At 35.0% G+C, this 72,089-nt stretch overlaps 3 protein-coding genes and 1 long non-coding RNA gene across 4 annotated transcripts in view; 1 reads left to right on the top strand and 3 right to left on the bottom strand.

Annotated features, from left to right (window-relative positions):
* Positions 1 to 3,796, bottom strand: part of LOC115980675 (ankyrin repeat-containing protein ITN1-like) — a 5,177-nt gene extending 1,381 nt beyond the window's left edge. Inside the window, exons 1-2 of the mRNA XM_031102904.1 lie at positions 3,514 to 3,796; positions 1,156 to 1,706 (exon numbers count right to left, since the gene is read on the bottom strand). Of these exons, the coding sequence (XP_030958764.1) occupies positions 1,156 to 1,706; positions 3,514 to 3,796 (834 nt within the window). The remainder of the gene's footprint in view (positions 1 to 1,155; positions 1,707 to 3,513) is intronic.
* A 32-nt stretch (positions 3,797 to 3,828) lies between these two features.
* LOC115979667 lies at positions 3,829 to 5,716 on the bottom strand. Its single transcript, XR_004089137.1, has 2 exons — positions 5,661 to 5,716; positions 3,829 to 4,114 (listed from the first exon to the last, which is right to left on the bottom strand). It is a non-coding gene; the product is annotated as an uncharacterized LOC115979667 (long non-coding RNA).
* Positions 5,717 to 60,835: 55,119 nt separating this feature from the next.
* On the top strand, positions 60,836 to 64,803 carry LOC115980674. Its single transcript, XM_031102903.1, has 4 exons — positions 60,836 to 60,896; positions 61,025 to 62,409; positions 62,940 to 63,333; positions 64,451 to 64,803. Exons 1-4 carry the CDS (start codon positions 60,836 to 60,838, stop codon positions 64,801 to 64,803), a joined length of 2,193 nt encoding a protein of 730 aa, XP_030958763.1.
* Positions 64,804 to 69,011: 4,208 nt separating this feature from the next.
* Positions 69,012 to 72,089, bottom strand: part of LOC115980673 (ankyrin repeat-containing protein At5g02620-like) — a 3,897-nt gene continuing 819 nt past the window's right edge. Inside the window, exon 2 of the mRNA XM_031102902.1 lies at positions 69,012 to 69,548. Coding sequence (XP_030958762.1) covers positions 69,012 to 69,548 — 537 coding nt within the window. The remainder of the gene's footprint in view (positions 69,549 to 72,089) is intronic.

Raw genomic sequence — 72,089 nt, 5'->3', positions numbered from 1 at the left:
GGCTGAAAAAAAATATATATATATATATATATATATTTATAAGAAGGTTTAGAGATTTAGGGTTTTTAGGATTTAGAGATCTAGGGTTTGTAAAGTTACAATTTCCAATTTTATCCCTTATAAGTTTTTGTAATTACTCACTTTTCTTTTTAAATTGAAAATATATGTTGGATATAAAAGGTATTTGACAAATCTAAAATAAAATAAATATTTATTTGTTATACAAATTAAATGGGTTGTGTTAAGTGGGTTGTTTTGGACTGACACAAATAAATTGGCGTATCAAACGTGTCTATTATGGGTTACGCGGGTTGACCCGTTTATAACATATTTATTATCCTGTCACTTTCAGGTTGATCCGTTTATAACTCAAACCCATTAAGGTCCAACCCTAACCCGAAAAAATCCATGTCGTGTTCGTGGGTTGAGTCGAGCATTAACAGTCCTACATGGTTGGGAGTGGGATCCCTCAAGCGGTCAACCCCGCCTTATTATTATTATCAGGTTCAGATGTTTTCTTGCACAAAAGAATATTAAAAGTCAAAAGATTTCGGTCCATATGGACAAGGTCATGCAGTTCAATGACAGGCTTGATTCTCTCCTTGAAGACAATATTGATTCCAATCAGACTCTACCAATTATTTGTAAGCAAAATAAATAAACAAAAAATATATATAATTCATAAATAAATATTTATATAAATTTCATTTACTAAGCCAAATGTTAATGTATATATTAGAATATATATTTTTGAAGTCTAGTGCTTTTATGCATTAGATTGGATCTATTTGGATGTTGACATGTGTCAAATATCTTTCATGTATTCACATCTCAACAAGCCCAGCATATTGGACTAAATCCTTATCTTATATATTTTACATTTTGTTTTATATGTTTATTTCGAATTAAAATCATTCTTTTATATAGCTCCATCACAAATTAATTCATAGGTTATCAAATTTACAAACTATAAAAAACAAAAAAACAAAAATCAAATTTAAAAACTAATACGTTATATATTACTTTTTTATTTAATGATAAAAGACTTTACTAAATAAACAAACTACGACTCATGCATTACATATTATTTTATCAAAAAATATATATACTTTTTAATCAATATATATTCACTATGCATAGTGTTAATAGACTGACCTTAAATTTCATAGAAAGCTTGTTGTTTGATTGAATAATGTCAGCTGCGGTCATCCCTTCCTCGTTCCTAGCCCATTTGTCAATTCTCCTGTCATGTGCAAGAATCTCTAATATTTTATAATACTCATCGAAGCCAGCTATATGCAAAGCAGCAAGATGCAAAGGCGTGTTTCCATCTTTATCTGGCTCATTTATGAGATCATGAAAAGCCAATGTCTCCATGAAAAGTTTCACCGCATTTATCCTTCCACTTTCCACGGCAAGATGAAGAACTGTCCTATGTTTGTTGTCCAACAATTCACAAGTATCTGGACATTTTTCAATGAGTGTTCTCATTAAGCCATCATGTCCTTCATTAACCGAAATGTGGAGAGCACACATCCCTTCATTGTCCTTTTTGTAAGCAATGGAATTATTTCTTTGCAAAAATAGTTGGACAACGTCTACATTGTCATTGCCAATATGTACAGCATAATGAAGAGGAATCCTGCCAGAGTCATCCGCTTCCAAACTTGCATCTGGAAATTTTTCCAACATCTTGCGCACAAAATCTATAAAGAGAGAGGGAAAATCATGTTGTTACGATTTAGTTAAAGGTAGCATGTGTTGATGAGGAATAGGTGAAAATATTTTTAGAATCTTTTCAATTCATCAAGACACCAGATTTCATAGGGCAAAACTTGTTTATATTTTACATTCCCTTTTTATAGATAGGATTAGGATACAACCTTGCTGTCAATTTCACTAGACAATATTAATTGCTTTTCGGTTGAATCCAGCTTATTTTTATACTACGAACACAAATTGATATGCAATTTCTGATCAAAATAATAATTCTGCACATGAAAATTGAAATTGTGCAAGGCAAAATATATTCGGATATAATTTTATAACGATTCAATAAATATAAGAATTTTTTTTAAAAAAAATTATAATTTGAAAGTGAGAATAATTTAATTAAATAAATATTTATATAACTTTCTTGAATATAATTTTTTATTCAAAAATTACATTCTTCTTACTTTTGAGATGCAAATTTACAAATTTGTTTTTGTATTTAGGTTTTCCTACCATCTCCTTTTCATTTGATAATATCACTAATCCACTTAAATTCTTGTGACACAATCAATCTTAATTATGATTTTTTTTTTCCATTTTTTTCTTTAAAAAGCATATATTAAAACAAATATAAGAAGTATTGTGAGTAAAGTTCAAAAAGCAATAAATGTATTTGAAAAAAAAAAAAAAAAGGTCTATGTTTTTTGTGTAATCAAGATTTGTTATATTACATGTTTCAAAAATTTTATAATTTCATTGTTATGAATTTATTATATTATCTCATTATCTTCAAACTCTTTTTGATGGATTTTTTTTTTTCATTTGTAATATTTTCAATTAAATTCTTTGTTATATATTTTATATTTCTAGTAAAAAATTAAGAAGAGGTTTTATTTTATCATATTCAGATTATTTTTCTATTCTTCTCTCTCTTTATTATATATATATATATATATATATATATTTAAAAGGAAAAATCCAAACCACATAATGGCATTTTAGTATATATTTAAAATTAAAAATAATTATAAATATTAAAAAAATTATCCACAATGAGTACTAGCAATATGAATTTGATCTTTGGTAGGTGCTTGTAGAGTTAGAAGGTTACAAAATCTCACATATCTTACAGGAGTAACTCTCAAGATTTGAAATTTGTGTATTGGGATTTTCCTTTTATACCTTACAGTGTTGGACTCAAATCCTAAACGTTTTGCTGGTTGTCGAGCTTGATTTAAAGATCTACATAATCGTAGTTCAATTGGTCAAAGCTCTCTTTTAATCAATCGAGCTCTTTAGTTTTTTAATTTTCTTTTCTGTAGCTTGTACGTTATTCAACCTTGCAGACTTATATCAGCTTGAACAATGTCTAAAACACTTCAAAGACCCGAAGATTTAATCCTAGACAAGTTTTTGTTCTTAGTTTGCCAACATACCCATATTTAGAACCTAAACATTTAAGACTAAATTATATTTAGAACCTAACATAAGCATACCAAATTGTAATCAATAGGACATACCGAAAGTGCTACACTTAAGAAAACCGGTTCTAGAATAATTTCCATTTCTATATTCAATAGAAGATTTCATGCTATGCAAAATTTGTATATCGAGTGGTTGGGAGTAATGTTAAACATAGAGTGGATTGCCGAGCACAGAAAATTCTGCTTGTATGTCATACATGTTGTATAAGATAATAAGTATAATCAGCCTAACCTTCTTTGGCAAAATTTAGTAGAACTTGTCTAAAAAACAAAAAAGGAATAGAAAACTTCAAAAGATATAGTTCAAGATAATTACCAGTTTTGGCGCGATTAATGACAGCTGCATGCAAGACATTCTTTCTTTTCCTTCCCTTATAGGAAGGGAGGTGATCCCCTGGCGTATCTATGATGTGAAGAGCAATTTTATAAAATCTTCGATCCACTGCTAGGAAGAGAGGGGATTCCCCAGCATTATTTGTAATCGAAGTCAACCTTGGGTCTTTCTGAATTAGTAACTCCACAATGTTGTAATGATCATATCTTATAGCCTCATGCAGTGCTGTATTCCGCTCCAGATTTTGCTTCCTTAGTAGCCCCATTTTTATTTCAACTTGGCCTTTTTCAAAAGTTATTAGCAGCTTTGTCGTGTCAGAATGCCCTAAGCTTGCTGTAATATGTAGTGCAGTGTTGCCTTTGAAATTTGTCATATACAGAAGTGGTGGATGCCAATCAAGGACCTTTTCCATGATATGCACATTTCCAGATTTTGCTGCCACGTGAAGAACAGAGTTCCCCCCGGCTGTCAACTGCTCGGGATTTGAAGCAAAGCTAATTTCATTCCCAGAAATTGTAGAATTGAAAAGTTCAGCGTCCATTGCTGCGAGCTGATTCTTGAATCTCAAGAGTGACCTCGTTTCCTAAAGATAACTTAAACATTAATAAATATATGGCAATCAGCTAATCAATAAATCTTATAATATCATATTATGGATTTATATCTTGGTCAGATTATTTAAATTCTATTAGGATTTGACTAAATAGTAAAATTTAAAAGGCCTTCACTTTCCTAGAAGTTAATTTTCTTATAAACTATATAGAAACCAGTATCTTTTTGCGATAAACAGCCTTTCTGTTAACCAACATGCATGCAAAGCCTCGATGAATTTGCGGATTGATTTGTCAATGACTAACATATAAAACTAGCATGCAAGGGGTTTTGTATTTAATTACTTTCTTTATGGTTCTCTTCAGACCTATATTGCTCGTGGCCCATATCTTATTGAGACTGCAAAAGCGTTCTGGCACTATTGAGGCCATGCCAGGACTTTACCATTGGACGCTGAATAGAAACTGTGATCATTAAGCGTTCAAATCAAATTCTCAAATTCCAATTAGATTAGTAATCACTAATCCCTGTATAACTTGAGAACTTACTTATGTTGCAGTTAGACAAATCTGAGCATAGAATTAATCATATATTTAACTTATTTATTACTTATAGGCAAAACTTAGGTAAAGTTTCTTCATCGCTATATGTTAGGTTTCCCAATTAAATTCTTTTTTAAAAAAAAGTTTCCCAATTAAATTCAAAAAACGTCATTATTGTCTTTTGTTGTGTTGATTAAACATATGTTTGCATTAACCAATAAAATACAACCAATATTATATTTTTCAAGGATAATTAAAATTAATACAACAATATATTTGAATTTAATTAAAAAACCTAATGTATTGGACCTAAAAGAATGCACACAACTTTGGCCATATGTTATTTTACTTTGATTTGATTTAATGGAAAAAAAAAATTCTTGTAGAACACTCTCCCCAATCCCCACCTTCTTCAACTAAAGATATAATAACACTTTTTCACTTACATAATTGGAATAAAAAATATTCATCCACTTCTAAATTGGGATCAAATTTGTATTACAACCAGTTTGGATATACAAAATATTCAACAATCACTTGACAGTCAATCTGACCCAAGAACCTGAATTTCCTTTTTCAATAAAATGTTATTTTTTAATTTTATTTTTTCATTTCCACAAAAGCTAAAATAATGCCAAAAATCTTATAGCTCAATCGATAGTTTTAATGGGGACACTTAGGTTCGAACAAGTACACTTGTTCTTCCAACAATCGAATTAAAAAGAAGAAAAATAACAACGATGATTGAGTATATATTAATTGTTTTTTTATGTGTCCATTAGCATATAGGCATTACAAACTAGTAGGCAATTAAAACGGGCATCCACTTGCGTAGTGGGCATCTTTGGTATCAAACATTTGATTGGGTTCGGAACAAACGACTCATGAAGAATTGCTAGGCTGACAACCAATTTTACTATTGAAAAAAATATATATAAAAAAAAATCTGACAGTATTTTGCAGTTTATCTCCAATTGAAAGCTCTATGCATGAAAAGAATAAAGATAAACAAAATAAAAGAACGAGAGCTCTTACCTGAATAAATCTGATTTTGTTCCGCTAGCGCAAGCTTGTTGGTATTCCAACCTTCCTTACCATCTGTACATTATCTAAGGACACGGTTCAAATTTATTGACAATAGTTTAGTAATAAAGAAGTACAAGCTAGAATCATGCTATATTAAGGCATCGAGAAAGGAAAAGAAAAATTCTTGTTAGTGTTATGATCAAGTAACTTATGCAAATAAAGTACAAGCAAGAAACTTATTATATTAAGAAATTCAAGTAAGGGGATATAATAAAGGAATTATGTACTAATAAAGAATATGTCAAGAGCTTTAAAGTTCAATTAGTATCTTCTGATATTTTAACATAGGCAAAACTTAGGTATAATATTTATGTGTTGTTTTTTAAGTTGCTCTCTTAAGATTCAATTATGTGGCTGTACTTCTAAAAATATACTTCCATCCCATGAGAAAAAAGCCATATGGCTAAATCTTAAGAGGGGAGCCTAAGGAACAGCATCTAAGTATTGTACCTAAGTTTTGTCCTTTTAATAGAGACATTTATGCTTCAAATCATTGAACTATTAACTATCGATTTCTTTATTAGAAATGACTTAAAATGGTAAGAAGGAAGTATAAGCTAGGAATATATTATATTAAAGAATTCAGGTAAGGAATATACTAAAGGAGCAATGTTTTTTTTTTTTTAATAGATATGATAGAATTCAAGTTATAGTGTCCCCTCTATGATTATTGTTCCTTATCATTAGGTCAAGACACCAATCAGTTTGTGGTATATGCGGAGTTTGAATACTAGATCTTTTATTTGATGACAAGAAATTTTACCGATTGAACTAATTAGAAGTCTAGAACCTACTAAGAACTATGTTCTAAACAATATAAAAATAAAAATAAAATTCTTATATCAAGGAATTCAAGTAAGAGATATAATAAAGGAACTATGTACTAAAGAATTTAAAAAAGGAAAAGAAAATTTTTTTATTAGTGATATTTTCAATAGAGTCATCTAGGGTTCAAAATTCAAATCCCCCACCACCAAATATCAATGTTGTGTGTGTGTGTGTGTGTTGTGTTCTAAACAATATAAATGAAAATAAAAAATCAAAATCAAAAGGTAAAAGTACCTTAAAATAGTAAGAATGAAGTACAAGCTAGGAACATATTATGTTAAGGAGTTCAAGTAAGTGATATGCTTTTTTATTTTCAAGTAAAGTAAGGGATATACTAAAAGCAACTATGTTCTAAAGAATTAAAAAAGAAAAAAAAAATCTTATATCAAGAAATTCAAGTAAGGGGATATAATAAAGGAACTATGTATACTAAAGAATTTAAATAAGGAAAAGAAAAATTATTATTAGTGATCTCTCCAATTAATGTATACATCTACGATACAAATCTGCCCACACCAACTATCAACATATTTAAAATATGTGTGTACAAAAGAATATAAAAACAAAAAATAAAAAGTTGAAGTGACTTAAAGTTAAAATAGTAAGAAGGAAGTACAAGAGTTAGGAACATATTGTGTTAAGCAATTCAAGTAAGAGATATATCACATTCTAAAGAAATTGAAGAAGGAAAAGAAAATTTCTAGATCAAGGAATTCAAGTAAGGGATATAATAAATGAATTATATGCTATATAATTTTAAAAAGGAAAAGATAACACTTATTAGTGTTCTATTGAAGTGACCTAAGAGGAGGAGGAGGAGGAGGAGGGGGGGGGAGGTGGTGGGGGTGGACTTCTTCATGCCATTAGGTTAACTCGTGAGGAGCTTTTGTCAAGCCTCTAACCTATTTATGTTAAAGATATCAAGGACATTAGTCATTAGAGGATATAGGCCTAGTCCCTAACCATTTAAACATGACCAACCCAACTGATCTGGTTCAACCCAAAGGGGGGCAAATAGTTTCAAATGATTGGGTCAATCGCTAGAGGGATTTATCTACTTTAAAAAGTAGGTTATAGGTATCGGCCTTTTAATAAATCCAGCGGAGTAACCCAATCTAATAAAGAAGGGTACCTTGATCCATAGACATTTGAGAAAAGAAAGAAACTACATCAGAGGATTGTTAGTAGGCTCGGCAATGGATTTATCCATGCTTAGTCTGGAAATGTAGTGCTTAGGCTCTATTTAATTTCTATATAGAAGGCCAAACAAAGGAACCAATTATGTTCAAATGTATTGAATCGGAGAGAATGGGACAAATTAGGCAAAACCAGGAAAATTTTATTGCAAATTTGGCGTTTGACTAAGTTTTATCTAGGTTTGACCAACTTAATGAGGAGAACTAACTATCCAGTCAAAGTAAATATTGGACCACAATTTAGATATTTCAATTCTCTTTAAAATGATTGCTCGATCCTGAGGGTTAGAATTGAATCAAACGAGATATCATGAAAGTATAATACTATTGTTTAGGGAAAAATATCATTTTCGTTCTTGTGGGAAGTTTGGTTTTCATCTCCCTAATATACCAAAAATTCTTTTTCCATCCTTCCAGTTTTTTAAAATGTTACTTTTATGTAATTTTGTGCACCCTCAATAACTTTCAATCTTATGCTTTTAATGAAATAATGCTTAAACAACATTATTTAATGATTATTTCATATTAGTTTTTTTTTTTTTTTTTTATGGGATATTTCACATATGTTATTCTAACATAAAGCACTAGATTTTTTTTTTTATATAAAAAGTTAGTTAACATGACGTGAACCATAACATTTAAATAAATAAAACAATAAAGCCAAGAAAAGTGATGATATCTGATTAGAGCTATTTCCCCTATCCACAAAGAGTTGCAAAAATGCCAGAGTTGAATGGAATCTCATGATACGGGTCATAGTAGACAAACGAAAAAAACTACTTCTGTGATAATTTAACAAGCAGCAATCATAATTTGTAAACTTGAATGGTGACCAAATGAACGCGCATACTAAATTGTTATCATCATGAATAAAATAAAAATTGTAATCTTATGAAAATACTCTCTCTCTTTTTCTTTTTTTCTTTTTTTCATTTTTTGATGGATTCTTTTATCTTGCATCTCTATTTTAGGTTGATTAAATTTTGTGTTCTTTAGAACTCTACTTTGAGTTGATGTGATTTAGTTTTGTGTTTTTTAAGTTGTTATCTTTTTTCTTTTATTTTATTTCATAGATGTTATCCTACTACATTATAAAGTTAGTGTATACAAATATAGTTGAAAGCTCAAAATTGTGTGAAAACACAATAACTTGTTTAGACCCTCAATTAAAAGTTACGGCTCGGTTATTTTTACTCTAACTTAAATTAAGTACGGAATAAGAGTAAAAACGAGCGGACAAACAATAAAACTACTCTAAGCCATATTCATCTATGAGAGACCGCGTCCCCGGCCCGTTTTTATAAGATGTTGGGCCAAACCCACGTGAATGGGTGAAGTCATGTTATTGCCTCTCAAAATAGAGATTTGACTAGTTATACTTTTCCCTTTAAGATTAAGGGTTTTACAATGGAGTCGTCACTTATTTAATTGTTAGAAAAATAAGAAAACCATAATTGAAAAATTCCTCATTTTATTAATTTGAAATTAAATTCACATTGATCATAGGAAAATTACATGGCTTTGGTCCTAGATGCAATCTAAGATAAAGTACATGACTATATTTCCTAGTTACAATATAGAAATCGAAAATTACATGGATAAGTATTTGATCTACTAACCCTTGATCTAAGCTCGGAGGCTATGTTACAAGATGGAAAGGTGTTAGGCACCCACCTTGCCCGGTGAAACCGGTCTTCTAGACTATGATGGCCAACATTCATATCATATCATCCAATATATCAATCAATTTGCATGTTGAATTTAATGTATGTGCATGTGATAAACCCTAATTCAATTTTTTAAGCATAGTATTTGGATTGAAAAATAAACTCTAGTGAATGTGTGTGGATGGTGATATCCTAGATTCAATGATTTGAAAGAATTATGAAACAAACATGTTTTTCATATTTTTGATGCGGATTTAAGATTAAAACTAGTGTTATGCATGAACATGTGATGGACGATCAAGAATATGTGAAGAACACATAAGAAAATTTAAGAACATTCAAACATATTCAAGGGAATTATCATTCTTTAATCTTAAATTATCATCATGGCAACATAAATAAATAATTAGGGAAGGAGATTATACCTTTATGCAAGATCCATATTATGGAGGGGGGGACTTTTGATGGAGGTTCTAAGAGTGGAGGAAAAGAAGAGCTAGGAGCGGGAGAGTGAGTCTCACTCAATACCTTGAGTCTCAGGAAGACCAAGATATGACAAGACTACTCAACTTCACTAGAACTCAAGAGAAGAGAAGAGAAGGGGGTTTTTTGTGTGCTTTGGAATGAAGGAGATGGGGGGTTTATATAGTAGTGGAGGAGGAAATATAAATGAAAGGCCATTTAATGAGGGTTGACAAAGAATCATGAACCTAGACCTCCTTTTAACATTGGGGGAAATCTGGTGCATTAAATGGAAAGATTGGTGGGAGTGAGGAGCAAGCCAAAATTCGGTTTTCCCGTAGCTGCTGTAACAGCCTGTAAAGCCAACTTCGAATAATCATATCTGGCACAATTCTGATCGGAATTGTCTCATTCTTGTGCTCAAATTGAAGCCTCGGATGTCTAGTTTTTAGGAAAATTAACATTATTCACAGATTTAAAATATTCTAAGAGATATCAATGAAATGGTGAGCAGAGGTTATTTGTTAGAAAATGATTTCAGCACAATTAACATTAATAGATCCCAAATTAGCCCCCAATTAACATTAAATGACTCCAATCACTCCCATTTCAGATTTAATTGGTTCCAAATTTACCCCAATTAAAAGATAATTGCACAAATTACTCATTGAATAATTAATGTTTAAACTATCTAGTTAATTAGGTGTGTGCAACCCTACCATTAAATGTAGTCCTAACCAATCAAATTATTACACATCATCGTTCTCAAATTGATTATACTTATAACCAATTGAAATCAATTGTTTATAATCACATATAGTCGGACTCGATCAATTTGTGATTGTGCATCTCGGTCATTAGAACTTGATTTGATGATAACTTTCAATCTGATGGTCAGATTAGGGCTTATAACTAGTCGATTTGATCGTTATAACATCAATATCATTTTGGTGAAATGAGATTGAGGATCTAGTGACCATAATCAAGATGCATATTTTCAAGGTGAAATTACCCTTTTACCCTCCATGTGAGGTTAAATGCGGGTTACAAAATCGGGTGTCAACATCATCAAATATCAACAATAAAATGAAAGCTAAAAGAGTAAGGAAGAAGGATGCAAACACAAGATAACACCGAGACGTGTTATCGAAGAGGAAACCGAAGAACTCAGTGAAAGCCCTCTCCGCCTCCCTCCAAGCGGTAAATCGATCCACTAGAGAATAAGTTGGAGTATACAAATAACAAAATACCCTCCAAGCCTAGTCTACCCCATGTACTTGAGCCCTCCAATCTCCTACTACCAACTAACTTGACAAAGCCCTGTCTTCTCTAGCTTTCCAGATCATGCAATTCAACCCGATTGCATCCGCCAATGCTTGGCTTCTTCCAATGCTTTCCAGCAGCACCGAAACCTCACTTTACACTCAGATTGGGTGTGGTAAGTGTTTGGGCTATCAACCTCTCAAGGATATGGATACGAAGAGGTAGGAATAGACGAAAACTATAAAGGATTATGTAAATGATTGTGAGTATGACAATCTCAATCTCTCAAAGATAATTTCTAGGGTTTTCTCTCTAAAAAGCACTCCTTACATTATGTGGGTAATGAGAGTATAAATAGTGTGGGTGAAGACATGGTAGAGCACATATGACAAAATAGCAATACAGAATGTTTCGCAGGAAGGCCTTACCCGTGAATTACTTGCGAAAACCAGCTGTCATGACTCTTCGCATTACAGTCATATGCTCTGCACGTGGCTCACTTCGCAAGATAGCTTCTCGCGAATCTTATCGCGAAATCCACTTGGTCTTCAATAAGAGCTTGAGTCTTCACACTTTTTTTCACACACAACCCTTATGTAAGGTTGAATTTATTCAACCATCTAATTGGCTTTATTCTGTGCCAAATTTGCTTGTAATTCAGCATTTAGTAACCCTGTATTTAGGTGAGTTTGATGTAAGGGTAGTGAGTGAGATAAAGTGAAGATTGCTCAAGAGTGTGCAAGAAAACAGAGACTCGCGGCTGGGACTCGCGGGTGACTCGCGGCTGGGACTCGCGGGTGACTCGAGGCTGCAAGCCGCCAGACGCAGCACACGTGCCAAGCATGCTGGAAGGTGAACAGTCATGCAAGCTGGAGCACTACAGGACAAAACAGGACAACTGGCCATACGGTTAACTCGTGACTGGATCTCGCGACTTAGTCAAGTCGCGAGGTCAAGCCGCGAGCCACCCCTGTTTTGTAAAACCTGACGTTTCACATTCCTCTCCCACTCCAGTATAAATACCCCTTTTACCCACGATTGAAAGAGAGCTTCCAGAGAGAATTTTGAGAGAGAAACCCTAAAGAAAAACAAGATTGATTCACCCACAATCTATACCTTAGAGTCTCATCAAATTCCTCAACTCTCTTCCTCTCCATTGTCAAATCCTTGAGAGGCATTATACCAAACCTGGTTCTCACCATCATCATCACTGTGAGACAACTGTTTGAATTTCTGGGAAGCAGTTAGGAAGGAACCAATCTTCATTGGTTGATGCTATGGTCTAGTAGCGGAATCCGGGAAGCTAGAAAAGAAAAAGGTTCGGCGCAACCTCGTTGGAGCAAGAAGTTTGGAGGGCTTAGATGCACTAGGTAGATTAGGCTTGGAGGGTCTATTGCTGTCCTTGTATCCCAACTGTATTTTCTAGTGGATTGTTCACCGCTTGGAGGGCGGCGGAGAGGTTTTACGCCGAGGGATTCGGTTTCCTCTTCGATAACACATCGCGTGTTGTCTTTGTGTTTGCATCTTCCTTTCTCTCTATCTTTGTCTTTTCATTATCTGCTGAGGATTTTAATTTGTTATGGCTTAGATAGTATTTAATCAATTTCATATTATAGCATATGTTAAGTTTCCGCACACTAATTGTTTGACATATTGCTTGAATTGGTTAAGTTGTATTTTGGGGGTCTAAATGTTCAAAGGTGTTTTTACACGTTTTTGAACTTTCACCTTACAATAAAATCCTACATAAAATACAGGAAAAACATGATTAAACATAATTATAATCAAATTTGGCACGGAATTAAAGCCAACACAAAATAATTTGGTGTTTACCTTGTATTTCACAATAATGTTATTCTATTACATAGTATGACTATAATAATTTGGTGTTTATTACCATATCTTTTAACTCTTTTTCTTCTCATCTAATTTTCTATAAATTTTTAATTATCTCTGTTGGGTTAAGATTGCTTGACCCCGGTTAATTAATTCAATTACCCAAGTTGATTAATTTGGTTAAATTGCATGCAAATTGTAGAGGCACCAACAAATCACCAATAAAACTAAATGTAGCAGAAATTAAATTGACACGGTGATTTGTTGACAAATAGGAAAAACCTTTTGCAAAGAAAAAATCCCACCGGGTGATTTTAAGGTCACTATTCCCAAGAATCTACTAATCAACAATCAAGCGGTTACAAGTATAAGGAATCTTACCACTACCCACGCCTATCCCAAAATACCAACCTACAATTAAACCTTTACTTCAATACTTAATTGAACTTGATCTTAGAGTAGCCTTCTTTCCATTGATGTATAAATCTCCAATCTGTAACTAAACCTTTACGCAGATCCTAGTACATGACTAACTCTAACAACTTGAATGATGTTGTTGGCTGCAAAGTTTTTCACTTCATAAACAATGAAGATCAGGAAGCACTTGCTTACAAAACCCTATGGCATACAAACATAGTAACTTCTTATAGAGAAAAATAAATCTCTTGGTCTCTGTATCCGTGTGTGACGGCTCTTAAAATAAGCCTTATATATGCCTAGGGTTGTGAAAAAAGAAACCCTAAACAAATACATAAGCTTGGGCCGAATTTTAGACCTGGAAATTCTGAAATCGTAATTCTCAATAAATTGAGGAATGTTGAGCCATCTATCGAGCTTCATATTAAGTCTCGATAGTAGTCATCTGTTGAGTTATCTGTCGAGACTTAATAAACAACTTTTCTTCACTTGTTTCTTGGATCAATCTTCATATCTTTTAATACGAACACTTGATTTGCTTGAACAACATATTTCTTTATGTATTAAACCCAACTTAGATCTACCCAATTACAAGTAAAGTGCATTTCGTCAAAGGATTAGCCAATTGCATAAAATATGACCCTAAAAGTCTCTCACATTCTCTCTTGAAAAAATTATTATTCTTTCTCTTGATTTTTTATTATTTCTTGCAACTCTACCTTAGGTCGATGAAACATTGTGTTTTTTTTTTATAACTCTATTTTAGATTAATACGATTTGGTGTTGTATTTTTTAGTTCCCTAATACAAGTAGTCTCTCTCCCCTTTATAACTTTGGTTTGATTTTTGTTTGAGTTAATACTTAACTATTTTGGAAGTTAGAATTTGAATTTATATCAAAACACAATATTGGCTATGCATTTGAATGTGTCTATCAATTATTTGATTTTACCATTGATTATTTATGTTTTCTCTCCTTTACATATACTTTTTTTTTAATGTGAATCTTTACATATATCTTAAATTAAACTCTATATATTCTACTTCTTTAGATGTGAGGTAGTGGCTAATTAGTTTTATCATTTTTTAATGATCTCATTTGTAACGTTTGTTACCATTATCTTATATTTACTGGTTGATGATTTGCATAGTAAATTAGGTTAAATGCAATGTCAAAAAAGATATTTTAAAACTTTCTAACTTGATTTCTTATGTAATTTCTATTATTATTGTTTAGTTGTAGAGAAAAAAAAAAAGGAGAAACATAGCTCACTATAACATAATTTCAAATAATATGGAACTGCTGATTAAGAAATAATATCAAACAAACACTACACCAAAAATAATAGAATGATATATTAGTAGGGATAGAAAGATGAAAAATAATTTTAGAAATTGTTTAATTTTTAGGAAAAAAAAAATTATCTTCAACAAATTATAGAAAATCAATTATACATTATATTACAATTACAAAATAATTATCAATTATCACGCATCGCATGGATCTATGACTAGTCCTCCCAACTTATGCTGGGAAATTTGGAGCTTTAACGTCCAATCACATGCTAAATTGTAAAATTTTCCTCAAAGATCTTCTGTCTATATTCTTGTTTCATCCAAATAACTTATAACTAAAGCCAAATGGCAGGGTATAAAGTTAATTGTTTTTGGGGTTGTGGAATTGTTGTAGGTTAAAAACCCATGGCCCAACGTTGATGCTCATAGTGGGGTGCTGCTGAACCATTTTGGTTTAACTGATGCAAGGTATGATATTTCATTTACATCTGAACTACATGTGATTATTCTTCATTTGGACATTCTATGACTATTAGAGTGAGAGAGATGATTATAATTTTTAATTCGGTGGATATAGATATTTTACCGTCCTTTTCGGTGTGTGAAGAAGTATTTGGATCTGCTCTCAGGTTATATTTTGCCCCTACTTTTATTTGCAGTTATTCTCTGATGCAGCTCTTTTATGAGTTTATTTGAATTGTATTTTCTCTTTTGTTGTTCAGCTATAGTATAAAAGTTGGATCCCTAAAACAGGTAGATGCATAAAATGGGGACACATGTAGATACCTCATTTTGTACGAGTTAAAAACCTTTGGTCCCCGGCCCCAATGATGAGCTTGACATATGTCAATCAAGGATAATTAAAGAATTCACAATAGTTTAGAAGTAATCACAACTAAAAAGTGGTCAAATCGCTTTGAAAACGATGCTAAAAAATGACATTTTCTCACTATTTTGACCATAACTTTTGATCCACAAAGAATGTTTGAGTGAAGTTTGTTTCATTGGAGAGTATACATCTTCGGAATCTAATATGAACATAAATTTTGCCTAATTTAGATTTCAATTGAGTGATTTATGACCGTTTGAAATTGAACCAAAAGTGTAGTTGAAATTAGGGTTTTTGGAAAGCATGCATACACATGCATGAAACCTGTGTATGTAGGCTTGTTCCCAGGTGTTCAAAACTTGAGTTTTGGACCCCTAAAACATCATTCTTTGATAGGGGCCAGCCCCTAGACCCTTGGGAACATTCAAAGGCCTTAAAAAAGCCCTGAAAACCCTAATTTTAACGTATAAATACTCACCTTATGTCTCCAATCCAAACCCTATCTAGAAAGAGTGCCCCCATCTTTTCTAAACCCTATTCTCTATTTTCAAAACTGAAACACAACAGCTAGAACGTTTTCTTGACATGATTCAAAACAATTTTTTAGTAGTTTACTTAGGCAGAAACTAGTTTTCAAGATTGTTTTCAAAACTCCTTCGATATAATTTGTTCTTGAGCTATGATTAACCTAAACTATTGTGTTCATTAATTCCTATTTTTCCTCAATCTAATATTTTTGTTGTAGGCACTAAGGGGTCGGTTAAACAAACTCTAAATTTGTGATTCTAAAACAAGGTGAGTTTTCTTTCCATGATTTCTCAATTTGCTAACTAGGAATCACATGAATCTCTTGTTTTAGTTTATTTATAAGTTTGTTCTTGTTTAAGTTTAATGATTTTGATGTTTTCTTGATGTTGTTAAATCTGATCTTGTGATTTAATTTGCTTTGTGTTTAGTATTTTCTTTTGTTCATGCTTCTAGATTTCAAGTGAATATGTTCTAACATATAGAAGTTTTCACATATGCTTTGTTTGATGATTGTGATGTTTTTTTTTTTTTATGATATTAGTATGACTATGATGTAGTTATTTGTGTATTTTTAGTGTTTATCTTATTTTTCTCTTTGATTTAGACTCATGTATGTAATTGATTAAATTAAAATGTGATTTCTTCCAGTTTTTGTGTTAGGATGCGTATGCATCCTCGAGTATGCGTGTGCATGTTTTCGAACATGCATACGCCTAGTTAAGTATGCATACACACCCTGAACCCAGATTTGGGAAAATTCTCTTGTTTTAATTAATTAATTGTTTTTCACATGCTTTTCAGATCTATTTGACTTTGATTTTTTATTTTGGCAAATTAATAATGCTTTTTTTTTCCTTTTTTTTTTTAAGTATTTTTTGCTATGTTTGGTTTATTTGTGATATTTTTCCTTTTTTTTTTATTTAATTGTTATCTTTTCCTTTTTAGTGTATATTTTATTGTGATTTTAATGTGTTTCCTTTTTAGTTATTGTGTGATATTTAACATGTTGCGTGTGTGTTATTTTCTTAAGAACATGATATATGTTTATGTTAAAGATTATGGCTCTCTTAATAAACTAATTAAATATAGTCTATCAACACATAATGGAGGCCGGCCCACAAGCCAAATGGTTTTAGGTACCTAACACCTTCCCAAGCCGTACCCAAAATTTGGACCCATAATCTAGTATGCAAACCTATGCATATAAGTAAGTGGCCCAATTTGGTCTAGGCTTTGAGTTTTCCTTGTTTACATTTTGGGGCCTTAGGCCCATGTCGCATCATCTAGGATTGTTACCTTATCTTGTCCTTCATTTAGGCCCTAGGTCCATTCTTGTCTTTTCTAAGGGCATTAGGCCCATGTTTTGTCAAGGTTTGTCACTTTTTAGCTTCTTCCTTGTTGCGTCTTCAAGTTTCATCCTTCTGGGTCTTATCTTTGTTGGGTCTTGTCTAATCTTTATGTTCTCATTCTAGGGGCATGGTCAAGTGGGAATTGAATGTAAAATTTATTGTTGTTGATCTTCATGACATATCTCTCATAAGAATAAATCTCTTGTAGGTGACCCATCATTGCTCCTAAAAAGAATCTTATACAACCCCCTTGGTCTCGAACCTCAAATAATCACCTCATAAGAACCGATCTTATTTGTGTTGACCAAATGGTATCAAGTGACCAAGATACTTTGAAGAAGATGGAAGAAATGATGACAAGGGCGACTGCTTCTATCATTGAGAGACTTCACCATCTTGAGAAGGCTCAAGGAAATAAAAAGAAAGCAATTGAAGAAACCCAAGATGAAGACTCTATCTTTGATGATGATTTTTTTTTTTTTTTTTGAGGAAAAAGAGGCTAAGATCAATAAGGAACCTAAAAAGAAAAAACAGTCAAAAGAACCGAAAGAGATGAATCAATAAATTGAGAAGATGAAAGGTATGCTTAAGAGGTCCCAAGGTATGGAGGGATTGTGTCTCTTTCCCGATATCCAACTCCTCCCAAAGTTCAAGACACCAAAGGTGGATTCTTTTGATGGTACTAGAAATCCCAAGAATCATCTGAAGGAATATGTTCTTGCCATGAAGCCTCTAGGTAGACATGGCAAAAAAAGCAGGTCAGGTCGGGTCGGGTCAATCGGATTGTGGGTCAAACGAGTCACAGGTCATTTTATGCGAGTTAAAAATGGGTTCGGGTCAATCAGGTTGCGGGTCAGGTCGAGTAGACCCGTATTTTTTCAGATGATTTTTTTTTAATTATAAAGAAAACAACATGTATTTGCCACTTGGAAAGTAATGCAACAAATTACTTGATGTAAAATGCATTATTTTGAATTCACCACTTATATCAAGAATGAACTCAGTTAAACTTATCAATACTTATTCAATAATTTTCAAATTATACAAATCCTAACATTGCTATCTAAAACAAAATAACACAAAGATAAGTAAAACAAATACACAAGTTTTATTTCTACACAATATCAACATTCCAAAATATAAAACAAAATTACAAATGACTTATTAGATAACTCATTTGATAAAGAATAAAAACATATAAGAAATTTGCAATCTAGAAAATCAATTTATAATCTATTATCAATTGTGGTTGACACTCTATTTCAATTGAGATATACATTAAAGTTTGATTGCTTAGTTATTTATACATGGTTTCTTTTATGAATATCATATCATTGTTAGGCAACATGTTCGCGAAAAATAATCTGCAAGCGCACAGAATCGTAACAAGTAGTAAAGTGTTTTTAGAAAACGAATGTCGAACCCACAAGGATTAACTATGTTATTGAATACCGAAATTCACTAAATTAATTACTATTTGGAAAATCGAAAATAAATGGAATGTTCTACTATCTGAATTAAATTAAACTATTTAATAAAAATAAATCTACGAATAAAAAGAATTAACAAAGCGTAAAAATCTAACAGTGTAAAAATATAATAAGAATGGATCTAGAGCAGTTGATATCACCTAACAAATCCCACACAATTTATTCTTCCTGATTATTAAATTCTAATAATCTCCCGTTGATGATTAAAAATTCCTTAAGTATTCAATATCTTCTCTCGAATAATATCAAAAATATCTTCAAATAACAATTCCATATCTCTATGTAAATTTAATTAATTGGAGACTCATTACGCACTTTGAATTTTCTGAAAAATCACACTAATCGTGATAAAGCATCCCTACTTTCGCTCAACTAATGGTGTTTAATTCTAGAACTAAAATAACAAATCACCTCTCGGTCTCATTGTCATTCAATTGATCAATCAATAATTCGTAAAAAGAAATATTAAGCATTAAGAATAAGAATTAAACACTCAATCATGGAAATATTAAAAATAAAATAACTCAGAATATAAATTGTGTGTTCATTGCTAGACTACATCAACGCTCTAGAAAATAAAATTTAGTTCATAATAAAATTGAAAAGAAAACAAATAAAACTTATGTCTTTCATCTGAATTGGTTGATCAACATGAAGCTCTCGCCTTTGTTCTCAGATCCTCCTCTACAGAAAGACTCCCAAAAAAAAAAAATTACTTCAATGCAGCACCTGCAGCCCTCGCACTGGTCTCTCTGAATTTTTCCCTAAAGAGCCTTTAAATAGGTCAAGGAATCCTATTGCAAGTTGAATTCCCGTTTGGAGAAAATCCCAGATTTTTAGGCTTCACTTAACCAACTATTTTGGCCCATTTAACTTCAGAATTCAGACTTTTGGTAAACTACAAAGTTGTAGCCCTTTAAGTTAAATTTCCAGCTCAACTTGAATCATCTCGATTGGACATCGGAGCCCAAAGTTATGCTGAAAATACTAACTGATGTGCAGGCTGGAATCCTAATCCGAATTGGACTTGGATTTGGTGCAAATTTCCTTTGATTCCTTGCTCCAATTGAACTTGAATTTAATTGGGTTGGTCTTCTCTTGAATTCATGCCTGGCTGGATGTAAGTTGACTTGATTCAATTGGCCTAACCCCACTTTGCATGTAAAGCCCTTGTAGATTAATCTGAAATCTTCTCATTCCTTCAAAGCACAAGTGAATAGATAAATATAAATAAAAATCAAATCAAATCAAAAGAAACAAAGGAAAACTAGCAATTTTAATAAATAAGAGGATAATAAAAATCATGTAAAAATTACACTTATCACAACACACACTCTAGGAAATATCATAATTTATTTTGAAAAGCCGTTTATTTTGGACATAAATTGTTAAAAAATAGATCCAAGCATTCATAATTTATGCTAATTTGATACTTTAGCTTAACCATTTTCACATTTGTGAATGTTTCTCACACATATCTACAATTTTAAATCTATGTTTTTAACTCTACTATAACCAGATTATATTGGCATGTACTTTACTATTTGATATCTAAAAATCTTTACTCATTACAGAATGCTCAACCATTTATCTTTCAATTAATTTGCATGCAGTTATGTAAATGTATCAATTATTTCCTTAAAGCTCACAATAAACAATAAAACCAATATTGTCTTAATTTTACTATTTTTTGACCCAAAAAAAAAAGTTTTAAAAAAAAATGGTTCGAGTTCGGGTCGGGTCAGGTTGACCTGCAAAAAACACGGGTCGAGTCACGAGTCAACCCGTTTTTGCTTCGGGTCAAAAAAATCGGGTTCGGGTCGGGTATTTTTTGAGTTGGGTCAGAAAATTCTGACCCGTTTTGCCATGTCTACCTCTAGGTCTAATTAACGAGCAAATCATTTTGTGTTCCCTTGAACTCTTAGTGGTATAGCCCTACAATAATATCTCTCATTGGCAAATGCTAAGATGAATGATTGGAACAAGATGACTGAAGCCTTTGTGCACAATAATATTCATACAATATTCAATTGGATGTGAGTCTTAGAGACTTCGAAACTACAAAGCAATTGACCAATGAGTCTTTTTTTAATTCTCTGATGAGATGGAGAGGAAAAGCATCCAAGATGCCTAATCGTCCTAGTGAGAAAGACCAAGTGAGGATGATCATGAAGAATTTGATAAAAGTGCAAAATTGATTCTCATTAACATACAAGATGAATATTTGTAGATACATAACAAATTCTGTAAAGTTTGGATCAGACTAACAAAATATTAACAACTCTAATCAGATAATGACACGCGTACTGACTTAATAACTAATCAACAACTAATTCCACTTAGCTATTTCTCCACCAAAAAAAAAAAAAAAAACTCCACTTAGCTTCATGCCTCCTAAACTACATATGGTTTAAGCTATTCCTATAGCCTTGCTACAAGTCGTTTAGACTCAAAAGTAGACTTAGTGGTACTATGCTTCACAGTATTGAGCGAATGTCACACGAACTTTCTGTCTTAACTCTCTCTTTGAATGAAAATTATTTTGCTTTAGCGATTGTTCCTAAGCTTGATTAATTAAATTTTGCTTCTTGGTTCATATCAATACAAACGAAACTATTTTAAACAACCCTTAAAACATTTTTTTTTTTTTGACAAAATAAATGTAGCCAAAAATCTAAAACTTAACTGTATAATTTGTAAGAAAAAAAATCAGAAATAAGGGAAATAGAATGGAAATCACTAAATAAAGCGTAACACAAGAAGCAAGGTTTGAAGGATCATCCTCATCCAAGACTGCATGTATGCCCCCATAAAAGGCTACGATCATCCAAAAAATTGAAAATTCAACTAATGGCACTTGTATCATTTCTTTTTAGAATGAAGGCCGCAACAAGCAACAAGAGCAGCAGAGCCTCACTAACTTGACCAGAAATAGAGATGGAGCTGCAGAATTAGTTGAGTAAACAACAGAAGTTCCTAATTGTACAGTGTATATACCACTTGTAGTTAAGCAGAATGTTTAAGCATCAGTAAGTGGTAGCAAGTGTGTTAGTTAGTTACAGTTGTAGATAGGCACATGTGTGTGTTAGATATTTCCTATTCTTGCAATTAGAGACCATCTTCCTTTGTATAGCTTGTATAAATACCCTTTGTAATCCTTTTCTAATTAATTGATTCTGGAATTTTCCATTTCATCAAATCTTTGTTAACGTATCAAAGCTAAAGCTCTAGATTTCCCTAATTCTTCAATCTAGGGTTCTTCCAGTTCATCAAAATTTCTTTTCAGTCTTTAATCTGTTTCCTATTTTCCTTTCTTTCAAATAAATTTTTCCTTTCAACAATGGCTTCTATTGATACAATTGTTCCTGCAATTGTTACTTCCTCACAAGATTCACCGATGGATGATCTATTTTTGCATCATGGAGAAAGCACTAGCATTGCTCTTGTGACTCAGCCATTGACAGGGAATGAGAATTACCCAAACTGGGCTCGATCTGTTAGAAAAGCTTTGCTTACAAAGAACAAGTTGGGATTCAATGATGGCACTCTGACTTTGTCATCTCCATTGGTGTCGACTCACTCAGCCACTTAAGCTTGGATTAGGTATGATAACATGGTTGGGACATGTTTGACCAATTCAGTGTCTCCCAAGTTCTAGGCTAGCATTGTGTATGAAGACACGGCCTTGGAATTCTGGAATGATTTGAGAGATAGGTTTTCCCAGAAGAATGGCCCAGGAATCTTCAATTTGCAAAAGCAGATAGCAGAATTGCATCATGGTGAAGTTTCTATTACTGATTTCTTTACTCAACTTAAAGTACTTCAGGATCATTTGCAAACTTATAGTCCTTTCCCTTCATGTACTTGTGGAAAATGTGTCTACAATGTCAATAAGAGGCTGACTCAATTACAAGTTAGAGAATCAGTAATGAAGTTCTTGATGGGTGTGAATGATTCTTTCTCTCAAGTGAGAACTCCGGTGTTCCTAATGGATCCTCTCCCCTCTCTTAATAAGGTATATGCCTTGTTAATTCAAGAAGAGGTGCAAAGAACTGTGACTGGTGGTGCAAGTACTCATGTTGAATCCATTATTCTTGCAGCAAAAGGTCAAAACTTCACCACTGATTCTGCAAGTAATCACAATGCTAAAGGGAAGGATATGTTAATGTGTACACATTGTGGCAAGCTAGGTCATACTGCTAATAAATGTTATAAATTGCATGGATTTCCACTTGGTTTCAAGTTCAAGAACAAGCCTTCAATGGCACATCAAGTGTCCTCAAGTCAAGCTCAAGAATCACTGCCCCTTGCTTCTCCATTTCACAATCATCCTGGTTTTATTCCTGGCCAATATCAACAGTTGTTAGCATTGACATCAACACCCCAAGTGAAAGAAGCTCCAATGGCTAATGTGGCTATTTCTTCTAATACTACAATGACAGGTATTGATTTTTCTCATAGTGTCTTTTCTGCACAAGTGGTTAACAGAAGGGCTTATGGTAGAAATACTTAGGTTTTGGATACTGGTGCCACTAATCACTTTGTATGTTCTATGCATTTGTTAACCAAAATAACTGCTACTACACAGTGTTTGGTACAATTGCCTAATGGGGAATCAGCACAAGTAACACATATAGGAACTATTGTTTTATCTTCTTCCCTTATTATCAAGAATGTTCTTTGTGTTCCATCTTTTACTTTCAACCTTTCATCTATTAGTACAATCACTCAAGCCTAGCCATATTGTCTTGTTTTTCTCTCTGTTTATTGTTTTATTCAAGACCTTACCTCTTGGAAAACGATTGGAGTGGGGCAAGCAATTTACAGATTGTACTTGTTGGAGTGTGAAAGTCTTCAAAATACTCCTAGTTCATCTCTCACTGATTTCTTGGTTGCTCACAAGTTAGATGTTGTGTTTCATCCTTTTTCAACAGCTATTTCTCATTGTAATTCTTATTTTCTTTGGCAAGCAAGGTTAGGTCATCCTTCTGATCCTAAACTTCATGCTTTGAGTCATGTAATCCCTTCTTTGCAATTTTCTTCTAATAAAGAATGTCAAGTCTGTCCTATGGCAAAACTAAAAAGATTGCTTTTTCCTTTCAATAATAAGATCAGTGATTGTCCTTTTGATTTGGTTCATATGGATGGTGTGGGGACCTTATTCTACTCCTACTTTAGATGGCTTCAAATACGTCTTAACTAAGGTTGATGATGCAACCAAAGCAACATGGTTATTTTTAACAAAGTCCAAATATGAAGTTAGGCAGTTAGTTCAATCCTTTTACATTATGGTTCACACTCAATTTGCACTCAAAATCAAAGCTATAAGAACTGAAAATGCCAAAGAATTTGATATGCCAGATTTTCTTCATTCCAATGGTATTATTCATCAACATAGCTGTGTTTGCACACCACAACAAAATTCTATTGTGGAGAGAAAATATCAGCACCTTCTATCCATAGCTAGAGCTTTACAAATTCAATCTCACCTTCCAATCCAGTTCTTTTGATAGTAGCTTAATAGCAGCTTACCTAATCAATAGATTACCTTCACCTCTGTTGAATAACAAAACTTCTTTTGATCTTCTTTTAAAAAGGTCACCAAATTATAGTCACCTCAAGGTGTTTGGCTGTTTGTATTTTGCCTCCACCATTGCTCAAACTAGGAATAAAATTTCTCCTAGAGCTAGAAAATGTGGTTTCATTAGTTATCCTTTCAATGTGAGAGGATATAAGCTTTTTTATCCTGAATCCCATACTGTTTTCATTTCAAAAGATGTTGTTTTCCATGAATCTATTTTTCCTTATGCTTCACTATCATCCAATTCTAAACCAAGTTCTTCATTGCCTTTGCCTTATGTTCCCGCAATCTCTTCCACCTTTGATGACACTCTTTTATCAAGTCCTCACTCTTCTATTACTTCTCAAGACTCAATTATTCAAGTTCATCATGAACTTGATGATGAATTTCTTGATGATGTACCAGAAGAACCCCCTGAGCCTGTTGTTGATCATATTCCTCTTAGATAGTCCTCCATACCTGTTAAATAGCCATCATACCTCCAGGCATACCGCTTCAATCAAGTATCATCCCTTTCCACTACGCAACCTCTCCAATCAAGTACCTCGCATCCTTTGTCTTCTCATTTTTCTTATCAGCATCTTTCTCCTTCTTACAAATGTTTCTGTTGTTCCATTTCTTCCATTGTTGAGCCTACTTTCTATTATTAAGCTATTTCTAAACCCAAATGGCAATAGGCCAAGGCTGCTGAAATAGCAGCACCCACTACTTGCTAATAAGAAACCTATAAGGTGTAAATGGGTTTACAAAATTAAATACAAAGCAGATGGTTCAATTGAAAGATACAAGGCAAGGTTAGGGGCTAAAGGGTTTACTCAAAAAGAAGGAATAGACTACATTAAAACTCTATTAAGGTTCTTCATACTGTGGCAATAGTCAAGGGCTAGTTTTTAAGTCAATTGAATGTGAACAATGCCTTCTTGCATGGTGATCTCAATGAAGAGGTCTATATGGCTCTTCCATAGGGGTTTCATAGCTAGGGGGAGGTGGTTTGTAAGCTCAATAAGTCTCTTTATGGACTTATACAAGCCTCAAGGCAATGGTTTCCTAAATTTTCTAGCATTTTGATTTAGCTTGGCTTCACTTAATCCAAGGCAAATTACTCTCTTTTCACAAGACAGCAAGGACATACTTTTATGATTCTTTTAGTATATGTGGATGATGTTTTAATATCATGCAATGACAAAGATGAGATAGACAAGTTCAAGGTTCTATTGGATCAAATGTTCAAGTTAAAGGATTTAGGTGATTTGAAATATTTTCTTGGTTTGGAGTTTGCTAGATCAGACAAAGGAATAGCACTTTGCCAAAGAAAATATACACTTGAAGTCCTAAATGATGCTGGATTACTTGGCTATAAACCTGCTAAGACACCAATGGAGCAAAATCTTAGATTGAGCAAGTTTGAGGGTGAAGAGCTCAAGGATCCAAGTAGCTATAGAAGAGACTGATAGGCAAGCTTTTGTATTTGACAATCACCAGGCCTGACATCACATTTGTTGTCCATAAACTTAGTTAATATATGTCTAAGCCAAGGAAACCACACCTAGATGCAGCATACAGAATTCTACAGTATTTGAAGAATGAACCAGGAAAGGGACTCTTGTTTTCTTCTAGTACAGAAATTCACTTGAAGGGATTTGCAGATGCTGATTAGGCCTCATGCCCTAATACTAGAAGGCCTATGACGAGGTATAGCATCTTCATTGGAGATTCTTTGCTGTCTTGGAAGTTAAAGAAGCAATCCACAGTCTCCAGGTCTTCAGCAAAAGCTGAATACAGGTCCATGGCAGTGGCAACATGTGAAATAGTGTGGATTTTGTACTTCCTTAGAGACATTGGGGTAGAGCACAATAAAGAGGCTTTATTATTTTGTGATAGCCAGGCAGCATTGCACATTGGTTCTAACCCAGTTTTTCATGAGAGGACAAAGCATATTGAAATTGATTGCCATGTGGTCAGGGATAAGGTTTTGGAGATGGTTATTAAGCTAAACCATGTTAGAACTCATTGTCAATTCGCAGATATGCTCACTAAGTCACTGAATTTCAATCAATTCTCTAACCTTTTTTGCAAAATGGGAATGATAAACATACATACAGCAGCTGCTCTTGAGGGGGAGTATCCGAATGAAGGTAGCAACAAGTAACAAGAGCAGTAGAGCCTCACTGACTTGACCAGAAATAGAGATGGAGCTGCAGAATTAGTTAAGGAGTACACGACAGAAGTTCCTAATTGTACAGTGTATATATGGCTTGTAGTTTAGTAGAATGTTTAAGCATCAGTAAGTGGTAGCACGTGTTAGTTAGTTACAGCTGTAGATAGGCACGTCTGTTAGTTAGTTATTATCTATTCTCGCAGTTAGAGAATAGCTTCCTCTGTACAACTTGTATATATACCCTTTGTAATCCTTTTCTAATTAATTGATTCTAGAATTTTCCATTTCATCAAATCTCTGATATTTCTACATAGTGGGTGACGCAGGGATATTTTATTTTTGGAAAAATTGTAAACGCAAAGTGGATGCATATTATCATGGCCGAGGTACCAAAGGCCAAACAATCAAATATCAGAAAGGTTCTTAAGTGTTTTTTTCTTGCATAAAATTGCCAAACCCATTTTGTCCTCGTGTCCACCAAGAACTTAAAATGCTGCTGCTTAAAATGCTGCTGCAAAGGTGATAGTTGTAAATATTGTCATTGCTGTTATATTGAAGTTGGCTATAGGTGTGTCTCATCCAGGAGTAGTGTCTTTTGGAGATGTGTTGTCTTTTGGAGGTTTTTCCTTCACATTATTGGCGCCACCCATTCCTGTAGTAAACTCTGCATGCACTATCCCGTGTTTCATGAAATCGTTCAAGTCCTTCTGTCTCGCGAGTACTATGACCTTTTGTAATTTGTGTAACCACTCATTCCAAACTCAGTAGAATGAAGTCTCTAGTCCACTTTGATATTAAAATATACTACAATTTTTTTGTTTGAGTATTTATTCTATACTTGGATTGTTCAACTATAAGGAAATCAAAAAGAATACATGACAATTTGCAATAGTTGGAGTATTAAGTAAAATATAAAAAGTGAGACAGATGATTTGTGTTACAATTTTAGAATGTCTTTTACCTAAGTAACCTTTTCAATGGAATCCAGAAAGATTAGTGTTTTTCAGAAGAAACTTTTCTTTAGTAAAACTTCTATAATTTTTTATTGATATATAATTTCTAAGCATAGTTTTAGGAGACTTTTACCTTCTTAGAGCTTAAAAGCCGGTCATCTAACTAAATAATGTCAGCAGTGTTCATCCCCTCCTTGTTCATAGCCAACTTGTCGACTCTCTTGTCATCTGCAAGCATCATTAATATTGTATAACGCCCATTGATTGCAGCTAGACGCAAAGGCGTGTTTCCAACTTTATCTTGCTCATTTATGAGATCTTGAACAGCTAATTCCTTGAGGAATATTTTCACCGCATTTCTGTTTCCAGTTTCCACGGCAAGACGAAGAGCTGTCCTATCTTTGTTGTCCAATAATTCACAAGTTTCAAGAGATTTTGTAATGAGTGTTTTCATTACACCCACATGTCCTTTTTTAGCTGAAATGTGAAAAACAGACATGCCCTCTTTGTCCTTTATGTAAGCAAGGGAAACATTTGTTTCCAATAATAGTTCCACAACTTCTGCATTGCCTAAATATACAGCATAATGAAGAGGAATCCAGCCATAGTCATCGGCTTCCAAAATTGATGTTGGAAAATTTTCCAACATCTTGTGCAAAACATCTGAAAAGAAAAGAGAGAGGGAAAATCATGTTGTCACAGGTTAACTGAAGTTAGAAACCATTGATGATGAATAGATCAAAATAATTTTATGTTCTTTAATTTCACATTTTGACTCATCAAGACTCAAGAGATTAATCTTTTTTTTTTTCTTTATGACATTCCATATTATTGATTTTGGATACAACCTTGCTGTTAATTTCACTGGACAATATTCACTATTCTATATAATCAACTTATGTTTTACTCCAAAAGAAAACACTTAATTGATATATAATTACTGCCACTAGTCAAAATATAGTTATGTGTGTTAGGGTCATATTTTAGGTAATTAGCTAATCTTTTGACAAAATGCACTTTACTTATAATTAGATAGATCTAAGTTGGGTTTAATACATCAACATATATGTTGTTCAAACATATCAAGTGTTTTTATTAAAGACATGAAGATTGATCCAAGAAACAAGTGAAGAAAAGTTGTTATAACTAAACTCGATAGATTGCTCAACAGACGGCATCTATCAAGATCTAGCTCGACACCAGCTTAACACTAGCTCGACACTAGCTCGACACTAGCTCGACTCCAGCTCGACACTAGCTCGACTCCAGCTCAATCTATCAAGAATACAATTTCAGAATTTTCAGGTCTAAAAGTTGGGCCAAACTTATGTAATTGTTTAGGGTTCCTTTTCTTACAATCCTAGATATATATAAGGCTTATTTTAAAAGCCGTTGCATATGGATAAAGAGACCAAGAGTTTTTTTTTTTTTTTTAAGAGAAGCTACTGTGTTTATATGCCATAGGGTTTTGTAACTAAGTGCTTCCTAATCTTCATTGTTGATGAAGTGAAGAATTTTGCAGCCAACAACATCATTCAAGTTGCTGGAGTTAGTCACGTATTGGAATTCTTGCAAAGGATTAGTCACAGATTGGAGATTTGTGCATCAAGGGAAAGAAGGCTGCTATAAGATTAAGTTCAATTAGGTATTGAAGTGAAGGTTCAACCGTAGGTTGATATTTTGGGATAAACCAGGGTAGTAGTAAGATTCCTTATACTTGTAACTGCTTGATTGTTGATTAATGGATTCTTGGGAGTGGTGAACTTAAAATCACCCGCTAGGGTTTTTGCCTTATGAGAGGTTTTCCCATTTGTTAACAAATCACTATGTCAATCAAAATTTTGTTGCATTTAGTTTATTTGATGATTTGTTAGTGCCTTCATGATTTGCATATAATTGAACCTAATTAATCAACTTGGGTAATTGAATTAATTAACCGGGGTCAAGCTATCTTAACCCAATAAGTGGTATCAAAGTGGGCACACTCTGATTAGGTTTTAATCTTTGTTGTGTGATCCATTGACCCATGTTGTTATGGATCGTGGGCAATCCCTAATTATTCCTCCTTTATTTAATGGTACTAACTATGCATATTGGAAAGTACACATAAGAGCCTTTTTGCAATCTTTAGATGAAAAAGTATGGCTTGCAGTTGAAGTAGGGTGGACTAAACCTGAAGATCCACCTGCATCATGGGATGATGCCAAGATCAAAGCTGCAAACTTTAACAGTAGAGTTCTAAATGCCTTGTTTAGCGCTGTGACCAATAAGGAATTCAAGAAGATCTCCTCCATTGACAATGCAAAGGAAGCATGGACTATTTTTCAGAATACCTACAAGGGTACAAAAGCCGTTAAAAACTCCAAACTCCAAACGCTTACTACCAGCTTTGAGGAAATAACGATGGATGATGATGAGTCATTTGATGAACTCTATGCCAAACTCAAGAACATAGTGAATTCAGCCTTTAAACTTGGAGAACAGATTCTAGAGCCCAAGATTTTCAAAAAGATTCTCAAATCTCTTCCAGAAAAATTTCATGCCAGGATCACTGATATAGAAGAATCAAAGGATCTTGACTCTATTCCTTTAACAGGATTGATTGGGAACCTACAAACCTATGAACTAGGTTTAGTAAGGGTTGGCAAAGGTAGCAAAAGCAAGAACATGGCTTTAAAGGTTAAGAATAATGATAACGATAAATCGTCTAAAGATAAGGACACCAAGTTCAAATCATATATCACCAGACAATTCAAAAATGCGAATGTCAAGGCAAGTGACAAGGATCGTAAACAAGCTAGATTCTATCAGTTCAAGTCCTAAGATAAAGGCAAGAGAGAATTCAAGGATGTTGGAAGCAATAATGTTCCTGTTGGGTCAAAGTGCTATGGATATCAAGGATATGGACGCATGAAGCAAGAATGTCCCACATATCTCAAATCCGTTAGAAAGAGCAAAGCCCTAGCTGCCACCTTGAGTGATACAGAACCAGAACAAGATTTTGATGATAGTGATCAAGATGGAATAGTGAGTGTTTTCACAGCTACCATTGACTCTCCTGAGGAAGCAATAGAACTGGTTAATGAGGAAGAAAAGCTGATGTAATCAAAGTTTGAGAAGATGGATGATCAAGATGACATCCACACTACCTATTCTAAGCTATACAAGGTCTCTGAGAAGCATGAGAAGCTTTACAAGTTAGCTACAAGAAAGCTAAGTGAAGTGGAATTGGAACGAAAGGAACTCTCCTCCAAGGTTGATGAAGCTAATCAAACCATTGGAGCACTGAGGTTTGAAAACAACTTTCTTACTAAAAAGACCAAGAAACTGGATGCAGAATTGTTTCAAGTAATAGCACAATTGGAAAGGACCTCAAGTGCTAAGCTGGATGAAATGCTCAACTTCCAGAAGTCTGCATCTACCAAAAAAAGTCTCGAGTATGAGGTAACTGAATTATAAATTGAAAATGTAAGTGAGGATAAAGATGGTAAGGAAAAATCAATTCTCGGAGCACCCCTAAGGTTGTTAAAAAAGAGACCAAGCAGAATAATCATCGCTCTACCAACAAGAAGTCTAAATCAAAGAAGCCTCATTTCTGTCATTACTATGGAGCATCTAGGCACACTCGTCCAAATTGCTATAAGTGGTTAGCCACTCAACCAAGCAATTACGTGTCATCCTTTGGAAGCCAAAATCAACTCCAAGTCCCTTTAGCCCCTCTTGGAGAACTTCTTAAGGCTATCATGTTACTCTCAAATTTCAATGGATTCAACTCTCCTTCTTATCCATTTGAACAAAGGTTTATGCAAAAGAAATGTTCTCCATCCAAGTCTCCCATCTGGAAGGAAAAAGATTCCAAGTGATTCCTTCACTTTCTTGATCTCATGCATGGTTGGTTGTTGTGGTTTGAATCAGTCTAGTATTTGATGTTTTGTTTGTTTGTTTTAATGCTTTGTTTTATATTTCTTTTCAATAAATAAATAAAAAAATGAGGGGGGAATTTAAAAAATACAAAAACAATGTGTGTTTGTGTATACTAGTACTTATGTACCTTAGATGGCCATTGAAACAAGATTGCTTAACTTTGTATCTCTTGTAACTTAGATGAGAATTCTCATGCACAACTAGGCAATATGAGCTTTGTGGCCTGTTTATGTGATTTGTATGATTTGGTTAATCTTTTGTTATTCATATTTTTATCACTCTTTTTTATACGAAGGACTAAAAAATCCTAAGAAAAAGGCTTAAATAACCATCTCACCATTAAAACTTATCAATCTTAAAACGTTTGTGTGCAATTCATAAAAGCCGTGCTCAGTAAGGTGTAGCACTTGCACAACAAAAACAAGATGTTTGGCTTACATAATTGGGTAATTATTTTCTTTCCTATATACCCATGCATATTATGTCATTTTACACTTTAAAGAAAAATGTGCAAAGAACATGAAAAGCAAAAAAGAATAAAAATGCTTTTAAATATGGTTGAAATCGTTTTTTTAGGAGATGTGGGAGTTATATGATGTACCTCAAATGTGATGGTCCCCATCAAATAGTTATGATTGTGTGTGGATATAATTGATTCTCTTATATCATTACTCTTCACATAATGAGACTTTTATGCTTTCTTGCAAAAGTTTCACATTCAACATGCATACTCTTTGCTACTCTTGATACTATTGTATATGTACAATGTGATTTGGCCATCACAAGGAATACATGTGGTAGAATAAGCTTACTAAATAGTCTTAATTTGTTTCTGAAAATAAAATTGATTAGACTTGTTTAGAGTGTGCTTTGATCTAGGAATGTTTTACTTCTAGAGTGTTTGATGTGTTTGAGTGATCAACATGCTTCTTTGTTGTTTGGCTTAGTGTCTATCTTGTTTGCTTTTATCTCATGTTGTTTTTCCTCCTTAAAAAAATTATTTTCTAGATTCTCAATAGCAACTCAATACCTTCTCGATCTATTGAACTTTCTGGTTTTTCTTGATACCTCACGACAGATAGCCCAATCCATCGAGCCTTTCTCTATAGTCTCTATCTTCTTGATAGATAGCTCAACACCTCCTAGACCTATCGAGCCAATTTTTCCATCGATACCTCCTCGATACCTCTTCGATCTATCAAGCTTTAGTTCTCAACACTTTCTCGATACCTTCTCAATCTATTAAGCTGCCTATTTCTATATATATTCAAGGTTCGACCCGGTTTGCTCTTCACTCAAATATCTCGATCCTTTTCTCTTCTCTCTCGATCCAAACACTTTTTCTCAAAAACCTTCCTACCTACCAAGATTTCAAGCCATTCCAAGCTTCAATCCTTTGGTATGTGCTCTAAATCCTCTCTTTCTCTCTTTGTTCATGCATTTCATGCATTTAGACCAAGTTTTTTTGGGGGGGGGGGGGGGGGGGAATATTTGACATTTTTTTGTTATTTGTGAAATTTTTGGGTTGGGTTTTGTTGATTTGTTATCATGCTCATGCATTGCATTCTCAATCATTATAGTAATGTTTCATGCATTCTATGATTGTGTGCTTGATTACAACTTGTGAGTGCTATAGTTTGGATTGGGTTTTCACCCATTATGAAATTTATTTTCACACGTAACATTATCATGCATTGAACCTCTCTTTTCCTTCTTTCTTGAGCTTTGTCTTCTACTGTGTTTGTCTTTTCTTTTCTTCTTCTCTTAGTTTCCTAACTATGGCACCCAAAAAGTCAGTTCCTTCTAAGAACTCAATCACCCGTCTTGGTTCTCCTTCTACTTCTTCATCTTCTCTTTCTGTCCCTGATAGAGATAGGTTCCATGATGTGGACTCCTAAAAGGACTTTGTTGAGAACTTTTGTGACTGGGCAATTCATTTGGAATGCCAGGTCATTCTGTCTTATTTTCCAAACACTCCTTTTCTCGGTGCGTTTAGTTCTCGGGGTTAGGAATCTCAATGTGAGAAACCCATGAGGTGTCCCAGTGTATTCATATAGGAATTTACTCCAACATGCATGCCATCAATACCTCTATCCCTTGGTTTACCATTGTATTCAGAGGCACACATGTTATAGTTACTTCGGACCTTCTTTCCGATATACTACGTGTCCCTAGGGTAGATCGTCTAAACTATCCTACTCACCCTCGTCTACGTAACATTCCTCGTGACGAGTTGGCCTCACTCTTCTGTGAGAAGGCCATGGTGTGGGGAGATACTCTTAATTTCTCCACAACTGAGTTTGCTAAGGTTTCAAAGATCTTTAATATGGTGATGACCTTTGTTCTCACACCACGGTCACACTATAACTCCATTAATAAGCCTCATGCTCATTTCCTTCTATCTCTCTTGGAAGATCATTCTATAGATTTTCCCTCTCACATGATAGATATCTATCGAGACATTGCTTCACATGATAAGCTCATCTTTCCTTCAGCTATCACACACATTCTCACACATTTGCGCGTCACCATTCCTTCTTCTCCTCTCTTTTACACCATGGGTTCCATTAGCAAGGAATCTATTAGGAGGAGTGACACGCAGCTGGCAGCCAAGCGGCCACGTGTGGACCCACTCCCGGTCAACATGATGAGGCTGCTTTCCATGCTGCTTACACTTCTCGACCCTCTTCTTCATCTGCTCCATCCTTTTCTTCTAAAGTAGAGGCATCTCTTGCTGCCATCATGGACAAGCTTCAACTTATGCGTTCTGATTTTGGTAGTCGTCTTGACCACATTTCTAATGAGATGTGTCAACTGAACACCTAGATCGATCGAATAGCTCGCCAACAATCTCGTCTTGGCGGCTTTGCTCATTCTCCCTCTCTCAAGCCTGCTGAGGATCCTTTAGATGGTGGAGACGATAATGATGATGCTTCTAGCTCTAAGTACGATGATGAGATGATTAATTTTTAGTGATTCACCCTTTGTCACTCATGATAAAAAGGGGGAGTAGTTTTGTATATGAGAGTAGTCATGGTGTTAGGGGGAGAGCTAGCATAGGGATAGACTTGTTAGGGGAGAGTTTATTAAGTGATGTAGTGAGGTTTTTGTTGTATATTTTCTCATTACATGTACCATGGTCTTGTGACCACTTTTACATACATTATTGTATCTCTTGATATATATATATATATATATATATGATGTATGTTTCTTCACCTTTATCTTACATGTGTTGTTTCTTTTCTCTCTTTATATACATGGGTCTTCTTTTATACAACTTGTCTATGTTTCACACTTAATGCCTTGATGAATCTTGTTTAAGTGCTTCAGATATGACAGGTTTCAATTCTATCATGCCATGATCTCTTTTCTTGCAAAATTTTTCAAGAGCTCATTGTAGTGGTTAGACTTTTGTAATTTTGGCCTTTTGTGATAGTTATGGAGACTGTTGTTTTATACTTCTCTCATAATTATGCTTGTGGTTTTGTCACAGATTGCCAAAGGGGGAGATTGTTAGGGTCATATTTTATGTAATTGGCTAATCCTTTGACAAAATGCACTTTACTTGTAATTGGGTAGATCTAAGTTGGGTTTAATACATCAAGAAATATGTTGTTCAAGTATATCAAGTGTTCGTATTAAAGACATGAATTTTTTTTTTTTTTAATAAATAAAGAGATGAAGATTGATCCAAGAAACAAGTGAAGAAAAGCTATGTTACTAAAGCATGACAGATGACATCTATCGAGATCTACTAGGCAAGCTCAACACTAACTCGATACCAGATCGATCTATTAAGAATTATGATTTCAGAATTTCAAGGTCTGAAATTCATCCCAAGCTTATGTATTTATTTAGGGTTTCTTTTCTCACAACCCTAGACATATATAAGGCTTATTTTAAAAGACATCACATACGGATACAGAGACCAAGAGTTTTTTTTTCTTTGAGAGAAACTATTGCGTTTTTACACCATAGGGTTTTGTAACCAAGTGCTTCCTAATCTTCATTGTTAATGAAGTGTGTAGACACTCAATTTTGCACCCAGGATTTAATCAAGGAGAATGACTTGAATGACCATCCATGTACCCCAAAAACCAAGATTGCATTACATGCATCAATTTGTTCTTGCATTACATGCATCAATTTGTCTTTGCATTACATGCATCAATTCATTCATTACATATCATAAAAATGATCTTGAGATTCTAACAGTTGCAACAGTGTTTCCGATTTTCAAATTGGACCATCAGATCGAAAGATATCGCATGATCAAGTTTGCACAGTCAACATGCATTATGTCTAGGTAGAGTCAACCACACATGATTAATTGAAATTAATTTTGATTGGTTAAATAATTAAAATTAATTAAATAATTTTGTGATTGGTTGATAATCAATGTTTAAAATAGGGATGCATGCATAGGAATGAAAGGGATGATTGGATAACAATAAAATTGTGGATAATCTGAACTTTATCAAGATTTATTTTAGGATATTTATCTACAAGATAATTGTTCCTGAAAAAGCCTGAATTATCCAAAAAAGAGAAAAAAAATCATAGACGGAGGATGAAAACACGTCTAGGTGCAAGGACCAGTCAAAAAACCCTAGAAGAGGAGTCCAAACAACACCCGAACATGGAAAGATGTTCGGGGTCCAAGAGCCAATTTGGCACTTTTGGAGTGTCGTTCTAGTGATGATAAAGCACACCATTTTCTATCTTTTCACAAAAGCATGTGTCCGGATTCACATCCTAGTCTATGCCTATTTTTTAGATTTTTCTGGCCTCTATAAATAGAGACTGAACCTCATAATTCAGCACTTTTTTTTTTATGCTCTAAGAGGCATACATTTTTATGCTCTCAAATTGCTCATATTTTCTGATCCCCTCTCTGATTTTCTGTTGAAGCTAGGGTTTTTAGGTTTCAAAGATAATTGCATAAATTTCTTTGAACCCTAAAACATCCTCTCAAGTAGAAGAGTGCTCATGCAAGAGGTTGCTTTCTAACCCTTTTGTTTTTATGCTTCTCTTATCATGATGATGCATGTTTAATTGTTTCAAATATTCATATTCTACCTTGTTAATTTAGTTTATGAAAATATGTTCTTGATTCCTTTATTGTTGATATAATTTGTTTCTTAGTTTTAAAGATCTACATGTAATTAACTCTTTTTCTTCAAAATAAAATAGACTTGCATCTTTCTTAGATGTAGATCTGAATTTTTCTTCAAAATAAAACAGATATGCATCTTCCTTAGATGTAGATTTGAATTTTTCCTCCAAATAAAATAGATCTGCATCTTCCTTAGATGTAGATCTGAATTTTTCTTCAAAATAAAACAGATCTGCATTTTCCTTAGATGTAGATTTGAATTTTCCTTCAAAATAAAACAGATCTACATCTTCCTTAAATGCATATTTGAATTTTCCTTAATCAAAACTAGTTTTTGTCTTCATTTGATGCAAATCTGAACATTTTTTTATATTAAAAAAAAAAAAACTGATTTTCATCTTCCTTAGATACAAATCTAACTTTTTTAATGCATGTAGATTTTTGAAATAAGGAAAGAGATCATTTATTGTTGTGTTTGTGTTTGTTTTATTAAATTCATGTTGCATAAATTTAAATTATGAGTGAAACTCTCTTTTTAAAAAATCTTTTTTATTCTTTTAAAACATATAAAAAAACAGATCTGATTTTTCTGTTTTCAAAAACCCTTTTTTTATTTATCATAAAACAGATCTGATCTTTTATAAATCAAAAAACCATTTTTTTAGTTCTTTAAAAAAAACAGATCTAATACTTTTTCAAATCAAAAGACTTTGTTTTATGTAATAAATATAGATCTAAATTTTTATCTCTAAAAACCACTTTTTTCTACATGCTACAAAACAAATCTGGTATTTTGACAAATCAAAATCAAGTTTTTTTTACCAACCAAAACAAATCTGATTCTTTTCAAAAAAAAGAGATTTCATTTGTAAATAAATTTGTGTGATTTAATTTTTGTATCACATGTTCAACATATCATTCATGACATGCATAGATTGGTTACAAGAGTCTAGAAGACCGGACTCTGTCTGGGCAGAATGGGTGCCTAACCCCTTCACATTCCATAACCTAGCCTCCAGATTTAGGTCATTGGTTAAGTAGGTCTAGCCTTATCTTTACTTTTTATTTTGGGTAGAATGTAACTAGAACAAAAGGCAATGTATTTTTGGTAGATTGTAACTAGGACCCAAAGCCATGTAATTTTCAATTTAACATGTAATTTTTTATTCAATCAATGAAAAGAACAATTCAGTCATGTATTTAGTTTTTCTTATTTTTTGTATAAAAAATAAATGGCGACTTCATATCACTTACCCAAAAAGAGAGGTGCCCTAAAAAGCACTCCAAAAAATCTCTCTTTTTTGAGAGGCAACTTTTCGAGGTCTCTCAAAAAGTGAAGAACTTTGCAGCCAACAACATCATTTAAGTTGCTAGAGTTAGTCACGAACTGGGATCCGTGCAAAGGGTTAGTCACAGATTGAAGATTTGTGCATCAAGGGAAAGAAGGCTGCTACAAGATCAAGTTCAATTGGGTATTGAAGCGAAGGTTCAACTGTAGGTTGGTATTTTGGGATAGACTAGGGTAATGGTAAGATTCCTTATACTTGTAATCACTTGATTGTTAATTAGTAGATTCTTCGGAGTGGTGACCTTAAAATCACTCAATAGGGGTTTCGCCTTGCGAGAGGTTTTCCCCATTTGTCAACAAATCATCGTGTCAATTTAAATTCCGCTGCATTTAGTTTATTTGGTAAATTGTTGGTGCCTTCATGATTTGCAATCAATTGAACCTAATTAATCAACTTGGGTAATTGAATTAATTAACCAAGGTCAAGCTATCTTAACCCAACAATGTAGCTTTTAGTTAAGTAGCCACATTACTAAATTTTAAGAGTGGAACTTAAGGAATAGCACCTAAAGGTACTGTACCTAAGTCTTGTCCTTCAATGAGTATTTTGCATTAGCTAATAAGATCTTGTGAATCATTAAGTTGATATCACATGAATAAACTGCTGAAATTTCTATGTTTGAAATGTCAGTCCGTCCATTCCCCTAACTTTCTATGGTAAATTGCAGCAATAGAGATGAATTGTTGCATGAAAGTGTCTTGCAGCAACAGGGAATAAATTAATATGCTCCATGTTAAAAATGACATTGTAAATTGCTTCAAAGTTCAAACGGACAATAATTTGGTTTGCTTTCTCTGCTGAAATGTTTATGGTTTGCTTTAACTTTTTGAATTTTGTCACTAGACTAAGAAAAACATAACAATCAAACTATATTATTTTCCTTTCAACCTTGGTAATTGACCAACTGAAATCTTTTAGATTCTAATGAATTATGTGTATTCCTTTATGGTGTAGAATATTATTAGTGCTGTAGTAACCATTTGTGTGACTCATTACTTAAAATCAAGAAAGAAAAGGTTCATTTATCTAAGTAAATTGCTCTTTCAGTCTTCCAATGAAATGATTAAGTCTTTTCAGTTTGAAAATTAAATAGATTGAGGTAGTATATAATTTGGAGTGCAAGTGTTGCACAAATTTGTGTTGTTGGATTGTGCAATAGAAGAGTTGGAGGAAAATAAATGTTTCAAGAGTTAAATGGGAGAGAAGACAAATGCATGTGTAAAAACAAAAACAAAAATAAAAAGTGCTAGGATTTATTGACAACAATTTCATACTATTAGCCCACCATCTCACATATGGATCATTAAAAAGTAAAAAATTGTATACTGTTGTGGAGCCATGTGTGAAGTGGTGCGGTACTTTAAAAATGTTATGAAATTATTGTAAATTTCTGATTGTCCCTTACTTTATTGAGATAGTATAAAGTAGGGAGATGGATTACCAGCTCCAGTGGTGTCAAGTTTGCATAGTTTGTGGGATTCAAAAAAGATCCAACCGATTTGTTTAATCAGCCACAAAAGAGCATCTTTGCAAATGCGTATAAACATGTTGCCTTCCAGGGTTAAAACAAGAGAAGAGAATCCTGTCTGAAACAAATTAACGAAGTAATTAACACTAACGATTTGTAGGAGAGAAACATATTAAATATTTTCTCACACTAAAAGACAACCGTACTTGATGTCCAAACCAGGAAGTTGAAAAATAGGCAAATATAAAAGTTAGTAAAGTTACATGAGAGCTAGACTTTGCTCTGTTCAGGCTGTACAGAGATTAAAAGATTCCATGCTACAACAGAACATGCTACACTTACAATAAACAGCTCTAGGATAATTCCCATTTCTTTAGCCAATATATAATTTACTTCGTGCTATGCAAATTTGTATAGTGAATGAGTGAAAGTAATGTTAGAGTGGATTGTTGAGCACATCAATTTCTGCTTGTTTGCTATTAGTTGTATAGAGTGTAATTAACCAACTTCTTTGGCTCGCTAAAGTACAATTGGTCCTCTATTAGATTAAATGATTAAATACACCAATTTCTAATAACTTAAATATTTTGGACAATTGGTAATTTATTATGATAGCTCAGACAGCACACACATAAAATGGGGAATATTTAAATGATTAAATTCATTATTTCCTAATAGCTTAAGTTTTTGATATAATCGGTAATTTAATAACAACAAAAAAACTCAAGATATTGTTGGGGGTGTAGGGGATTTAACCAAAATTCCAACCTATGAGAAACAAAAAAAATAGAGAAAATACACACCAAAGAAAACAATCACACGCACAAGACAATATTTACGTGATTCGGTAATTTGCCTACGCCCACGAAGTTGCAGGGATTTCACTATTATCAAAAAAAAGTACAAAGTGTGGCTACAATATTTTTCTCTCTATAAAACACGGCAATATCGGCCCAAGCCTTCGCTCCATGGACTAAGCCTCAGTAAATCTCCTATTAAAAACCACGCAATATTATTCGGGTCGGGTCTAGTCGTCGAACCAAATCAAACAAAACTAGGCTCCACAAAGCCCAACAAATCTCCCACTTGGAGACTAGTTCAATCACCAACATCAACCGCAATCCTCCAAACACATAATCCCTTCATCCCTGCAACTCATCCTCCTATCCTTAAGCTAGAAGGCCAACTGAAGCTGCACACAGCTTCACCTTTTCAATAGTGACACCCTTAGTCAACATGTCTGCCGGGTTCTTAGATCCACAAATCTTCTCAAGTATTACCAACTTATCTTCAACAAGGTAATGGATAAAGTGGTATTTTGTCTGTATATGTTTCGACTTTGAATGAAAAGCCGAATTTTTGGCAAGAAAGATTGCACTCTGATTGTCACTGTGTAGAATGCCCATCTCCTGCTTCTTACCCAATTCATCTAAGAAACCATGTAGCCAAATCATCTCCTTTCCAGCTTCAGTTGCTGCAGTAGTAGACAAAGTAACAATCTTCTATAGATTTGAAGCCCATGATATAGCTGTACCACCTAGAGTAAAAACAAACCCAGTAGTACTCTTTCTACTATCAATATCACCAGCAAAATCAGCATCTACATAACCCTGCAGTTTCAAACTTGCACCTGTGAAGCAAAGACATGTATCTGATGAACCCTTCAGATATCTCAGAATCCACTTGACTGCATCCCAATGCTGCTTTCCAGGCCTACTCATGAATTTGCTCACAACTCTCACTGCATGTGCAATGTCTGGCCTTGTACACACCATAGCATACATCAAGCTGCCAATAGCTGAGGCATAGGGCACCTTACTCATATGGTCCCTTTCTTCTTCTGTCTTCGGTGACTATTCTTTACTTAGTTTGAAATGACTACCCAAGGGTGTACTCACTGGTTTAGCTTCATTCATGTTGAACCTACTGAGAACTTTCTTCACATACTTTGATTGTGAAAGCTTCACTGTACTATTAGCCTTGTCTCTAATGATTCTCATACCAAGGATTTGCTTTGCAGCTCCCAAATCTTTCATTGCAAACTGTTTGGACAATTGCTTCTTCAGATTATTAATCTCCTTAATGCTAGACCCTGCAATAAGCATATCATCCACATACAACAGTAATATGATGTAAGAATTGTCAAAAGACTCAACATAGCAACAATGATCAGCTTCACATCTCTTGAACCCAATTCTATGCATAAAACTGTCAAATTTCTAGTACCACTGTCTAGGAGCTTGTTTTAGGCCATATAAGCTCTTTCTCAGTTTGTAGACTAGATTCTCTTGTCCCTGAACAATGAACCCTTCTGGCTAAATCATGTAAAGGTCTTTCTCCAAGTCACCACGAAAGAATGCTGCCTTCACATCTAACTGCTCAAGATATAAATTTTCTGTAGCCACTATTCCCAATACCAGTCTGATTGTTGACATCTTCACAATTGGAGAAAATATATCTATGTAGTCAATGTCTTCCTTCTGCTAGAACCCTTTAACAACTAATCTGGCCTTATAACGTTTGCTACCATCATACCCATTCTTTATTCTGTATACCCACTTGTTGTGCAAAGCCTTTTTTCCTACTGACAATTCAGTCAGTTCCCATGTCTGATTTCCCAACAATAAATTCATCTCATCCTTCATGGCTAACTCCCACTTACTTGAATTCTCATCTTACAAGGCTTCATCATAACACTCTGGCTCACCACCATTAGTCAACAGGAGATAATTTAAAACAGGTGAATAACGCTATGGAGGTCTAATGTTCTTGGAAGATCTGCGAACTTCAGCTACAGGTGTACTCAGATCTACCTGTGAATGTACATTCTTCTTATCTTCTTCACCCCTTTTTTGGACAGCACTTTCAGTCAATTCATCTAAGTTGACAAACACAGATTTCTTTTGATCTATCTCTGTAACATCTGACACTACAATTGACCTGTCCTGGTACATAACCTATTCATTAAATATCACATTTCTACTTCTGATGATTTTCCTGTTTTAATCATCCTAAAACCTATAGCCAAATTTCTCATCACCATAGCCAATGAAAAAACATATTTTAGACTTTGCATCAAGTTTACTACAAGCATCAGAATCAATATGAACATAAGAAATACAACAAAAAACTTTTAAATGTGAAAATTTTACCTCTTTACCGCTCCAAACCTCCTCAGGAAGTCTAAACTCCATGGGAACTGATGGTTCTCGGTATATCAGATAAGCTACAGTGCTAACAGCATCAGCCCAGAAAGTTTTTGGTAGTCCAGCATGCAACCTCATACTCCTAGCACGCTCATTGAGAGTTCTGTTCATGCGCTCAGCCACACCATTCTGCTGGGGTGTCCCAGGAATGGTCTTCTCCATCCTAATTCCCTCTGCAGCACAATACTCACTAAACCCTCTATCTATGTACTCTCCTCCATTATCTGACCTCAAACATTTTACTTTCAAACCTGTTTCTGTCTCAACCATGGCCTTCCACTTCTTAAAAGTTTCAAATACATTAAATTTATTTTTCAGAAAATAAACCCATACCTTTCTGCTTAAATCATCAATGAAAGTGATGTAGTACCTTAAACCTCCAAAGGATGTAATCGGAGAAGGCCCCCACAAATCAGTATGTACTAATTCCAAATTTTCAGCCTTCCGTGTCCTGCCAGTTTTCAAGAAGCTCACCTTTTTCTGCTTTCCTAAGATGCAACTTTCACACATGTCAAAATCAATGTACTTCAATTCTGGTAGTTTTCCTTTTGACAACAATATCTTCATCCCTTTCTCACTCATATGACCAAGTCTGCAGTGCCATAGGCTTGTATCAGTACTTGTATCAGCAACTGCAATTGTGTCTCTTGGACTTGAGGTCATATATATAGTACCAGTCTTCTTTCCACGAGCCAATACACTAGCTCCCTTTGTAACCTTCCAAGTACCACCAACAAATAGTATTGCATGTCCTTCATCATCAAGCTGTCCAACAGAAATTAGATTCCTACTCAAGTCAGGAATATGTCGAACCTTCTCCAGTAACCAAACAAACCCATTGGACAACAATATCCAGACATCTCCCATACCCATAACATCCAAGGCTGAACCATCCGCCAAATACACCTTACCAAAATCACCTGCAACATAATTCTGTATGATTTCTCGATGTGGAGTGGTATGAAACGAAACTCCTGAATCCAAAACTCAATCATCAAATGGACTGTCTACTGCAAGAAGTAATGCATCTTGTACCTCTTCTGTTACAGCATTAGCAAAATCATCTTCATTCTTCTTCTTAGGACTTTTGCATTGCCTCCTAAAGTAACTTGTTTTCCCACAGTTCCAGCATTGTACTTGTTAGCCTGATCTAGATTTACTTCTATTCCGATTAGAATTTCTAGATTTTGATCTGCCCCGATTTGAATTTCTATCATTACCTCCGCCTCTTGTCTCAAGGTTTAGGGCAAAACCAGATCTTGAGGTTTCGTCTGCATCTCTTTGGCGAATCTCCTCAACCAGAATTAAATCTCGTATATCATTATACTTGAGCTTTTCCTTTCTTATAGAATTACTTACTGCCATCCTGATTACATCCCAACTGTTTGGCAAAGAAGCCAAGACGATCAGAGCACGAATCTCATCATCAAAATCAATTTCTACAGACGACAATTGATTTGTGATAGTATTAAATTCATTCAGATGTCGTGCTACTGATGCATTTTATGCCATCTTCAAATTGAACAATTTTTTCATTAGATGCACCTTGTTGTTTGCGGACGGCTTTTCATACATGCCAGATAAAGCCTTCATCAGATCTGCTGTGGTCTTCTCCTTTACAACATTATGTGCAACAAACCTAGACAGAGTTAACCTAATAACTCCTAGAATCTGTCTGTCAAGAAGCGCCCATTCCTTAGCCTTCATACTCTCAGGTTTTGTCCCCAAAAGAGGCAGATGCAATTTCCTCCCATAAAGATAATCTTCAATCTACATCCTCCAATATGCAAAGTCTGTGTCATCAAACTTTTCTATTCCAGACGCCTTTCCTGCTTCCTCTGCCATTGCTCCCACTCAAACCTAACCCTAGGCTCTGATACCAGTTGTAGGGGATTTAACCGAAATCCCAACCTGTGAGAAACAAAAAAAAATAGAGAAAACACACGCCAAAGAAAACAATCACACACACAAGACAATATTTACGTTGTTCGGCAATTTGCCTACGTCCACGAAGTTGCAGGGATTTCACTATTATAAGGTGGAATTTAATCAACCATCTTGTTGGCCTTATTCCGTGCCAAATTTGCATGTATTTCAACATTTAATAACCCTGTATTTAGGTGGGTTTTGTTCTAAGGGTAGTGAGTGAGATAGAGTGATTGAATGCTCAAGAATGTGCAAGAAAACAGAGTCTCACGGCTTGATCTCGCGGGTGACTCGTGGCTTCAAGTCGCCAAAAGCAGCATTCGCTGCATCTAATGCTAACAGTAAAGCACTCAATGCTATTTTCTGTGGTATTTCTCCAGATGAATTTCACAGGATCTCTCACATTACCATTGCCAAAGAAGCGTGGGAGATATTGGAGACCACTTACGAAGGCACAAAGAAAGTAAAAGACACCAAGCTGCAGATGCTAACCACTCGGTTTAAGGAGTTAAAAATGAGTGAAGATGAGTCCTTTGACTCTTTTTATAGCAAGCTGAATGAGGTGATTGTAAGCAAGTTCAATTTGGAAGAGAAAACGGAGGATTCTAAAATTGTAAAGAAGATCCTTCGATCATTGTCAGAAAGTTTTCGTGCCAAAGTGACAGCAATTGAAGAGAGCAAGGACCTTGATGACTCCAAAGTCCAGGAGCTGGTTGGTTCTCTTCAGACTTATGAAATGTTACTGCCCAATCAACGGAAGAGTAAATCTCTTGCTCTTAAGACCATTAATGAGAAGGTGGAAGACCATGACTCATCAGGAGAAGATGTGGTTGACAAAGATGTTGCATACCTTGTAAAAAAATTCTGAAAATTCTTGAAATTCAAGAATAATGGAAAATTTGGTGATAAAGGAAAATTCCAAAGTTCAGGAAGGGAGAAAAGGGAATTCAAAAAGAAAGATGGAAAAGAATCTCAATCTACACAAGATGTCACTTGTTTCGAATGTAACGGGCATGGACACTTTAAGAAAGAATGTCCAAATTATTTAAAATCGAAAAGCAAAGTGTATGCCACGACATTGAGTGACTCAGATTCATCCGACTCGGATTCTGAGGAAAGTTGTGACGGAGAAGGGAATTATTCAGCTTTTATGACTATTGCCCATGTTGAGTCTTCAGACGAGTTGAATCTACTTGTACAAGAGCTTGGAGTACATAGTGATGAAGAATCATTTGGAGCTATTGAGGAATCAGATGCAGAAGAAGATGAAAACACAACCAATCTTCAAGACAATTATAACTCACTCCTGGAGAAGTCGGGTGAGTACACAAGGGTGGGAAAGACAGCTGTGAGAAAGATGAAGAAGGCAGAGGAGAACTATAAACGTCTCCTAATTCGCTATAAGGAGGCCAAATATGAGATAGAAATACTGAACGGTGAGCTGTCAGAAGCTTACACAAAAGTGAGATTTCTTGAACAAGAGATTGTGCAAGCAAATGCTAAAATAAAGAGGGTCACCACCAAGAAGCTAGATAATGTTATTTCATCTCAAAAGAGCTTCTCAGACAAATCCAGATTGGGATATACCGGAGGAAGTAGCTCATCTGGAAATGTCACTAAAGAAGTAAAGTTTATAAGGGCCAAAGAATCAGCTGATGTTGGCCCTACTGCTGAGAAGCCCAAGATAGAGGAGAAAAGGAATGTGGGGAATGAACGGTTATTGAATTCACGTAATCAGTCTGTGGGCAGGTCTGAATCCCAAGCCAAGTCTCGTCCACGACCACAAAGAGGTCCTAGATCAAATTATATGTGTCATTATTGCGGACTTCAAGGGCATACTCAACCAAATTGTCAAAAGCTGAGAGTAATGAATAGTGCAACTCCTCAAATGTCACGAGGACCTAGAAATGATAGGAGAAATTAGGCAGGTTGTAAGGTTGAATTTATTCAACCATCTTATTGGCTTTATTCCGTGCCAAATTTGCTTGTAATTCAGTATTTAGTAACCCTGTATTTAGGTGGGTTTGATGTAAGGGTAGTGAGTGAGATAGAGTGAAGTTTGCTCAAGAGTGTGCAAGAAAACAGAGTGTCGCGGTTGGGACTCGCGGGTGACTCGCGACTGCAAGCCGCCAGAAGCTGCACACGTGCCAAGCATGCTGGAAGATGAACAGTCATGCTAGTCGGAGCACCACAGGACAAAACAGGACAACTGGCCATACGGTTATCTCGCGACTGGATCTCGCGACTTAGTCAAGCCGCGAGGTCAAGCCGCGAGCCACCCCTGTTTTGTAAAAACCTGACGTTTCACATTCCTCTCCACTCCAGTATAAATACCCCTTTTACCCACGATTGAAAGAAAGCTTCCAGAGAGAATTTTGAGAGAGAAACCCTAGAGAAAAACTAGATTGATTCACACACAATCTATACCTTAGAGACTCTTCAAATTCCTCAACTCTCTTCCTCTCCATTGTCAAATCCTTGAGAGGCTTTATACCAAACCAGGTTCTCACCATCATCATCATTGTGAGACTGCTGTTTGGATTTCTGGGAAGCAGTTAGGAAGGAACCAATCTTCATTGGTTGATGCTACGGTCTAGTAGCGGAATCCGGGAAGTAGAAAAGAAAAAGGTTCGGCGTAACCTCGTTGGAGCAAGAAGCTTGGAGGGCTTAGGTGCACTGGGTAGATTAGGCTTGGAGGGTCTATTGCTGTCCTTGTATCCCAACTATATTTTCTAGTGGATTGATTACCGCTGGAGGGCGGCGGAGAGGTTTTTCGCCGAGGGCTTCGGTTTCCTCTTCGATAACACATCGCGTGTTGTCTTTGTGTTTGCATCTTCCTTCCTCTCTATCGTTGCCTTTTTATTTATCTGCTGTGGATATTAATCTGTTATGGCTTAGATAGTATTTAATCAATTTCGTTTGATAGCATATGTTAAGTTTCCGCACACTAGTTGTTTGACATATTGCTTGAATTGATTAAGTTGTTATTTGGGGATCTAAACGTTCAAAGGTGTTTTTGTACACATTTTTGAACTTTCACAGGTGAACCATCAAGAGATCAAAACAGTGATCCTGGAATGATGAACGTGATGAAGATGATTGGTGCATTCACCAATTGTTTGGAAAGCTTCACACAAAAGTTTGAAAGCCCTAACTCCCGTACCCAATCCTATAAGGAAATCACCCCAAACGCAAGTGACATGTGGGTGAAAAAGGGTACTCATGCATAAGCATTATAACATGTCCATGCATCAATACTTCCTATGCTTTGTAACGGTGTTTGATTGTTTGCTTATTATTTATGTTGATGGTTGTTTGTTTGTCTATTTGTGCATACTTTTGGTCATTTTTTTTTCAATCTTTTTATTCTTATGTGTCAAAAATCCAAAAATCACATAAAAATAGAAAATCAAAAAGTTTGATTGACATTGTTGAGTTTTTGTCTCAAAACTTGTTTGCCCTTGTACCTTTATGCTAATGGCTTTGTGCATTTATGAGCGTGGCTTGTTCCTTTGCACTCTTATCACTGTGGGAAAAATCTTGAAATCTATGTGACTGTTGTAAATAGATCTTCAAACTTGTCATGAATGATTAGTGAATGGTTTTGCTGATCTTGAGACATGTATAGACTTGTGACTATATATCTTCCCACTCTTTATTTTTATTTTTGCAAAAAAGAGCTCACCAAATGTAAATCTCCAAATGAAAAGAGATATTGAGCTGCAAAAGCCTATCGCACATACTAGTATTCGACTAGGAAAAAGGGAAGGTGACCAAAAATTAAAGTGAATATTTATTCAAAAAGCTAAAGGCTATCTCATCAAAGTGAAATATCAAACATCACTCTCACAATGAGAAGTGATTGTCTCAAAAAGATCAAAAAGATCAAATGGTATGATTGAAAGTGGAGTCAAATGTAAAGCTCCAAATTATGTTATCAAGTCTTGTGGGAGGTCATATATGCATACTTCTATAATTGAGATGGGTCACATGATCTAGTGCTAATTATGTATGCCTTGGTTGAATTGATCATTGAAACTTCACATTAGACTAAGGACTATCTCATTGTTGATATCCACACACAACACACAAGTTTATGTTCAATAAATGCCATATTCATTTGTGTGATTGTACTTGACGAAATGTGTTTTCACATGCTCAATCTTTGTTGATTCAAGCACAAAAAGATTTTTGAGTATTTTAGGTGTTTTTGGAAAGTATTTTGTTCTTAAAAACTGAAAATTTCAAAAAATCATTTTTGCCCTATTTTGGCAACTTAGTCGCAGGTAAGTCAAGTCGCATGCCACAGTCGTGAGCTCGCGGGTCAATTTTGGCAACTTGTTCACGAGTGGAAAGTCCAGTCGCGAGGGGTACACAGAGATTTTCGCGGCTTAACTTGCGGCTCCCTCATGGATAGACCTTCCAGTCGCGAAAAACACTTAGAAATTTTTTTCAAAATTTTGTCTTTGAGTGTTTTGGCGGCTTGACCTGGCATCTTGTTGGCGACTCACTTCAGTCGCGAAAAACGTGTGTTTTGCACAATGAGGGCAGTTTTTAAAATCTTTTTCAATTTTCCCTCGAACTTTTTGTGACTGTTCATCTTCTCTCTCAACTGTCTCCTTCCCAAACGCTCTGTGTAACCCATTTTGAACTCCATTGTTGCTTCATTTCCTCTTAAAATCATCAAGAAAAGGTATGGGTCTTCTCTTCCTCACTTCATATGTTATGGTTTGGGCGTTACTTTCTTGCTGTTTGGGTTGTTATTTTTGTCATATTGTGTTCAATCATTTTACTCTTTGTGTGCTGGGTATGGTGGATTGTGTTTGATGTTGATTTCATCTGGTATTGTTTCGTTGGTCACAATGTTCTTATCTTTGTTCTGTGCTTTGTCATTTGTTGGTGTTTATACTCTTTTGGGAAATGGGTTTGGTGTTTTTCTGGTTTTTACTCCGTTTGTGTGTATGAAAGTTTACTTGTGTCTGTGGTTTTGGATTACCTATCTTGTATCACTGTGTTTTTGGTGCCACTACTTGTGTGTGCTTCTGTCTTAAGTGCATTACTTTAATACATTCATTTTTCTGTTTGATTTATCCCACTACCATTTTTTTGGTTGTATGTGGTTCTCATTGTGCATTTTAATCTCATGATAGATTGTCTTATTGATAATCATATTTGAGTTTATCTTACTCTGTGCTCTATTGCACTTTCACCATTGTGTTGCTCCTGCCTCATTCTATATTGTCATGATTTTTGTTTGAAATTGTGTGTGATTTCTATGGCCTACATTCATTTTTGAATCTAATCAAGTTAATATATGTCCTTTGTGGTGCTGTTTTTTGGTTCTTTGCTGTGTGCCTATTCTCTTGCAAATGTCTCGTCGATCCTCTAAGGGCAAAGACATTGTTACTGGTGATCCATCAACCCCAGTTGCTAAAAGGACTCGACTCTCATCTCAGTCATCTCAAGACTCCAATTTGGAGAGGTTCAGAACCCCACATACCTCATACATCTACTCAAACATCTTTGACAAGGCATCTTCTATAGTGGAACGGGTGGTTGAGTTTGACACCTTAAGGACCACATTTATCCCTCCAATCTTTGAGCCACGAGATTGGGCAAACTTATTTGGGAATTTTGTTGATTCAATGGATGAACTGGTTAAGGAATGCTACTCTAATACAAGTGATCTTGGAGTTGAACTAATTTGCTGGGTTAGAGGAAAGGAGTTTGGCATTTCCCCGAACTCCATAGCCAATATTCTCTGCATCACTAGACCTCAGAATGTGGATCTAACTCCGTAAGATGATCGAACTCCAGAGATTCAAGACATTCTACAAGTTCTAGGATCTGATCATGAAGTATCCAGTACAGGCACATCCATCAGCACCGGAAAGTTTGCACCAGAGCTGACCACACTAAAGTTGATCATGTTCTCTAATCTCTACCCACTGTCCAACACTACCTTCATAAATCTTGGGAGAGCTCAATTCCTTTGTGATCTTATTACAGGAGCCCCCATTGATATCTGTGCTCACATCTTTCAAACCATGAGGAAGACCGCGGCTCGAACTTCAGCTCGAGGATGTATTCCATTTTGCAGTCTCATCATGAAGTTCATTCTTCGTGAAGGCATTGTTCCTCCCTCAGATGGAAAAATGTTGACCCGTCAACGTCCAATTTCCATGTACATTCTATAAGCCAGCAGAAGTCATTCCTCTAAAACACCAAAGAGTACACACATCTCTCCGGTTACTCCATCTGCTCCTGAGTCAGAGACACCTGTACATACCACACCTACTTCGTGTGTCATCCCTGAAGTTCCACAAACTAGCATTCTGCAAGCACAGTCTGATCCTCAAACTGATAGAGTGAGTAGTTTGCTTGAAAATATTTAGAAATGTATTGACGAAATGGTGAACCTTCTCTACTCCACCAACAACCATGTTCAAATGCGACTCGAGACCATGGAGAATCAGCTAGAAGCTATTCAACAGAAGTTAGACAACAGCCTTTAGCTATTCGTGCCAAAAAGGGGGAGAGCATTCAGTAAGGGGGAGAAAGCTCAAAGGGAAGTGTGCATAGTAATAGGGGGAGTACACACATACTTTTGTTTTAAGACTTATCCTTTAAATTTATAGTTTTTTTTTGGATATTTTATTGTTGCTATGGGTTTGATACACTGTGGTTTTGGTGTATTTTTGTTTCTAACTCATAACTCATAAACTTGGTTTACTTTATATATATATATATATATATATATATATTGTTGAGGTTATTCAGTTATATTGTAATTTGTACCCATGTTGCTTTTGTAAGCTTTTAGGGTTATGTTTTTATTTTATCTGTAGGCTTTATGATCTGTACCATGCTTTATGCAGCTTTTTTATGCTTTGTTTAAATCAGTACTTCTATCTAAATGTCATGCATTTTCTGTTCAGTACTGTCACTCTTGTGCCCTTGTAGGATTATTCCTAGATGCATATACTTAGTGTATTATGCATTGGTTGAGTGTTGGGCATACAAGTAACTTGCATTGTTCTTGTTAGCTTGTATGTTCAAGTGTTCATTCCAAGTGTGAATGAGCATTGTGATCACTACCTTGTAAGTGATTACTTGTTTGATCAAGCTATGATTTGGTTCTTAACTTCATCTTTGCTTGATCACTTTATGCCTGTTTCATATGCATTTTACATTTTCTACATACAATGATTATGGTGTATTGTTGTGTTTCAGGAGTTTCATGCTCGTATGATTCAAGTGCTTTATAGCTTCTAGAGTTAGGTGTGAGTGAGTTTTGCTCAACTGTTCCCAACTCACATGTTAAGTCTAGAGTCTGTTTTAGGGTTTTGTCACGGAATAGCCAAAGGGGGAGATTGTAAGGTTGAATTTAATTAACCATCTTGTTGACTTTATTCCGTACCAAATTTGCTTATATTTCAGCATTTAGTAACCCTGTATTTAGGTGGGTTTTGTTGTAAGGGTAGTGAGTGAGATTGAGTGATTGAATGCTCAAGAGTGTGCAAGAAAACAGAGTCTCGCGGCTTGATCTCGCGGGTGACTCGCGACTTCAAGTCGCCAGAAGCAGCACACGTGCCAAACATGCCAGAAGTTGAAGCGTCATGCTAGCTGGAGCACTACAGGACAAAATAGGACAACTAGCCGTTCTGTTATCGCGCGGCTGGAACTCGCGACTCAGTCAAGCCGCGAGTCCAAGCCGTGAGCCACCCCTGTTTTGAAAAACCTGACGTTTCACATTCTTTTCTCACCCCAGTATAAATACCCCTCATACCCACAAATGAAAGAGAGCTTCCAGAGAGAATTTTGAGAGAGAAACCCTAGAGTAAAACAAGATTGATTCATCTACAATCTTTACATAAGAGTCTCTTTAAATTCCTCAACTCTCTTCCTCTCCATTGTTAAATTCTTGAGAGGCATTTTACCAAAACCTTGTTCCCACCATATTCATTACTGTGAGAGAGCTGTTTGGTGTTCTGGGAAGCATTTAGGAAGGAACCAATCTACATTGGTTGATGCTATGGTCAAGTAGCGGAATCCGGGAAGCTAGAAAAGAAAAAGGTTTGGCGCAACCTCGTTGGAGCAAGAAGCTTGGAGGGCTTAGGTGCACTGGGTAGATTAGGCTTGGAGGGTCTATTGCTGTCCATGTATCCCAACTACATATTCTAGTGGATTGTTTACCACTTGAAGGGCGGCGGATAGGTTTTACGCCAAGGGCTTCGGTTTCCTCTTCGATAGCACATCGCTTGTTGTCTTTGTGTTTGCATCTTCCTTCCCTTTTATCTTTGCCTTTTATTATCTGTTGTGGGTTGTGATTTTAATTTGGCTTAGATAGTTTTCCAATTCTGTTTTATAGTTTTTGTTCATTTTCCGCACACTAGTTGTTTGACATAAAGCTTGAATTGACTAATTTGTAAATTGGGGGTCTAAACGTTCAAATGTGTTTTTACACTATTTGAACTTTCAACTATTATCAAGAAAAATTACAAAGTGCGGCTACAATATTTTTCTCTCTATAAAACACGGCAACACCACCCACAATATTATTCAGGTTGGGTCGGGTCGTCGAATTGGATCAAACAAAACTAGGCTCCACAAAGCCCAACAGGGGGTATTTACTACTTTGTGCACGAATGACGGCTGCATGCAAGACATTCATGTTGTTCCTTCCGCCATAGGAGCATTTTGGAACGGTTTCTATAATGTGAAGCGGAATTTTGTAAAATCCTCAATCCACTGCTAAAAAGAGAGAGGATTCACCAAAATTATTTGTAAATGAAGCTAACTCTGGGTCTTCCCTAATTAGTAACTCCACAATGTCATAATGATCATTTCTTATAGCCTCATGCAGTGCTGTACTCTTCTCCAGATTTTTCATTCTTAGTAGCAAGTCCTTCACCACGGCTTCTTGGTCTTTTGCACAAGTTTTTAGACACTTTGTCATGTCAAAGTGTCCTAAACTTGCTGCAATATCTAGTGTTGCCTTTGCAATTTTCCATATACAAAAGTGATGGCTGCAAATTGAGCACATTTTTCATGATCTCCACCTTCCCAGATTTCAAGGCCACGTGAAGGACAGAGTTCCCCCTCCATGTCACCTGCTCGAGATTTAAATCTTCTTCTTCAAAGAAACTTTCATTCCCAGAAATTGCAGCATTGAACAGTCCGGCATCAATTGCTACGAGTTTCTTCTTGAATCTTAAACCTTGCTCCTAAAGATAACCTTATAGTTTGTAAATATATGGCAATCAGCAAATCAATAAATCCTATAATATCACATATTATGGCTTTATATCTTGGTCAAATTAATTGAATTATATAAGGATCATTTAAATTTAATTTGACAAGTTTACAAATTATATGGGCAGCTCAAAAAAAACAAAAAAACAAAACAAAAACAAAATAGTAAAATTTAAAATGCCTTCACTTCCTAGAAGTTAATTTTCTTATCAATTACATAGAAATCAGTATCTTTTGAGTTAGTGAATTTTCATTATACTTTGCCCCATGTTCACTAGATCTAAGCTTTTTCTCGTCATTGGTTTTAGCTCAATTGTGTTTAAACCAGTCCACAGGGCTCTTTGGTCTTTGCTCATCATGTGAAATGATTAGGGGCAGTTTCTTTAGGCAAACTAAACATGAAATTTGCTGTTCCAAAATGAAGAAATTGGACAAAAAAGAAAAGTGAATTTAACAACTTGTTAAAATGTCAAGATCGGTTAAAAACTTATAAGCAAGCAGTGCAAATGTGATTCCATTATTCACATCACTGTAATTTTATTCCATTCACAACATATTACTTCACTTGTTATGAAAAAAAAATTATGAATTCTTTTGTGTCATTAGATTTATTATTTCAAAAAGGAAACTTAAAGATGTTATGTGAAAAAGCGTTTTTAATTTTTATACTTGATTTTTTTTTCTTTAAAATAATAAAACACGTTTTTCTTTTTTCTTTCAAACTTTTTGCTACTTCTCGAACGATCTCCTTGAGACAAAAAGGTATTTTTAGTCAGAAAAGTAAACACACTTTATATGACAAATGAATGCCACATTTTTTTTTAGAATATATCGAAAACAGTGGTAGAATGTACTATACAATACTCCAATTACAATACTCCAATTACTCGCATTCATCTTCAGCAATCAATATTGGTAGGCAAGGAAATGCAGTAGCGCATGCCTTAGCCCAGAGAGCCAGATTATCCTGTCCTTTAGATGTTTGGATGGAGTCTGTTCCTCCAGACATCTCTACTTTTGTATGATCTGACCTTCGGGTTTAATTTTAATATCATTGTCTTTCTTTCTCAAAAAAAAAAAAATCTTCAGCAATCAATAACGTTCAGATAAATTAAAACAGAGTATTGCACATTTGTACCTGCAGTGGCAGCTCTAGGAATTTTTCTCAGGGTGTTCCTTAAGCATACACGGCTCAACCCACGGTCTAACACACACCCCGCTGTGCATTATCCATGTCTCAACCCACTGCCTAACATAATTTAATTTGTTTGTCTTTTATAATGTATTGGTTAATTAAATTATTAATTATTGTTGTTTAGTTGCTTCATTATTTTTCTTTACTTACTACTAGTAGTCTAGCACACACCCTACTATGCATTAGCACACACCCCACTGTGCAATAGCACATGCCCCATGTGCATTATCCATGGCTCAACCCACTACCTAGTGCCTAACATAATTTAATTTTTTGTCTTTTATACTGTCTTTGCATGCCTTCAGCCTTTACTGCCTCTACCTGTCCACTTCCCAAATTCAAATATCCCACCCCATGACCCCATGGCCCCAATCCACTGCCCACTCAACAGACAAGAGTCACAAGAACCAATCAACATTCCACAAAATATTATACATATAAAACATTCACAACACACAAAATTCACAATACACAAACGACAAACTCACAAACCAATAAAGTCAAAATGTCAAATAAAGTTATAAAGTAAAGGCAATTAACCATTTAGACATAGAGAAACAGAGAAACGAAGAGATAAAGAGAATCTCATTTCAAACTTTCAGTTCAAAGAAAAAGAGAGAGAGAAAGAGAGCTCCATTCTAACTCAGTCACTCTCAAATCAGAGCACAGCAAAGCCAAAGATGTAAGATTTAGATGAGATAGATTGATAGATAAAAAGAGAGAGAAGTAAAGAACTGAAATACCTTAAGGCCTAAAGGACGGCACCACGGCAGCACGTCGAGGCAAGGACTCAAGGGTCGAGGCAACGAGGCCAAGTCAAGCAATCTCTAATCCGATCTCCGATCTCGCCGTCCCTGTTACTCAAGTTTGAGGCCCGATGTGCTCTGTTGCTCAAGTTTGAGGCAGTCCAGCGGAGGTCGCACTAATGTGCTTGGAGCTTGGTCATTGATGAGGTTTTTTTTAATTTAGGTTAGGAATTCTAATTTCAGTTTTGTTGATTTGCTTTATCAATCGATGATTTTGATCAATCGGCGAACGCTTATTGGTAATTTAGGTTTTGGATTTTTTTTTTTTTTTTTTTGAGAATCCGTTTGGGTTGGCCCGTATTTAGTTAATAAAATTTAACTAAAAATTTTTTGTGACTCCAAGTTGGGGTTAGTTTTGTTTAGGATTGATGTTGGGCTTTTTTTCCCTATTGGGCTTGCCATGTTTTTTTTTTTTTTTTTTTTTTTTTTTTTTTTTTTTTTTTTTTTTCAGATTTTGTTAAAATTTGTTTTTTGGGCTTTTTCTTTTTGCTTGAAAGTAGAACAAATAATAGAGCAAAATTTAATTTTATTGGTATAAAAAAAATGTTGAGGGTGTTCTCAAATTTTTTTTTAAAGGGTATTTAAATAAAAAAAATTATTATATATAAAATTTTTTTTTTTTTCAGGTCAGGGTGGTCCTGGGACGACCCTGCCCTTAACATGGCACCGCCACTGTGTACCTGCTACCCAAAAAAAAATGTAATGGGAATGGTCTCAAAGGTCATATAGGTATTTGACTTATACCTGTCCAAGCAGTCAATTCAATCAACCGTAGAATTTTAAGATAACCGTCTGACTCAGGAAATCAATTGAACCTAAAATTAGAAAAGGAGAGGGATTGGGATTTGGGAGTGGATGTTGGAACACTGAATTGGGTTTCAACAAGAGAAGAGGATTCTACTGCAGGGGGGTTACATAGTTGCTTTGGTAAGAGGAATATGATTGTGTTTATGATTAAGAGTTTGAAGATTTCATTGATTCTTATATAGTGATTGAAAAGCTAAAACAGATAATAATAATAATAATAATAGCAATGATTGTCTACTGTGAAATAGTCAAAATACTCTGTTTGTAGTCTAATTCACTTTTTTAGAGTGCAAATTTCAAAACCGCAGAAAGCCCTTTCACACTTTTGTTGCACCCAGTTAAGTAGCAAGAAATCCCTTTTTCTCATGGTACACGCTTATTTTTGGAGTGTAGCTTCAAGTTTGTGCATTCTGAATCATTTTTCCTACTCTTTTCAGACCCTACTCATTTTTTCTCCTCCTTGGTCTTTTTCTTTTCGCTTCTTTTTCTTTTTTTCTTTTTTTTTCTGTAAACTTTTGTGACTTTTGTTAACGGATGTGTACGGCACCTCTAAAGGTTGAATTTGTATATTACTAATTAAAAGGCAGCAATTGACTTTGTATTTTGCTAATTAAAGGCCAGCTGATTTGTTGGTGGCAGGAAAAAGCACGGGCAAAGAGTACTTCATGGCATTTTCAGCTTTCTCCCTTTCAAGGCTTCACCCATTCATACTCACGCCTTCACCCTTAATTTTGTAGTACTTCTTTCTTCATTTTTTCCCCCTCCTTTCCCTTTCTAAAATGGAGTTAACAGGAACTTTGAGTTTTAAAAAAAAAAATAACGTTAGGGTCATAAACTATTTTACAAATTACATGTCATATAAAGTTAAAAATTAAAAGAACTAAAATTTTATAACAAGGTCTTAAACCAAAAAAAAAAATTCTGAAAAACCACTCTATGTTCTAACATACTTTTCTAAACAACAAAAAAATTGTTCTAACAAAGCGTCCAATCTCCCTCCCTCTCTCTCTCTCTCACACCTCGCTAGACATAGAATCTCTGCATCTGTAGATCAACTAATTGCCTTTTAGTTCCTTCTGAAGCTCTTCTTATTCTTGGGATAAATTATTGGTGGGTCTCTCATCGAGAGTGATTGGATTATGGATTTTGGCAATTTTGGAGAAGAAAATATCATTTGGGTTTTGTTTGATTCCGAATTTCAGATTTTTTCTCAAAACAACTTGGTGGGTCAATGAGAATTTGGATAAGTGTTGGTGATTGGGATATGAGAGATTTATATTCGCAAAAATTGAACAAAGTCAGTGGCTTATTGTGAAAAATTAAAGCTTTTGGGTGACTAGAGTTCTTTTATGGCTTTACTTGTGAAAGGTTTAGTCATTGATGAAAAGAGAAGCTCTGGGTCTCATAAAGATACGATTCTTCATTGCTTTGATAATTTTTGTTTGCAACTTAGTAGCAGTAAGTTCAAAAGAGAGGAACAACGATAATAAAGTGTTTCTCACGCAATTAGTTGTCCAGAGCTGCAGAAATTTCATTTGTAGCGTGGAGGGAGAGAAGGGGGAGGGAGAAGGAATTTCTAATGTTTTTCTGGATTTGATTTGCTTCTTTTTTTTTTCCTAAGACCTTGTTATAAAATTTTAGTGTATTTAGTTTGACGTGTATTTCAATTTTTTTTTAAGTTTAGGTTTACCAAATCACATCAAAAGTTTGTAAAATTATTTGTGGTTTTAGCTTTTCACACACACACATATTGGTAGTATTCTCACACATTGCATGGTTTTGGTTCAATTTGGTCAATTTAGTCTACTTTGGTTCATTTTGGTTCACTTTAGTCTATTTGGTCAACTTCAGCTCATTTTGATTCACTTCAATCTATTTGGTCTATTTGATCAATTTCAGTCTAACTTGGTCTATTTTGATCCACTTCAATCTATTTCAATTCATTCCTTGAGCTAAAGGCAATTATACTAACAATAAATATCATCCCAAATATTTTTCATTAACTATTGAAAAAGTTTTGGCCGGTCAAAATTGGAATAAATAAATAGAGAGGTAGAACGGAGAAAGGAAGAATTGAGTTTGAAAATTTCTTTCATATGGTGTAGAAAATATTTTTAAATGCATATTCCAAATTCAAAAACTAATTGGACACTGTAATTCAAATTAGAATATATTGAAAATCTAATATAACATTTATTTTTTCATAATAGATAGCTTCAAAGTCCAGTCATCCAAAAATTATTTAAAAACCAAAGTACTGCCTAATTAAATTGTTAAAGTAAAACCATGAGCTTTGTAGTTCAATTAATTGGCACTTTCTAGTTTTCCAACTAAGACATCCAAGTTGTAAATCTCCCCCACTCCCAATTATTGACATATAAAAAAAAAATTATAAAAAGGCTTAGTTTTTCTAATGTTTATCTAGTTAATGGCGGCTATAAAATGACTGACTCAATTAACGTTGTTTCCTTGGTTTTATCTTATTTATCCTTTGTATTAATTGTCTCAAAAGGTCTTAAATTGTTACTTCAAAGAATTAATAGATACAATTTTTATAGATTTTTGTTTATTTATCCTTTATCTATCTTAATAGATTTACATTTACTTTATTTGAGCTTAGAGAAGGAAGCAGACCCGAAAATATCTAAGGAAAAGCTGCTACCACCACATTAAATGCATTGCAGCTACTTTTCTGACTACATTTATGTGGAGAGAACCTCTGAACAGTGCTACCTCGGCTATCACAACTCATAAGAAGTCAGAGAAGGTGTCTAATGGGACAAGTACTCAAGTGAGGGCTTAGATGATCAACAAGTGTAGGATGAAGATGATCTAGAAGGAGCTATATAACCTGAGAGATCCTCCCTAAGAAAAGGGTCAAAGCAGGAGAGAGGGAATACTGTAGCAACCTAAATTATCTTTGTTCCCTATTGTGCTCAATTTATACCAGTCCGACCTCTCGAACTGAATTCCTTGAAGAATGCTTATTGAGCTTATTTGGGCGTTTGCTTTCAGATCGTCATCAAAATTTAAGAGCTCTGAAGAATACTCTAAAGGCAGCTTGGAAGATGGGCTCTGATTTGAGGATTGTGGAGGTAGGGAATAATCTTTTACAATTTAAATTTAGTTCAAGATGTCAGTTAGAGTGGGTTGAGAAAAGCGGGCCTTGGAATTTTGACAACAACCTTCTCCTGCTATGCCAGTGGAAGAATGGATTAACGTCAAAAAATATCAGTTTCTCCAGCTCCCCTTTCTGGGTACAGATTTGGGGCTTACCTTTTGAGAATATGACTGAAGTAATTGGGAAGGATATCAGTAGTAAGATTGGAAGGGTGCTAGAAGTTGACAAGCGGGCTATGCAAGCGGAACTAGCTAAATTTTTAAGAATAAGGGTGGAGATTCCAATTGATAAACCTCTCCATAGGGGAGGATATGTTAAAAATAAAGAAGGTGAAAGATATTGGGTTGACTTTAGGTATGATAGACTACCTAATTTTTGTTACATTTGTGGCTTGCTTGGGCATGATGAAAAGCATTGTCAAGCTAGTCCAATGGAGCAATGGTTAGAGTGGTAATATGGTGAATGGTTGAAGGCTGGTGGAATTTTAAAAAATGGAGTTGAAAAGGATAAGTTGAAGATGCAGTTTGAGGCTAAAAAAGGGGGCTTAAAGTCTAAGGTGGTGGACGGTGGGGCTGGTGAAGAGATCGAAGCTGAAAGGAGGAGCTCGCATGCTGTGGTGGAGGCCGGTGGAGTTGATGGAGGTAGTGGTTCGGCTGATATGATGGATATAGTCCCCTTGGGCATGATGGATGGTTCAGTCACGTCAAATCATAGGGAAATAGGAAGGCAGATCAGATGGGATGATATGGCTCCAGAAGTTTTAGGTAAGGTGCTGGATAGGACATCACGTGAGGAGCAAAAAGGTGATAGAACTAAAATAGTTTGGAATGAATTGCATGGGGATAAGGTAAGTCAGGAAGTAACTAAGAGTGGGTATGGGCCGACTCTTAAAGAGGATGAAATATTAAGCCCAATTGGGCCTAAAGGAAAAGGAGGCTTAAATGAAGATAAGGAAAGCAGGCCGGTTAAAAGAGAGTCTGAAGTATTAAGCCCCCTAAAGCTGAAAGGAAACGAAAGCACAAGTGAGGTTCGGGGTAGTCAGCCATAAAGCCCACACCGGTTATTTAAAAGGGCAGTCAGAGGTAAAATTAAAAGCATGGCAAGGGAAAAAGGAAAGACTCCAAATATTGAGGAGTTTGAGCAAGCCCGAGAGGCAAGTAAAAAAAGAAAAGTTAATGATGATATGATGTTTGTTTGGGATGATAAAGTTCAAAAATGTTTTTGTGAGGAGAAACATGGAGATGGGGTAAATTCTTTTACTGAAACGACGGTGACTACTGAGCAGCACCGCCTGGACCAATGATTACTTTGGGATGGAACTGTCGGGGGCTTGGGAACCCCTGGTCAGTTCAAGTGTTGCGCGAACTCATGCAACGTTGGAAGCCCAAAATTGTCTTCCTGATGGAGACAAAAATGAAGAAATATCAGATGGAAAAAGAGAAATTTAAAATTGGTTTGTTGAACGGTCTAATTGTTCCTAGTGTGGGGAGGAGTGTGGATTTAGCCATGTTATGGAGTAGAGACATAAAAGTGGAAATTCAAGGCTATTCAGGGAGTCGCATTGATGCATTTGTGACTAATTCAGAATCTGGTTTTCAATGGCGCATTACGGGTTTTTATGGAAATCCTAAAACTCATCAAAGAAAGGAGTCGTGGGATCTATTGAAAAGCCTTAGCCAAAAGTATCAATTGCCTTGGCTATGCTTTGGTGATTTTAATGAAATTGTGTCAGTGGAAGAGAAATTGGGTGGGGTGCAAAGATCTCAAAAACAAATGGATGAGTTTAGAGAGGCAATACACCATTGTAGGTTTAAGGATCTAGGTTACTATGGTCCTGAATTCACCTGGTGTAATATGCAGGAGGATGAGAGTAGATTGTATTTAAGGTTGGATCGTGCTTTGGCTACTCCTGAGTGGGTTGATCATTACAAAAATATAAAAGTGCATCATTTGATGGAATCCACATCTGACCATTGTGCTTTGCTTATATCTGATGATATTTTTGTTCAGAAGCATTCCAATCAACGTAGATTTCAATTTGAAGCGATGTGGGCAAGAAGGGAGGAATGCAAAAATATCATCCAAGAAGTCTGGGATGGCAGCCAAGAATTAAATTCTCCTAGTGGGATAGCTGCTAGATTGAGTCATTGTGCTAAAAACCTCTCTAGATGGAACAAAATGGTGTTTGGGCAAATTCCTAAGCAAATTCAAAAGAAGAGGGAGATTCTCAGTACTCTTGTCTGTAGAGATAAAGATGGCAGCTTAGGAAGTGAGATTAATGTGATAAGAAAGGAGATTAATGAACTATTGGATAGTGAAGAAATTATGTGTCATCAGAGATCAAAGGTGCAATGGTTAGGCCTTGGAGATCGAAATACGAAATACTTCCACACCAAGGCTTCAGATAGGAGAAGGAGGAATACTATCAACAGTATTATGGATGAAAATGGGAATTGGCATGAGTCTATTGATGGGATTGTAGAAGTGGTTGTGTCATATTTCAAGAATCTATATTCTACTTCTTATCCAACTCACATCTTGGAAGTCCTTGATACTATCCCAACTAAAGTCACTGAAGATATGAATCAGCGCCTTATTCAAGAGTTCACAAGGGAGGAAGTAGAGGCAGCTCTAAAACAGATGCACCCAACAAAAGCCCAGGTCCGGATGGTATGTCTACTATTTTCTTTCAAAAATATTGGGGTATTGTTGGTAATGATGTCATATGCATGGTTTTAAATGTGCTTAATTCAAATATGTCTATGATAGAGATAAATAGAACAAACATCACTCTGGTGCCAAAAATAAAAAAACCCCACAAAAATAACAGACTTTAGACCTATTAGACTTTGTAATGTTGTTTATAAACTCATATCAAAAGTGTTAGCCAATCGCCTTAAAATTATCCTTCCTCAAATTATTTTAGAAAATCAGAGTGTGTTTCTCTCTGGGAGACTCATTACTGATAATGTGCTTGTAGCTTTTGAACTTATGAATTATTTAGAACATAAGAAGGATGGTAGGGAGGGTGTTTTGGCAATAAAGTTGGATATGAGTAAAGCATATGATAGGGTAGAGTGGGGTTTTATTAAACAAGTAATGGAGAAAATGGGCTTCCATGAAAAATGGACTGAGTTGATCATGCATTGCATTACCTCTATTTCTTATTCTATCCTTGTTAATGATGTTGATTATGGTAGTATTACTCCTTCGTGGGTCTCCGTCAAGGAGATCCAATTTCACCTTATATTTTTCTGTTGTGCACAGATGGTTTTTCCTCTCTTATTAATAATGCTGCCATGAATCAAAGAATTAGTGGAGTATCAATATGTAGAGGCTGTCCCAAGATCACTCATCTGTTTTTTGCAGATGACAGCCTATTATTTTGTAAGGCAAATAGTCAAGAATGCCAAACTCTCATTGATGTGCTCCAGCTATATGAGGCTGCATCGGGTCAGAAAATTAATGCAGATAAATCTTCAGTCTTTTTCAACAGCAATACCCCGAATGATAGAAGATGTGAAGTGCTGAATATGTTGGGTCCAATGCAGGATACCCAACACAAAAAATACCTTGGCCTACCCTCAATCATTGGTAAGTCAAAAAGTCGAAATATTTGCTGAAATCAAAGAGAGGGTGGAGAAAAAATTATCGGGGTGGAAGGAAAAAATGCTTTCAATGGGTGGCCGAAAGATCCTTATTAAAGCTGTTACTCAAGCAATACCAACTTACACTATGAGCTGCTTCCAGATCCCAAAAAGTATTTGTGATGAGATTGAAAGAATGATGAGAAAGTTTTGGTAGGGCCAAAGGGGTCAAGAATCTAAGATTGCTTGGGTTAGTTGGAAGAAGATGTGTAAGTCCAAGCTGAATGGAGGAATGGGGTTCAGAAATTTACAGGCTTTTAACCTTGCTATGCTAGCTAAGCAAGGTTGGAGATTGATTTCGAATCCTAACTCTCTGGTGGCCCAAATCTGTAAAGCAAAATATTATCTGCATGGTGATGTGTTTAACGCCAAACTTGGTTCCAGCCCTCCTTATACTTGGAGGAGCATCTTCAATGGGTTGGAAGTAGTTAAAAGAGGTACTCAGTGGCGAGTTGGCAATGGCGAAAGGATTTATATTTGGGAGGATAAGTGGCTCCCTACTCCAGCAACATACAAAGTAATCCCCCCCCCCCCCAAAAAGCATTTTAATGATTATCCTAGGGTCTCGGCATTGATTGATAGAGACACAAGGAGGTGGAAAAGTGATGTAGTAAGATCTTTGTTTTTGCCCTTTGAAGCAAGGACTATCCTAAATATTCCCCTCAGCCATAGCCTTCCCAAAGACCAAATCGTTTGGGTGGGTAATAAAAAGGGCGAATTCAGTGTAAAGAGTGCTTATTATATTGCGGTTAGGGTGCTAGACACAATGGAGGAAGGTGAAAGCTCCTCGGGTGATGCTAGGAGCCCTCTTTGGAAGAAACTTTGGCACTTGAACATTCCTCCCAAGGTACGTATTTTTGCTTGGAAAATGTGTATGAATGCTCTTCCTACTTTTGTGAACTTGCAAAGAAGGGGTATTAATATTTGTGATATTTGTCTGGCCTGTGGGAAAGAGCCGGAATCAAATTTCCATGTTTTTGTTAAATGTGAAGTGGCTAGGAGAGTATGAAGCTGTTGGGTAAATAATCACATTGATTTGCTGGATGTAAATATGGATATTATAGATATAGCTATGAAACTTGTTGAATTGGGTACTTCCTGTGACTTGGAGGTTTTCTTTAGGGCTGCTTGGGCAATATGGTATAATAGGAATAAAATTGTGCATGAGACCTCAAGTCAACATCCGGACCAGATTTGGTGTTTTGCTGAAAAATATATTCGTGAGTTCAAAAGCGCCTCAATAATTTGCTCTCAAGGCTCTGCTAAGACAGATGGGAAGTGGATTGCACCTCCACCAGGTTATGTTAAGATTAATGTAGATGGTGCCACATCTAAAAATGAAAAGAACTCAAGTGTGGGGGTAGTTATAAGGGATGTAGATGGTAATGTTCTTGCTGCTTGTTGTAAATATCTTTAGGGTCAATATTCGATGGAGGAAGTTGAAGCTCTGGCTATGGAGTGTGGTCTTCTTCTTGCCAAAGAGCAAAAGCTATCTCATGTTATTTTGGAATCTGATGCATTAATAGTGGTTTCTAATGTCACAGCAGCTGATTCAAGTGGCTGGCTTGGCCATGTGTATCAAGGGATTAGTGGTCTGTTGTCTTCGTTCAGTAGCTGGAATATCAAGCATGTGAAAAGGGATTACAACAAGGCAACCCATATGCTGGCACAATATGCTAGGCAGAAGGAAGATTCTTATGTTTGGAAGGGAGTTTGTCCTCCCATAGTAGCTCAGGTTATTCAGGAAGAGGGTTTGTAGTGTGATTCTGTATTGAGCTTGCCTTTTGGCTTTGTTGTACTCACTTTTCTATTTGGTATGAAATTCCAGTTATATTTCAAAAAAAAAACTAAAATTTCTCCTTGAAAAGTAACTTCATATTTTATTCGATAAATAAGCTTGTACTGTACGAGAGACCGCCTTTATATTGGTAGGATGCAGTACAAGATATATGTGTGATGGATGACGAGCAGGTAAACTATGGTGGGCCTCGAGCCCAATAGGCTTGTACACTAAGTAACGGCACATACGAGAGTAAGCTTATTCTCAGCCCAATCTTTCTTGATGCACGTGTGAGGAGGTTAGTGAGTGTGTTAGCATTGATAAATGGAAGTAGCCTGATTTTAATAGTTGGGCCGCATATATATGTGTGGCCTAGTTTTAGTTGAAGGGACCATTTGTTCTTGTTTCATAGTTTTTGGGCTAGGGTGAGGTTAGTTTGTTTAAAGCCCATATGTATAATTAGTGTTTGGGTTGGGGAGCCTGAGTTTGCTGAACTTTGGGCTGTAAACAATGATTTGACTGTTAAGGAATTTGCCATTATTACTTGCCATTGATGACCTACGACTGTGTTGTGAGAGCATGTGTGCAGGCTGCGAGAAAGTATATTATGTTTTGATAATACTAACTCAACACCTATTTCAAAAAATTATATCAAACTACTCCAATAAATAATTAATTTATCTTTCCGATAGTATAAAAGATTGTGATTAATTTATTGAAGTAGTCTGATATGGTTTTTTGAAACAGGTGTCAATCATTTATTAGATAGAAAATACCAAACAGATGCTAAGTTGGTATTACCAAAACATAATATACTTTCTCGCAGGCTTGATCGAGCGTCAATGTATAGTTGTATTATGTCTTGCCCTTGTATTTTTCAGTTTTGGATACTCTCAAATTATTTAGGATTCTCTGCGTAAGGTTTTGTTCCCTCTAATGTTTTCTATGATATGGCTAGGCCGTTTTAGATTTCAAACAAAAAATTAACTCTTCAATAAAAATCACAGAATTTTTAATATTGACAAAAAGAAAAAAATGAGAGAAAATTTGAGTAAATACAGCTTAGGTTACAATGAGTTTTTCCCCTAAATGAATTTTTGAAAATGGTTATTTTTCGAATTTATAGAGTTCCAATAGCCTTATTTATAGACCAACAAATTTTCTAGTGTTTATTTTAGGTGCTATCATTTGCATCACTGACAATTCTATAACTTTGACAAAGTGGATCTATATCAACATCATGTTTGACTACGTCAAATCTCACAAAGCCCATCATGACCACACATATGGTCCCAATTACTCTTAATATCTTAATAATTGAATAAATAATGAATAGCATTATCCATGTTTTAAGCAAAATATTTTTCTTTAACCATTGCACATTGACTGTTATTTATCCACTCAATTCAATATTTTTCAATTGGCCAATTAGACTTAGTCATTAGATGCATATTTTGATTTGTTAGTGCTCTCGTATTAGTACTTGTATAATAGAAAAAATACCAAATTTTAGTTAACAAAGTCCAAAATTCACCAATATCAGATCATGCAAAATTGTGTAAAAATACAAGATTGCAACATTAATCGAGTAAATTAACGCTAACACTATTCATTTTGCATTATGTTTTTTATTTTTTATTTACGTATTTTAAGGATAAAGGAAGAGAGTGAATGGTAATTGTTAAGTGTGAAAAGAGAGAGAAACAATTAAGAAAATCAAGAAAAAATAATATTTGAATGAAATATAATATAAAATAGATAATCTAATATGAGGTATTTTAAAAAGTAAATATGTAAAATAGAAAAAATAAGTTTTTATGCTAAAATAGATAATAATAAAAAATTGCATAAGTTGATGTGAATGCTTTTAAATTTTAAATTTATAATAATTCTAGGCGACAAACATGAAGGAAAAAAGGTTTGAAATTGATGTATTTGAGATAGGTGAGAAGTCCATGTCATGTTTTCATTGAAAATTCAAAAAAACAACAGCTTCGGTCAGGTAAAACTCAGACATGCTATAAATTTTGAAATAATACTAGACGCTCAAGCAAAGCGAAATTGCCTAAAATCAAAATCCAAGCTTTGCTAGAAGAGTGATTTCCACTATATCTAAAGTTACCTATAGAAGATTTTCTTAAGTAATATTTTCTAAAGAGAATGTCATCATACTCCAATTCAAACCAAGCCAATCTAGAAAACTTCTCCTTATGCCTAAATAGAGAAAATTCACCAAGGAATCTTGCCTCAAATTTCTAATTTGAATTGATTTGGCTTTATTTGGTTTGGAAGAAAAATATTGTACCTTATTAAACAAATAATAGGACTCGTTGTCTATAAAGGATTGTATTCATTGTTCATCAAGAAAAGTATTTCTTTATCTACCAAGAAAGGTGTTCCTTATCCACTAAAGAATAAGTATTAAAGTTTTATAAATAGACAATACCGCAATTGATTTAATGGCTTTAGCCCTTGGATCCTCCCAAATGGAGAGATACATTGAATTAGTTTGAAAGAGCTAATTTGTTAGTGTTGTGGCTTTATTGTTTGTTTTGTTTTGCATTGTGGCTTAGTCTTGGCAAGAGTGCCACAAGTTGTTTGGTAGGACTTGGTCTGTGCTCTGCTGTAATTTGCATATGCATTGGTTTGTTGCGTTTAATAAAGAGATATCTCTTTAAGGATGTTGTGCGGTATAAAGAAAATTTTCACTAATCTTTGTATTTGTGTAAGGTAGCTATTTGGTTTTGCGGATTTTGATATTTGTGAGATTGCCTCTAAACCATATTTGTATCTCCATAGTTGTTGGTGAATTAAGTTTTCTTTTTGTTGTTGCCCATAAATGTGGGCTATTATCGAACTATGTAATTCTTTGGTGTTCTTTTTTGTGTGTGTTTATTTTTCAGGTTTTGTTCATTCCTATCACTTGCTTAATTTTTCTCTCAAATTCATAATATTTTTAAAATCAATCTTGGTATTTGGTCTTCTACTTTTACGAAAAATCTTACCCTAAACATGCATGCATAGGATAAATCATGATTAATTTTAATTGATCCGTAAAAATATTAATTTTAATTAAAAGAAAAAATCTTATTGGTTGGTGTTGTTTAACTATGGTAGTCATGTGATCGATCATGCAATAATTCCATGTGGATAATATTATATTTTTAATGAATTTAATTAATTAAATATAGATAAATATATTTAATTTGATTGATTATACTTAGTTTATTTAGTTAGTTAGAGTTCCAATTAAGAAAAATGTTATGAGAAAGAGAGTCCATTCTATACTTCTTTAATTGTAATGCTTTAATTGTTTTATATCTAATTAATAATGTCTACCACATCATGTGTAAAATGAGAATACCCAGTATGAAGGTGTGAATATTGTGTGAAATATTTTGAGATGATATTATAATTCAGCAAAAAGTCTAATAAATTCAACCTTGAAGAATGAAAGTCGCCTATAGATGATGTGCCATAATTTAAAATATTATAAGTACATTTGTAAATTAATGATCCAGCTTCATAATATATAGACATAGATTTTTTTTGAGAAAGAATATATAGACATAGATCGTGTTTAATAATAGCAATCATGGACGTACATGACCGAGGTTATTCCACAAGAGGCAATTAAAAAAAAAAACATAAACACCCATTAATTCGACGTAGCAGTATCACCCATTCTACCGAAAGAAAACCCGCCTGCCAGTATAGGAGCAAAAACATATAATGATGGCTTCAGCAATCCCCAAAGAGTGTGGCACCACTGCGTACGTTCCTGATATAAACGCTATCAGCAATGCTCTAATAGAGAGGCCTGCCAATTGAAGGGCGCGTCTTGTTTATGCTCTTCTGTCTGAGTATGATAGCACCCTGCTAATACTAGCCGAAAACAGGTAAACTAATATTGAGGCAGTGGAAAAACCAAAAGCTAAAGCATTGGCTATTACAAATGCTTTGAAAGCAGCTTGTTTGCTTAATACTGCCAATCCCTGACTGATATCTCCGCTTTCATATCCACCCGGCACGGTGAAAGCCGCCGTGAAGGTGACCGATGCGATGATCGTGGCTACCAACAAATTGGTCTCACCCGCAGACCTTAAAGTTTCCGATTTGGACACGCTGATTCCTGCCATTTCTTCTTTGCTTTCAGAGACAGCATTATGTACCTCATTTTCCTTTGCAGTCTGCCCTTGTTGAGCTTTCTTTTCTATGGCTGTAGCATTTCCTGCACCTCCATCTGCAGATTCTGTCCCCGTTTTTTTGTGGATTTGTTCTTTGTCTTGCCCCTCGGGATTCAATAGCCAAGTGCCCATCTTTAAGAGTTCTCTTAGACTTCGTCGACCGCCTTTCGCCTTTAACCGGTTCTTCTTATATCCCTATAAATTTACAAATATATGATTTTGTTTTTCTAACACATTTTACGATTTAAAGTAGTATTATATACAAGCAATTTTGGATAACAAATAAACACAAACCCAAACTCTGAAGCCCACAAACTTAGCAAGCATAGCCCACATGTTTGGGTTGTTGGGCTTTGTGGAGTCTAGTTTTGTTTGATCCAGTTCGACGATCCGACTTAACCCAAATAATATGTGTGGTTTTTAATGGGAGATTTACTGAAGTTTAGTCCATGGAGCGAAGGTTTGGACTGATAGGCTCAAGCCAAAGTACTCATGGACAAGCCTCCGGGGGGTCCGGGGACAACGCCCTCAGGAAAAAAATTTTGCCCATTTTATATATAGAAACCAACTTTGGTGATTAGGGTTTTATTGTGGGTATTGTTGCCGTGTTTTAGAGAGAGAAAAAACTGTAGCCGCACTTTGTACTTTTCTTTGATAATATTGAAATCCCTACAACTCCGTGGACGTAGGCAAATTGCCGAACCACGAAAATACTGTCTTATACGTGTGATTGTTTTTTTCTTTGGCATATGTTTTCTCTATTATTTTTGTTTCTCACAAGTTGGGATTTCGGTTAAATTCCCTACATGGGCTGAACCAACAAATAGGGGATGACCAAAACTCCACGAAAATAGTCTCAACCCCAATCAACATGGACAGCAAAACCTTAAACTCACTAGTTCACTCCTAAAAAGCATGATTGAAAATTTAAACTTGATCAAACCCTAAAAGAATCATCTCTGAGATAATATTCTTCATGCAAAGTTGAGTCTCGTGGGAGCAATGTTTTGGGGGTGATGAGGCAATGAAGGACTGAAAGAGAGATAGAAAGAGCAGTGTGGCGCACATACAAGTGACCAAAAAAGTAATATTCTTAGCAAATATATATATATATATATATTTTTTTTTTAGGAGAGAGAAAGAGTTTCAAATTATAGTGTTTGCTCTTGATGATAGCTCTTTATCATTAGATCAAGACACGAATTATTTTTGGTGTAGACTGTGATTGAACTCCAAATCTCTTATTCAAAAATCAGAAACTTTACCAATTAAGTTAACTGAAACCCACAAATATAAATTATACTAGTCGCTAACCCATGCAATGCACAAAAAATTTTATTTCCGTTTTAAATTTATTAAATTTTATTAGAATGAAAAAAATATTTACTAAACTATCTACTTAATTATCAATCATTCTAATTATAAATTATTAAGCAACAAAATTTGAGAAGAGGATCAACATCAATGCCTAGGAATTCACTTTGTTTTTTTGATAGGTTATACCAAAACATTCACAACCCTCATCGATCTCAAGAGCTAATAACAACATGAAACATAAAACCAAATTATAGAAATTCACATATATATTCCCAAATGTATAGATTGTAATCCATGAGTATTAAAATAGGGAGGAAAATCTCATGCTCACTACATGCATAGATCTTAACATATAAAAGAAAATAATTAAATCAATTTCAAAATTCTCTCGGGAATTTTGTCAAACACTTTTAATGGTAATGAGGCTAGACTCTCTTCATGGGTGTAAAGGTCCTAAAATTTCCAGCTATTATAGGTTTTGTGAGAGCAAATATAAAATTCAACTACAAATTTTAGACTGAAGTTGTAAAGTAAATAACTGAATTCATTTGATAGGAGTATATAGACTTTGAATATATTTAAATATTTATTAATTAAAGTTTATATAAATACTTAAAATTATGTGTGCATATATTTTAACTAATATACCTATCTATAAACGTGGTGATATAATCAATTGAATTTGGATGATAACAATATAATAATAATAATAATAATAAACACATTCTTTTTGTTACCAAATGAAAGGCTTGTTGTGTATAAATATAATTGAAATTTCTAAAAGTTGTTTCAAGTTTCAAAACACTACAGTAAATTCACATGAGAGGTCCAAGTGGCTCATAAACCAAGAGCCACAATTGCCACATAAAACAAAAGAAAAATAAAGATGGTCCAACCAAAGCATAAGAAGAAGAGTAATGTTCAGGACATAGAAAAGTACATAACTTTGTACCACAACTCGTCACGTGGCGAGTTGTGATTGGTGTAAGTGTGATGGTGGGACCTGTAAGGACACACCTATACCAATCATAACTCGCCACGTGGCGAGTTGTGACACAAAGTCGTGCATTTTTCTGTGTCCTAAGCATTACTCTAAGAAGACGGAGAAGAAGTAGAAGAAAGGGAGGGGTGGACTGAGAAAACTTGAGGAATCAGAGATGGAGATGGCCGGCGACATGGGGATGACAATTGGAAACATGATAATCACATCAACATGAGTTCTGCCACTAATTTCTCTTCTTCTTTTTTTCACGTTTTGTACTACCCGATTTAGATTTTCTTATACAATCCGGTATCAAGTGGTATGTTTTAGAGGTAATTTGATGTCGATTCACTGGCCGGAACAAAAAATATCAACCAGTATTGTATGGTAACAACTTCCTTGGCTATGGCTGGTAAGTAAGGTCCAAATTGCAAGGG

Source organism: Quercus lobata, chromosome 3, assembly GCF_001633185.2.
Source record: "Quercus lobata isolate SW786 chromosome 3, ValleyOak3.0 Primary Assembly, whole genome shotgun sequence".
NCBI classification, from domain to species: Eukaryota; Viridiplantae; Streptophyta; class Magnoliopsida; order Fagales; family Fagaceae; genus Quercus; species Quercus lobata.
The sequence above is the reverse complement of the archived record's forward strand: the minus strand, read 5'-3'. Positions and strand labels throughout refer to the sequence as shown.

Coding starts and splice junctions, on each gene's coding strand:
- LOC115980674 (XM_031102903.1), top strand. CDS start 60,836: ATGGCAAGGGAAAAAGGAAAGACTCCAAATATTGAGGAGTTTGAGCAA. Junction 60,897..61,024: donor TGAGCAAGCCCGAGAGGCAA/GTAAAAAAAGAA, acceptor ACTACTGAGCAG/CACCGCCTGGACCAATGATT. Junction 63,334..64,450: donor TGGCCTACCCTCAATCATTG/GTAAGTCAAAAA, acceptor TGGATATTATAG/ATATAGCTATGAAACTTGTT.